General features: G+C 35.3%; 1 protein-coding gene across 2 annotated transcripts; it reads right to left on the bottom strand.

Annotated features, from left to right (window-relative positions):
* Positions 1-19,800: 19,800 nt before the first annotated feature.
* On the bottom strand, positions 19,801-53,766 carry LOC138696840 (uncharacterized). 2 transcript variants are annotated; one of them, XM_069822289.1, is made up of 2 exons: positions 53,643-53,758; positions 19,801-30,763 (listed from the first exon to the last, which is right to left on the bottom strand). In XM_069822289.1, exons 1-2 carry the CDS (start codon positions 53,645-53,647, stop codon positions 29,287-29,289), a joined length of 1,482 nt encoding a protein of 493 aa, XP_069678390.1. In that variant the 5' UTR covers positions 53,648-53,758; the 3' UTR covers positions 19,801-29,286. The 2 variants fall into 2 exon arrangements, 1 of the variants encoding a protein (XP_069678390.1); XR_011331475.1 differs by lacking the exon at positions 19,801-30,763 and adding an exon at positions 38,136-42,189 and having other exon boundaries at positions 53,643-53,766.
* Positions 53,767-72,089: the final 18,323 nt, after the last annotated feature.

The following is a 72,089-nucleotide window of genomic DNA, read 5'->3' as shown; positions in this document are numbered from 1 at the left end:
ATTTAACGATGTTAGGCACCAGAGTGGCTTAACATTTTGTGTCTAGCTAAGACTCGTAGATAAACGTTATTGAACATTAAAACTGATTCCTGTCAACATTGATAAATTTAAAGATTTCCACAGTGTTTTTAAAACTTCTATAAAGCAATGAAACTGTGATAACAGTGTTAAGAGCCCGTAGCGTCGTGGTCTAAGACATTCTACCTAGGACTCGTGTTACGGAATGCGCGCTGGTTCAAGTCCTCATGGGAGAAGAAATTTTTTCATTCAATTTCGGCCAGTGCATGGGACCGGTGTCCGCCAACATTGTGATGCACTTGGGGAGCTACGATAGATAGCGAAATCCGATTACGAAAGGCAACTGCAACGGCTGGTGAAATCATCGTGCTAACCACACGACACCTCCATTCTGGTTGGATGATCGTCCACCTCTGCTTCGATATGTAGACGTGAGGTCAGCAGCCTGCTGGTCGGTCTAGGCCTTTGAAAGAGCTGTACCACCACGGATTATTATTATTATTATTATTATTATTATTATTATTATTATTATTATTATTATTATTATTATTATGGAACCATTAAGTGGAAATGCTCAACAGTGACCTAATATGCCTTTAGATCTACTCTGTTTATCGATCATTGCTGTTTGTATTTAAGGAAAATACAACAAAATTAGAAAAAAGTAGTCTGAAATGTTATGCCACTAACTGTTAGTATATTCTTACGTACATATTATTAAGTTCATAACATGATGGAAATTTTAAGTTGTTTGATCATCATACTCTTTATTGGTAGAGTACAAGAAGAAGTAACGAAGCAACTAAAGAAGACAGGTGAGGAAGTTAAGGAACAAGTGGAGAAAATGGGCACAACTCTCGAAAAGGTCACAAAGGATCAAATAGAAAAAAATTAAGAAGAGCTCCTGATGTTACGAGTGCCGTTAAAATTGAACTATGACAATGATTAATATTGCTATTAAAGTGATAATGGTATTTGCAAAATTATATGTATATCTACTACCCGTACCAATTACAATATTGCACATAACAGCTGAGTGTACAAATAAATATTCATTTATTATTACATAGTTCATAGAGTAGTTTCTAAAAAATATTCTCAGGCTGAAGCGCACCCCGCAGTCAATGCCGACATGACAACGGCTAAACCAGCGCTGGGCATAAAGGGGAAGGGAAAAGGAAAGGAGATATCCTTGCCCATGTCCTTTCCACTTCATCGCTTTAGAAACGAACACATAGTAAAGCACTGTGCATCAGCGAGAGCCGAAAGCTATGATGCATGCCTTATACCAACCATCGGCAAATTTGTACTCATGATGACATCACTGGACGCAAGCCGCAATACATATGAGATAATATCAATCGAGGAGTATAGAGCACTCCGTTCAGATCTCAGTATCGGACTCTCAACATAAGCTTCTGACGTAGACTACACGTTAATGATTTATACATAGATGGACAAATTATATTTTATTTCACCTTAATTTTTATTGTACTGCAACAAGCTAGGAAAATACATCACATTTTGCCACTCTTAATACGACTCGAAAACTTTAGTCTGTTAGTCACGATCTTTGTGCAGATTTTACAAATTTTCATTCAGAAAACAATTGTTCGGAAACAATATACTGAAAAATTCTAAATTATGGTTTAGGGCCTACTTAACAACGCTCGCAACTGCAGAGATTATATCAATGTCGCCGGTGTGCCGGAATTTTGTCCCACAGGAGTTCTTTTAATGCCAGTAAATCTACTGATATGAACCTGTCGCATTTCCATCGACCTGGGTCGGATCGAACCCGCAACCTTGAGCACAGAAGGCCAACGCTATACCGACTACGCTACCGAGGCCGACTATAATATACTGAATGTAAAACCAAACAAGCTAAGTAAGGTAGCGGCAGGAGACCTAAGATAGGACTATAGATTTATTTTTCTATGGAGAATATTTGAAATAAATCTAAGCTAGTCTGATGTGTTATACAATGGCAACGTTTTATATGTCGTCACTTATTTCCAGCTCTCTTAACAACACGTTATTCCACTTAGTAAAACTTTTAAAAGCCACGTGTCCACACCTGTGGAGTAACGGTCAGCGCGTCTGGCTGCGAAACCAGGTGGCCCGGGTTCGAATCCCGGTCGGGACAAGTTACCTGGTTGAGGTTTTTTCCGGGGTTTTCCCTCAACCTAATACGAGCAAATGCTGGGTAACTTTAGGTGCTGGACTCCGGACTCATTTCACCGGCATTATCACCTTCATCTCATTCAGACGCTAAGTAACCTGAGATGTTGATACAGCGTCGTAAAATAACCCAATAAAATAAAATAAAAAAAAATTAAAAGCCACATTTCGAGTCCCCTCTGATACTACAGATAGACCTATAAGTTGCTTTATGTTCAGATTAATTTCTTTCTGATATATATATATATATATATATATATATATATATATATATATATTTCTTCACGCTTGGAATAACTCTTCTCCTGTTGTATTTCCTTCAAGTGCAATGACATCGAGCAAATATTCTTATATAGAGAGATCCTTCTTAACTCCGCGTCGACCTGGTTGGCAAGTTGGTATAGCGCTGGCCTTCTATGCCCAAGGTTGCGGGTTCGATGCCGGGCCAGGTCGATGGCATTTAAGTGTGCTTAAATGCGACAGGCTCATGTCAGTAGATTTACTGGCATGTAAAAGAACTCCTGCGGGACAAAATTCCGACACATCCGGCGACGCTGATATAACCTCTGCAGTTGCGAGCGTCGTTAAATAAAACATAACATTTCTTAACTCCGCGGGTGAATATTACCAATTCTACTGTATCAATATCTGTGTTTCCACCTGAAACGAGAGACTAGACCACAGTATGATGCATGTCTGATTTTACTTCTCGTTCAGCTAGTGCTCATTATCCCTTATCCTCCTTTGTGTTGTCTGTGTGAATAATTTCATACTGTTAAAAACATCAGATTATTAGGGACAAATAATGTTAGCAACTTTATTCCGACGTGTTTTAATGAACTCTCAATTATTATTCCATTATTCCATTATTTTTCGTTTCGATTTCCAAAGCAATAACATAACTTGCATGAAGTTCTCTTTCACTCATATCTTATTGCATCATATTTTAGCAACGGAACTATTATTTGAATTATTTTTTTTTATATTTTAATTGCTTCGGCTCTTCGAGCCCTACGAAAAGAAAATTATTTTTATCTTTATTTTCTACTGTATACATTTCCCTTTACAATACATTAGATATATTCACGCGTACCTATGATTTCGTAATAATAATTATGACGTGTCGTAATGCTGCTCGATGATTGATTTACAAGTGCCTATTAGAATTTTAGAACACAAAAGGCGTATACATTGTCACCACATGCACAACAAATACTGTTCCTCCAATTCTTCTTAAACACACATTTCCGAACAGACGTAACTTTTTGTAAAGAAACAATCTAAATCCAAGCAAGTATTATCGACGCTGCCTCATAGTTAACATGTCGGCATCATACAATAACGTGCGGTGTGCTTTTAAAACATAATTTTGCCGACCGATTGTTGCTCTGTAGGTTTCACTCTAAGAGTCACGTTGTCACGTCTACTTCCTCGATAAGAATAAGCACTAGTTTATTATATTGTTAAATGGCTATTATTATTATTATTATTATTATTATTATTATTATTTCATATGCGAGTACGTTGACGTTCTTAACTCTTAATAATAACTCTTTAATAATAATGTTTAATCACATACCTTAATGTTCGTCCTCAGCACAAAACATTGCAACCTCGGTTTTAGTCCACGTGGATTAGACAAGTAGGTGTCATTTAATAATGGAAGCAGCTTATTGGCTGCAATATTGAAATTGAGGCGAGTGATTGGAGCGGCGACACAAGAAATTGAAAACAATAATACGATTAAATTTCAAAGACCTGCCGAATATTACGCACGAGGCCGCTCAAAGACCTGCCGAATGTTAACCATGAGAGCGGGGCGATAATAACCCGCCACCAATAGATTCTTGTGTACTGAAGTTGTAGGGAGTTGGATGGAAGGGAGGGGATGAAGCAAAGTCAGCTTACTGCGCAGCCCCTACGACGTCATTATTGCTAGTGATCACGATTACATTTTTGCTGATATAACCCGTCACTCAGCAATGCTTGCCTTCAGGTCTACTCGTATCGGTCCGATACATAACTGTCTCTGCCGAGGAATTGGAAATGGGGAGTTAAGGGACAGTCTGCAGTACATCGATTTAGGTATTAGCTCCCAGGCCTGGACTAAACTGTCCCTGTCACATTTTATCTCTTAATGTGACTGTTTTTTTCTTCATTTTTTAGAGGTTACTTCTTTATAATTCTCTACAACGTCTTATGCCGGGTGCGACAAGGGAATGTAACAGTTTTCAGAACGCAGCTGTGTTTAGAGTTTTTATGTGGGAAAGGAAGCATTGTTGTATCTGACGATATCCGATTACTTCTTGTGGGAATATTTGAGAAATAAAGTGTATCGTAATGCTTATAGGTCACACACCATCATGGAGTTGAATGAAAACTAAACCAATGAAATTAGAGCAATTGAACCACTTTATTGTGGAGATTTATGCAAAGTAGGTTACAAGAATGTGTTTTGTATTGGAGGTTGTTAACAGTTGACAATATCCGCAATGTTTCGGACCCATTTGTATAAGGCTTGAACCGTAGGTTTACTACAAATAAATAATAGAGCATAACTTAAAACAATCTCCCTTTTTTTCTCTCATACAGAAACCCATGCATACAACAATAAAACTACGTAACAGCGCTAACAAAAACTTTTTAATATAAAGTTTACCTTTCTGAAGATATCATAATTATGAAATGCAAACTCGAATTATTTTATTTAATCTCGCCTTTAGGTTTACACATAATACCGGGATCATTTTTCTTTTTTCTGCATTGTTGTGCATTATGTTTTCCATATTTCTCCAAGTGGTGGCCTGAAAACCTGCAGACATGTACAGGGTGTTGCAAAAGAAACATTACAGTGCTTCCATTCCTCAAATGAGGTATAGAAATTCTTATACATTCAGAAATTTAAAAGAAATATTATGGTCCAGACACATGATCTGAAGACATTAATTAATCAATTTAAGAACAGAAACTTGATCATAAATAAAAGCAAAAAAGATCTCTTCAATTCAATATTTTCTAACATTAGTAGAAAAAAATTCAGACAAGTTTTGGGGGGCAGTACCCCCGATGCCCCCCCCCCATAACTCCGCCTATGCCATGTGGTGAGTTGACATTAATTCGTATTCTTTATTTGCATAATCATTTGTTCATTAGTAATTTTGTATTTTTTCAGCAAATAAACTGTCTGGTATTCCTTATAATGCATATAGGGTATGTATTTCACAAGACGGGAAATTATATGAAGGTCTAATTTTCATTATCCATCACCTAGTCAGTTTTTTTTGTAACTTCCTACACTCAAAAATTTCCGCTACTAATTCAGCTTTTGCTGAATTATGTGACGTGTGTGCCGATAAAATATTTCATCGATCTGCGCTAGACCGCTCTCATCGTGAACGAATCAGGGTTCGAAATGGAGGTTTCCACGAACCAGAACGCTTTGTTATTTTCATGGATACGGTGAAGCTGATGACGAAAGTGATGGAATTAATGAGCAGTGAGATGACGCCGAGTATTACTATGCTAAACAAAAAAATAAACATACAGAATGAATCAAAAAGTTGTGTCCAAACTTACCGAGCATATAGAGTTGTCCATATATACAGTATACGGCAGCGTTCACAGCACAGTTTAAAGCTCCCAGCGTAATTGAACAACTGTCATTTATTTATAATGTTAATGTTATGTTTTATTTAACGACGCTCGCAACTGCAGAGGTTATATCAGCGTCGCCGGATGTGCCGGAATTTTGTCCCGCAGGAGTTCTTTTACATGCCAGTAAATCTACTGACATGAGCCTGTCGCATTTAAGCATACTTAAATGCCATCGACCTGGCCCGGGATCGAACCCGCAACCTTGGGCATAGAAGGCCAGCGCTATACCAACTCGCCAACCAGGTCGACCATTTATTTATATATCTCAGTGTAAAATACAAGAGAAAGCAATGCCATTTGCCTATCAATGTTTGAAGATAATCCCTGACAAACTATTGTCACGGCACACCACATTCTTCCAAGCGACGTTGGAAGATGTCCATTACTTTCTTCGTATATTATATCGCCAGGGATAGTGTTGACTGCAGCTCTGTTACGGTTCTTAAATTCCAAGATAGTCATAGGACGTATCTGGAAGACTTCTTGCTTGAAGCACCCGCAATCCCCATAAGAAGAAGTCGGCAAATGTCAGATCCGGGGACCGGGACGGACAAGGGATATCATATCGAGAAATAACTTTCTGTGAAAAGGTCTTTCACATCATTCTTTCACTCCGTCCTCGTTTATGATTGCAGGCAGATGCAGTGTTTCTAACGGCACTAACACATCTTGCAATTCTGCGGGAATCCGGCACTCTTCCATGACGACCTAAGTTATAGTGTCGTTTGAATATACCGTACACTGTGTAGAAAATTAAGACTAGTTCTTGAAATAAGCCTCTACTGTGAAAGCAAGTTGTTCTGCAGTCCACACTTCCATGTCGAACAAAATGGCAGCTCATTGACAAACGAACGTTATCGTCGTCTGATGTGCATTTTTGCATTACGTCACAGTACGACGCGAGTAAAAACATGCTATGAATGCTGTCGCACCTTGTGCAACATTCATCGAATAGGTACCCATGATCTGGTGAGTAATCCTGAGTCAGTAAAAGGCTATGAATATTAGGAAGTGCATGATGGACACCATACCAATGAAGTAATATTACTGTATTGAACACAGTAGACATACAGATTACACATCAACGTAATAATGTTGAACATTACACGGGTCTATCGGCGTCTCACGAACGAGGCTCTTGATATGGCACCAAAAGTCGTAGTTCAGAGGCGTCAAATCAGGGGAGCGGGCTGGCCATGCAACCGGACCTCGTCTTCCGATCCAACGCCCGGGCCAGTGGTCAGGATACTGTCCTGTGGTCGACTTTCATTACGCGTTACAGACCTGCATGTGTCATTAACGGTAGAACTCACTGTTTGTGCACAGATTGCGGTTAGATACTAACTTGGAGTGCGTCGCTAGTTCCATTGCACTGTTGACCATCCAACTCATGTTAGACGCCAAGCTCTACTGATAACCTATAACTAGCTAAAATCTATTTCAGTATTTCTGCGACATTTAAATGTAACTACTTGAGAGTGTCCTGCTGGATCTGTTACGCCTATGGGGGTCGTGAATGATGGGGCGCCACTAAATTTTATTAGAGTGGCCGAGCCTAACTGGATGAGCGATTCAAGCACAAGTTATATAGGCCGTGCAGGATCTACTCTCTGGCCTGCACGCTCTCCGGATTTCAATCTAGTGGAATATTACCTATTGTCTGTGGGGACAGCTCAAGACCATCTTTACACAACATCTGTTATGGACATTGCAATACTTTGCCAGCGTGTGGAACAAGGTTGCCTGCAGATGTAAGCCTAATGAGTGCCAGGGGTGTTTGAACATGTCACACAAAATGATACGGTGTTAGTCGGCGTTCATTCAGGTGCAAGTTGGACATTTTGAGCGCTTCTTGTAGAGTGATATCACTGTTGGAACACAGGTAGAACTGCAGCTACACGAACAGAGTTGTACCATGTAGGGGTGGCGTTTTTATTTATTTATTTATTTAATCTGACTGCATTAAGGCCATAAGGCCTTCTCTTCCATCCTATCAGATTGCTATCGTCAAGCGCGAGATTTGTTGCTGTGCACGGGTATCGTAGTGTTGGTGATGCAACCATACATTCTATACAGTTTTCCTAACAAATCCTGGAATAAAAGTATTTTCTAAGTTACTTACCAGTTTATTAAAAGAGGGTGCTCACACCGGCCGTCTTCGTTGTCTACACAATTTTGACAACTACCCATCACTCGCTGCAGTTCTCGTTAGGAAATGGTGGCAATCTCTTTATGGATATCAAGTTTCAATTCTTCCGTGGTATGTAGGTTTATCTTGTGTACAACATGTTTTAATTTACCCAGAAAAAAGTCGCTGGGATTAAGACGGGGGATCGAGGGGGCCAGATTCCTACTAATGAATTCTGTCCCGGTTGAACACTTAATTTGTCATGAAACAATGGTCTATGAATTGTAGCAAAAGTCCGTTGAAAAAGTCAAAATCACATGGCATAGGCGGAGTTATGGGGGAGGGCATGGGGGGTACTGCCCCCCCAAAACTTGTCTGAATTTTTTTTCTACTAATGTTAGAAAATATTGAATTGAAGAGATCTTTTTTGCTTTTATTTATGATCAAGTTTCTGTTCTTAAATTGATTAATTAATGTCTTCAGATCATGTGTCTGGACCATAATATTTCTTTTAAATTTCTGAATGTATAAGAATTTCTATACCTCATTTGAGGAATAGAAGCATTGTAATGTTTCTTTTGCAACAGCCTGTACATGTCTGCAGGTTTTCAGGCCACAACTTGGAGAAATATGAAAAACATAATGCACAACAATGCAGAAAAAAGAAAAGTGATCTCGGTATTATGTGTAAACTTAAAGACGAGATTAAATAAAATAATTCGAGTTTGCATTTCATAATTATGGTATCTTCAGAAAGGTAAACTTTATATTAAAAAGTTTTTGTTAGCGCTGTTACGTAGTTTTATTGTTGTATGCATGGGTTTCTGTATGAGAGAAAAAAAGGGAGATTGTTTTAAGTTATGCTCTATTATTTATTTGTAGTAAACCTACGGTTCAAGCCTTATACAAATGGGTCCGAAACATTGCGGATGTTGATGTAACACTGTAAGAAACATGCCCTCGAAAATACCTTTATTAAATAATCATATTCCGATATACTGTACCACGGTCAAGCTATAACGGGGGGGAAGGAGGTAAATGATGTCCCCCATAACCTCGTTATATGGGGATTCTATGGTTTTGCTTTGCCCCCCCCCCCACCCCAAGGAAATGGTTCTCTCTCCGCCTATTGCCACATGGCCTTGACTGCTTGTCGGTTGACTAAAACGGGGTGGCAAAATCGTATTCATTGATTCAAGTACTGTTGTACGATCTGGAACTTTTACACCCTGAAATCTTTTCTTTAAATCGAATTTGAACTTAACTGTATTAAGGCAAATGAATCACAAATAAGTACACATCGTTCAGTAGAAAATATAATATCCTCAGCCATAATACACTTTGTGATTACATACGATGTGCGTTTGAAAATTTTGTGACCTGACACATAGATGGCATTGAAAGTGTATCAACAATGTCACCATTATTAGCGGTCATTTTACATTAGTTCAAGCACGAACAATCATAATTATCTGTTGACTACATTTTGTGTAGTGTAATTTTGAAGTTGGTCCGCCGAACAGATTCGCAGAAATGGAAAATATTGAGCTTCGTGTTATCATTAAATATTTCGTAAAGAAAGGAGTGAGTCCAACAGAAATTAAAACAGATGATATGGATGCTACACTGGGCGAATCCGCTCCAGGGTTTTCGACTGTGATAAAATGAGCGGCACTATTTAAATATGGTCCAGAGAATGTGAAAGACGATCCCCGTAGTGGACGTCCAGTAACAAGTGAGTAAATCGTAGAAAAAGTTCACCATATGGTGTTGATGACCATTGACTGAAATGCAGGAAATTAGCAAAGTTATGCGTATCTCAACTGAACGGATGCACCACAACTTAGTCAATGTCTTGGACATGTTCTAGGTCTCCTCAAGTGAGTTCCGCGTTTGTTAACACCGGAAGAAAAGCACGTCCGATGTCAAATTTCGAGGGATTATCTGGCTAGATTCGGGAAAAATACGCCAGATTTTTTTTAGGTGGTTTGTGACCACTGATGAAACTGGATCTATTACTACGTACCAGAGACAAAACAACAGTCTAAACAATGGAAGCACAGTGATTCTCCGCATCCAAAGAAAGCAAAAGCTGTTCAGTCGACTGAGAAAGTGATGACGTCCGTATTCTGTGATTCTAAGGAGATAATCATGATTAACTATCTAGCAAAGGGGAGAGCAATAACCGGAGAATATTATTCAAATCTCCTGCAGCAACTGAAAAGGAAAATTCGCGAGAAGTGGCCGCGTATGACAAAAAAAAAAGTTTTGCTTCGTCACGACAGTGCGCCTGCTCATACTTCTGCAATCGCGGTTGCTGAACTACACAAACTACGGTTCGAATTGTTGCCGCACTCCCTACTCACCAGATCTCGCACTCTCAGGCTTCTTTCTTTTCTCGAAGTTCAAAACTCACATGACTGGGAGGAAATTTTCGTCAAATGAAGAGGTTATGGCAGCAGCAGAAGGATTTTTTTTACATACGTCGAGGAATCTGTGTACAATGAATGAGAGAGTATAGCAGCATTGCATCACTGGTGGACCAAGTGTGTGAAACTCGGGGAGGAATTATGTTGAGAAATAAATATTGTAACATAAATCATAGTTGTATTTCTGTCAGGCTATGAACTTTTCAAACAACTCTCGTATAATTTGCAATTTTATCTCCCTAGTCAAATGAGTTTCAACACATTTAAACAGGTTATTCTACAAAATAATATTGAAGCACGCCATCCTATGATTTACTAGAGATGACACTAATCAACAAATTTGGAGTGAATCATGTAATGCAAATTGAATATGGTATGTTAACCGACATGAACATACCGGGCTCCATTTAACCAAGGGACTAAATGCGCAAGTTAAATAATATGTTTCTATATCCAATTAACATAACTTGATGTTCTCCATCATGTGTTGTTTTAAGACGGCATTTTGGAAACCACCTGTATATACAGGGTGAACCATACTTCGCGCATATGCAAGCCACTACGCAATTTACTATTGCAAACCATGTCCAAATTATTCTTTTCGAAAATTGCGCCCGGGCCCTAATTTCCGAGGAAAATTGAGTTCAAATTATACAATCTGGCAATGCTGGATAAACGGTAGCATGGGAATAGAATGGGTCCAACCGTTGCTTACGAGTAAGCAATGGGTCCATCATTAGTAGACCACGTAAGTCGTTGCTTTCATAGCTTCGTGGTAACTCGAACGTCTTCATATCGAAGTATGACCCGCCATCTATCCGCTTATTTTTTTCTGTATGAAGTTGTTTTTAATATTAACATTTTACTGTTTTTGAAACATTTATTTCGAAATGAATTACAGTACACAGATTTTCATTAACTCATTTATTGATGTAGCTTTCCATTATGCATTTTTAAATGATAGGTTGTTTCTATATTATACACAATACATTTTTACACTTATTGTACCGTATTTCATTTATTTACAATCTGTGCTCAAAAGCATTACCCTCCATACAATGACAAAAGTGTGCGCGCCTAATAATGTCTTGCTGTACGTTATGCAACATATCCCTGTTGACAGTCGTTACAGTTGCATGAAGCCGTGCAACAAGATCCATCGGGCTCTGAAGGGGTTTATTATTTAAATTAAGTTCATAAAAAACAACTTGTTAGCGGACTCGAACCACTGAACCTCATATTGCAGTTCTACACTCCTTCACTTTATCCCTAGACTATCAGAAAACGTAACTAACTCGGGTAAGTAATAATGGGTTGAATTTACATTCATGCTGTCGTTTATCCAGTGTTGCCAGATTGTGTAATTTGAAGTCAGTTTTTCTCAGAAATTGGGGCTCGAGCACAATTTTCGGAAATAACAATTTGGACATAGTTTGCAAAGGTAAATTGCGTGGTGACTTCGATATGTGCGAACTATGGTTCATTCTGTATACACGCATTTCGGCAGAATGGGAAGTCAAAATATTTGTGTAAAGTAATGAAACAACTTCAACAGTTTTACAAAATTAGTAAATAAAAGCAAATTTTTATTTGATATGAAATTAGTAACTTACAAATTCAGTACAAATATATAACGTGTATTTATTTTTTGCAAAATGTTAGGCTTTAGCCTATTCACAACCCTGTGTATGGGTTCATCAGTCTTTCTCAGTTCACAGACTAAAATTAAACAGTAGTACCCTATACAAATTTGTATGCATCTTTTAAAAAGTACCTAATTTTATACACACAATGAGACAAATATTTTCTAACTTAATATGTTGCTTAAAAGCTGTTTTGAAAGCTCTGAAGTGTAAATACAAAAAGTATTAAAACACTTGATACATACTGTATATAACGACTTGCACATATTTACGAGCTTAATTTTACAAAGAAATTACGAAATAAAAATTATAACTATATTCATTGTTTTGTATGTTTAGGCTAATGAACAGAACTATGATTTATATGCAATTGCGGCCACCAAAACAACTCAGGCGATTGGCGCCTTTGCCTACTCGTCCGGAGGATTTTTCTCAAAGTTACCCATAAAACTGATTCCTAAAGCGCGGTTCACACTTCAAGTATATATGCTAATTTTTATACACACGCAAAGTAATTGACAGTTCTGAGAAACAACGCCTTACTTTTCCACTAAAATAAAGTGATTTCCATACTGGCCAAGAATTCTACTCTTTAAGTTATGTATTTCGTTTTGCAATAATTGAGTGTTACGTTCAAAGTTCCTTAGTTGAAAGTTTCGAAATGACATTTCAAAAATAAATATAACACGCAGAATAATTTGTATTATTTAAAACAAATTATTGCTACTGTGCCCTTGAAAATGGATAAATAAAATATTCAAATAACATAATTTAATAATGGTGAACTGTAAAGAATTATTTTACAAGCTAATCATTCTTTTAACGCAACTTTATTCATTATTCCGTTTTATTGTATATATTAAAAAAAATACAGCATATTATACTTTATATAATAAATATGTATGTACATTCACTATATGTGTATGTATATGTATCTCCGGTATATTTTTTATTGCATATAAATTCTAGCTCTGCTTAAGAATACTGAATTTTACTAGAATACTCTGCAACTCAGCCATGTGTAACTTGTCACTTCTAAGCCAAGGAGTTCGTATTTATGCGAAAACGCATTCAAAGATGACCATTAAAACTACTAACTTGTAATTTTATGTTACAGTTATCTATCTCTGAGAAATCATGATGAAGAATACCGTTACGCAAACACACTTCCAAAAAATGTTAACACAGATCAAGAGAATATAAATTGTTCTTAGCAAACATTATCACATATGCGAGACTTCATGTGTCCTATTCTTTCCTGAGGTATTTTGTACTTATTTTGTTTCCTGAATAATCAACCACTGTAACGTCTGCATGGTTTTTAAAAAAGTTCGCCTGTAGTATTCTTTCATTGAGTAACTGCATGTACAAATACTCCAGATTCCTGTGGTTTTCTCGGTGCAGTGCATTTATTAACGAAGAGTCGCTACCTCCAGCTACTATATATAATGTCTTTAAATTCACAAATCGTGATGATATGTACTCTGTGACTGTAGGATCTTTCAAACCAAGACGAAGACACGTAACAGAAGGAAATTCAGGTAAAGGACATGCTGTGTCGTATGGTGGTAGGCCTACATTCAGACCTCGAAGTAAGTTTGAGGAGAACACTGAACAAAAGGAAAATAGATGAAAACATTTTAATGAACTGCAGTGTTTAGCAATGAAAGCCAAGTCTGTTAGGAACATCTCTACTAGTTCTAGGCTCTCTAACTAGTTTCCAATATCTTCAAGCATTTTTCCTATTAGAAGAAAACTGGAGTACTTCACACTAAGGTTCTTTAAATTCTTTAAGCATTTCAGGGGTTCTATATCACATCTTAAACTACGTAATGAAAGGGAAATTAGATTTTGGAAATTGTACGTTATGATGTATATGTGATAAAGTGTAGGAGAACGACATCCAAAACTCTTCAATTTCTCTGAACGAATCACTTTCTTTTCGCCATCTGAAACTTCTTTCTGAGAAAGTCCTAATAATAAATCTGTAATACCTCTTCCAAATATACGAGCACAATCGATATTCAGATGTTACAAGTGATTAAATCTCAATATATATTCAATGGATTTATCAGTAATAAGTTCAGAACAACTTACATCAAGAGTCTTTAATCTGGGACATATATCAGACAGAATTTCTACTTCAGAATTATGACATTTATGAAAGGAAAACTCCTGCAAGTTTCCGGAGAAATCCTGTGGCGTGAGAAGTCTGAGACAAGACAATGCTCCTAACCTCAGTACTTTCAGGCATTTCAGTTTGGGTAATAGGATGTGGACCAAGTTTGACTCGTAAACTCTGTAACAATCATCAATAGTTGGATGCATCAAGTTCTCCGCACACATAAATTCAGTAACAGGATTTGGCAAAACAGCACTTAGCAAATCTGACAATACTTTCTTATGTCGTACATTGTCAGTATTTAGATATAACAAATAATCACGGTTAACTTGATCCATGTACGTAAATATCCTCATCGTTACTTCATTAGCAAGATGAGTTGGTACCAGTCTTCTGACCATTCCATGAATCTGTTCACAAGCTTGCTTCAAATAGTACAGCCTTAAATCTTCAATTTCTTTGTCACATGCACAATTAACTAAACACATCAGAAGCTCTGATACATGTCGTCCAAATCTATTTAAAGCAAGGCTCCTAAGTTGCTCAGGAAAAACTACGAACTCCATTCTGTGGTTATATGGAAAGGGAAAAATTGATTAGATGCTGTTGCTTCTTGAGGTGCAAAAATGTAGTTGTCGGAAAAAAATTTCAACACTTGTTTCTTTGAGCATTTGGTAATACTTCTGACGGCTGGTTTAGGACATCTGCTCTGATTCTGAAAAGAAAGACAATAATATAACGTTTTCTACCCATGAAGCACTTTGTATCTTGATTTTTTGTGTATATTAATTTTATAATATGTAAATTAATTAACAGGCTTATATGGCTCTAATATCAATACCCCTCAAGTAATTCGACCAGTAATGTTTTCAGACTGCTTTTTTCGGGAGACAGAGATGAATGCAGTGGTCAATGTCCCAGAACATTTTTACTTTCTCATTATTCGAAATGAGTCGCCTAGAATCAAACAGTACTTTCTCCAAATTATGAAATGTAGGATTAAGATATGTTTCAGTACAGAATTTTAAAAGAATGTGATAAACTAATCGTTTGTATTCAAACTGGAATTCATCTGTCTTAACTTTAGTAATAAAATCACCGTATGGAGGCTAACTGCACCAGTTTTTCGTCTTTTCTGACAAATCAGATTTTTTGATAAAGTGCAGTTTGATTCTAGGCAACTCAAGTATAGAGATAAAAAAAACTGTGTTGCTGCAAAAGTTGATTCCGGGTTTTCCACTAAAATAAAAGCTTCCGGCATCTCAAATAACGAGAAAATCGCTTTCAGCATCCCATCTCTCAGTGTATAGCAATTATGTACGGATTTTAATATTCAGTATATGCAAGTCAATTCAAGAGAGAATCCTGAACATGAAACATTTTTATGCAAAAATATGAGTCTTCGTTGGAAATTAAGAGGGCAATAACTCAAATAGTCTAAAAATTTCACATTTAATATTGTACTTCATATATGGGAAGAATCTTAAGTCTAATAGTGAAATACCGTAGTTACTAAACAACGATGTATGCAATGGAGAGGGAAAGGAACTGGCCACCTTGTCTCCTGGCTTAGTTGCCTCTTTAGTGATGCCTTGTTGATGTCACTTATGAGATTCGAACCTGTCTTCGGATAGTTGACTAAACAAGAAAATGAGAAGAAGTGATGTAGTCAGTATATCACCAAAATTTCTGTGTCAAAGAAATAATTAATCATTATTTCAATAATTATATTCCCAGCCTTAAAATGTTTAAATGTAAAATTTGAGGCTTAAATTTAGCTATTAGAATTGCTTTGCAAAGTTAGTCAGTCACGGAAATAGAGCAAGAATCATAACTTAAGTTTCTTCTAAACATAATTTCAATTAAAAATGTTAGTGAAAATAAATATTGTTGCGAACTTACATAAAATAAAAATTCAAGCGGGAATGCTGAACGTGAAACGTTTTTACGCAAAAATATATCGGTCTTTGTTGAACGGCACTGACTATATAAAAGACCCGATACCGGTATTCAATTTGATAGGCTGAGTGAACCTCGAGCCCATTTTGAAAGTTTTGCTAACGATAAAAATCCCGTCATAAGCCCAGGATCTTCTGTAGACAGTTCTACCAACTGAGCTATCAGGCAGCCTGGTGGTGGTGGTGGTGAATTGTTATGTCACTTCTGTAAGTCAAACTTACTTCTGAAATGCTTTATAAACTTATTAATCGTATAAGAGAAGCAGTCAGTTATTAGGAAATGGTCGTAATGTAATGTATCTTAAATTTTTTCTTTTAAAATGGCGATTTAATGAACTGTAATGAAAAATTAATATGTACCGTACTCATTTTGTTTAATGCGAAACAAAATAATTTTAATAACGAAACATTATGAAAGCTACAAAGCAGAAGTATTTGCTATTTAAATTATTCTTCAGAACTAAAATGAAATTCAATTAAGTACGTAGTTACCTGATATTTTACTAATAATGAACAGTAAATGAAGTACGTTCGTTATTCTGCGTTGGTTGTAATACCACAGTACCTCGTGGCTAACGACAGTACCTCTTGTGACACAATAATGAACAATAGAACCAATCATCAGCGCATTGTGATTTTCTCTCAGTGCCACCACCATAATTTTCTTTAAGGGTTCACAAATCAAAGTCACGTAGTGACAAATCAGAGCTGTAAGTTGTATGGCCTTTTCTTCATATGGCCATACACACATTCTGAACACTTCTCCTTTGGACGGATTTGGAATAACAGTTGCATGTTAACAGGTGTCTGACATTTACACATTTCCTGCGTACAGTAACAAACTGCTCACAATTGCTCTATGCAAGGCAACTATCATACCACTTACCAGAGTAATGCATGGTAGCCCACAGCTCAGCACTGCCAGTCTGCATGCGTCAGCAACCCAGCCCACCCAAGACCAACACTGCTTGATGTGGCTGCTTTCTAGTCCATTGCACTGGGCTTCGAAGCCCACCATACTATTCAGTACTACACTGACACCACAAGATGGTTGCATTCTACTGCTTTTCTGCTTGTGCGCATTGGTTGTGCTTTCGCTTAGTATGCGGCATGAGCATACAGTTCCCACATACTGGACGACACACAAAATTAAATTTTTTCCACTGCTGTTAAACACAGGTTTTGCCTAGAGAGACTGTATTTTAGAATGTGTGCTTCCAAGACCGGTGTTTGTGATTAAGGTTTTCAGGGCTGAGATGCCATGGTCTACAATTTTACCAGTCTACCAGTAGACCACGACATATCAGCCTGGAAAATATTCATCACAGTGATGCACAATTATTTCGACTCATCTTTTAAAACAGAAATGAAAAACTAAAACAAAAACATTTGAAACAGTAGCTGATCATTGATCTAACCGCACACACAAGCACAAGCCCACACAAACTCAATTAATAAGTAAGTGATAGAAGAGAAGACTTGGGTTTGATGCCTTGATACCAATCACCGCACAAAACTGCTACACAAGCAGCCTGGCCCAACCAGTGTGGTGACTTCATGATCTTGTTCCATGCGAGACTGTGAAGCAGCCCATGGGCTGGGCCGTTGTGCAGGTTTCTGCCACTTACCAAGTGGTCCTATTTCAAGGACAGCAGACTACTTGAGGGTGGGAAAGGAGTTTAATTTTATCATGCTCTGTAATAATATAAACTCCATCTGGTGTTCGGTCCCTTGCAGAGTACACATTCTGGGGAGACAAAGAGTTTGAAGGTTTAAAAACACTGAATTGTCCACCACTGTGAAGTAACAGCCTGCCTGACCGTAAAACAAGCGGGCCTGGGTTCAAATTCTCGTTGGGACAAGTTACCTGATTGAGGTTTTTACCGGGATTTTCTCTCAATCCATTCAGAGCAAATGTGGGTAACTTTCGGTGTTGGAGCCTGGTCTCATTTCACTGGCATTATCAACTTCATCTGACTCAGACGCTAGATAACCATAGTAATTGATAAAGATCGTAAAATAACAAATTAAAAAAACACTGGATTCTGTTAAAAAGTTTTAACCTACATATTCTACGTTGCCTTGCATGTATACCTCTCGCTGCAGATGTCATAAGATATGAACCTCTTCAGAAGGTAGTTCAGAATTTCTTTCAGTTTATTCTAGTATCATCAATCAGGAAGTCCCTTGGGCTAGTTCTTGAGGTTGCGTTTAAGGGTTCTCTTAGTTCACATAGCTTAACTTACAAAAAGGTTCGAATTGACTGTCAGCGAAAATTTATAACGTATAAGTGAATCATCATGTGATTCATTTAGATCTGGCAGAATGTTAACTTTTTCTTGTATAATATTTAAATCAGTGATATTTTCGTTCCATTTACATAAACATCAAGTATTATTTTGTTTTTAGTTGTTTTCGTTTCTTGTACAAATATTTATTGCTAAAAGAAATTGCACTTTTGTTCTTAATTTTGTCTACTGCTAATGCTATGAGGGAGTTTAAGTGCCTTCCCTAATAAATGACTTACTACAGAATGGTAGTGAAAATCTAAGGTTAGGAATTGGAAACTGACACGAACAGGATTGTTGAAGGAAGTTTATACAGATTTCATGCACACAAATGAAATGGATTTGTTGTGACTGTCTGGTGAGATCAAAATTTCAATCCAATGTGTTTCAATTGTATTAAATAAACCTCTTTAATATAGAGTTCAATATTCATTTTATTAAACACAAGCTCAGATATTACAGAAGGAATCCAAATGCTTTTACATTATAACATGAAAGTAGAAATTCGAGGACTTAAAGTCAAAGAATGCTTAACTAAAAAATCGAATTTTTTAGTTAAAGGTTGTAAAATAACACAAAAATGGTCCTCACATACTTACTGCCAAGACGTCATGTTTCTCTTTAACGATTATAAAGATATATTGTTAAAGAACTCCACCTAGACATAGTTATTCGACACTATGTGTAATCAATTATTAACATTTATAAACATTAAATAGAGATAACGTTCTTTGATATTTTCTTTAATCTTTTCGAAGTTAGGCAACAGTGTGGCCTTTTTTGCTTCTATCAGTTATTGTTACCATGTTTTCATTATTTTTACATGGTTCATTGAAGAACTGTTATTCTTAATTAAGATTTTGACATTCCAACAGCTTAAACATGTGCAATTATAATAGCAGAGTAAGATTAATAGCTGACTTAGCTCTAGAAAAAGAAAGATGATTCTGGTTTCCCAAAATACAGTTGATACTTCATTCAATATCGAAAGTAGGCCATGTCCTTCATTGGATTCTGGGTCTCTGAGAGTCTTACAAGAATGTGAAGAGGAAATATTTGCAATGCAACCCAGTATTTCAGTAGTAAGTAGGCTCTAATAAAAAATCTTATATAGGTCTATGATATTATTAGTACAATGGCCATATTATGAGTGTGATGTTGTCTGGGCAAAAGAAAGCTTGCTGTTGCTGTTGAAAATAGAGATATATACAAAAAGCAAGTGTTTGTTGAGCTACTTGTATTTGAAAACATCTATTGGTTATTATTAAAGTAAATAATTTGTGAGTTACATAAATTTAATATGCATAACGCAATTTCTTCTTTGAATCAATATTAATTGGACTTGTTTTATTTCAAATATGGTTGACAAATGATCAACAGCACTTGTGCAAGTGCAAGAGTACAAGAACCTGTACGATCTAAGATAGTGGTATTCAATCATTTTTGCTAGCATACCTCCAAAGTACAATTTTTGTCTTCGAACCCCCAAACTGCATTGCAATTATATATGAAAAAAAAAAAAAAGATTATGATTAATGTTGTATATGAAAGCAATAATAATAGTAATGAATTATGTAAAATGTTACTGAAGCAAGGAAAAATAGTTGATATTGTAAAAGAAAATATGTAAATTGTAATAATTATCGACAAGTATAACAAAATATCTCACAATTTTTACATACCTAGTCAGTGGGATGCATACCCCATGAGACAACCCTGCATACACCTAGGGGTATGCATATCATTGATTGATTACCACTGACCTAGGAGATAATGATTATCATAAAATTTCTTTCTGTCTCTTAAGAGGTTTGGAAAAAGGATGATGTTTACCGAAAAAACCTCTTTTGGTGTTGATCTCATGAACTCTCATTCTAACCTCTCACGTTTTCTCTTCCTCCTCCATCTGGGCCCATAGGGTTAACAGAAACATTTCATCCTGAGACACACTAGACATGTTGCACTTATTACATTAGAACTGAGACTGATTTTGGGGGGGGGGGGAGGCATGTCATTCGAAGCTGTGCCTTGTTCATGCCTCTAGTGGGCATTCAGCTTTAAGTGTCAACATGACAGTAGGATCTATATTAATGATTTTATGCTGTCAATTATGGCTTAAAATGAAGAAATAATTTGTTTCTTCATTATTTATAATTCAATGCTAATTATTCTTTTTGTAATGACCTGTTTTGACCATGTATGGAATTACTGATTGCATGATATAAAAAGAAAGATGAAGTTTAATACACTTAATTTTGTTTTTATATGATGCTAACTACGAATGTAGGAGTTACACTTAGTGCCAAAGGATGTTAAGACTCTAAAGTTTATAAATAACGCCTTCAGTAAAGTTGTAAGTGAATATTTTTTAAGCCAACATTTCTAATCAATTATTTGCAAAAATAAATCAATAATAATAAAATAAACACTGATGTCTACCTTTTTCCTATCTCCTGTAAAGTTACAATTTTGGAGATAGCATTGTCTGTCTTTAAGCCCTCAAATTATTCTCTGATACGAGTGTGTTATGAAAGGTTTTGCCTCCTAATTTTTTATTTGAAAATGGCTAGTTATTTGAGTAAAACAAAAAGTGATAACTTCCTACAACTTTATTGTTCATATCTATATAATTATTTCTATGCATAGTCACCCTGGCGATCAACACATCTCTCCCAATAGAAGATCATTTTCTTGATACTGTGACTGTAGAATATTTCACTTTGACAACAGAATCACAGCCTCACTTGTGTCTGCACTGCATCGTCAGAATTAAGAGAGGTTCTTTCAGGTGTTCTTTAAGTTTTGGGCACAGATGAAAATCTGATGGCTCCAGATCGGGACTGTATGGAGGATGATAAAAGACAGTGAAACCAAGTCACATTGTGCACAAAGTTTTCGGAATCTCAGTTCTGTGATTATTGCCTGTACATGCTCCGTCCTTTGCCACATAAGTAGAGAGTGATACCAGGTACAGCACAAACAGATCAACGTAGCACAGTACCAATGTCTATACATTCATCTCCATAAACAGACTTCATTCTCCTGATGAATGTAAATTGGAGCCACATTTTCTGCCATCATAAACTTTATCACAACACACTCCTTCAGACGCACCAACATAGTGCTGTTACATGCCGTCATGTTTCAGACTATAATTCAGAGCTTCTAGCAGCAGAGGTACGAAACTGAAGCAGGAAAGTTAACTGAGTAGAATGTATGACAGCTAGTACTCCTAAATTTGTTAACAATAACACAAAAAATTAGAAGGCATTACTTTTCAATACACCCTCATATAAGCAGAACATTGAGCTTTCACAGTATGCACCTATGAACTTTATAACAGAGATAATATAAGAAAATATAAGGATGTACAGTCAACTCTGGATATAGTGAACTCTGTTATAGTGAACATTCGGCTATAGTGAATCTAAATCTTGGTCCCGACCCACATACATTAAAAAGTACATTAATTTTTTCATTTATAGTGAACCCTCACTTTGGTTATAGTGAACCTTAAAAATTGAAGTTACAAAAGTTGTATCCTGACAAATTCTTATTTCAATTCAGACCTTCTTGTATAAAATTGAAAGAATGTGTTCAGAACAACATTCTAAGTTTCTTACTCTTTTAGTCAAAGGACAAAGGTAGGATTAGTGATTCCTAGACAATGAGTTGTACTGTAAATCCAGGCAAAGTGTGACGACCTTGCCTTACTCCATCATTGAAGAGTTGCCATTCCGTTCTCAAGCACACTACTCTATTGTTATTTCTAATCCTGCACTGTCAAAGGGTTGCCTTTTGTTCTCAGAAACATTTCCATTACGACGGATAGCATCGAAACAACGGAAAATGAAATTGTCTTTTTTTATTAAAATGGGACAGATATTATGTTCAGAGCATAAATGAAGGCAAGATTCCGATGACATTCAAACTCCATCAGCATCCTCTCAGTTTCTATTAAGTGACTCAGGAAATTTCAAGGCTGAGTACGCAGTCACACCATAACAGTGTTGTCTCAGCACTCTGTTTCTAATGTTCGAACACTGAATGTACTGTATAAACATGTCAAAGCGCAAAGTGTTTTCTTTGGAAGATAAGGCGGATATTATAAGTGACAATGAACGTGTTCTTTCGCAACCGGATGTGGGTCGACGGCACAGTTTAAGTAAATCAACTGTGAGTAACAGTATACAGTGTAATCCATTCCACAAAAATGAAATATTTTAATTATGTATAGTATTTCATTTTCTTGTTCACAATACATTTCATTCATTCCTGTCATTTAAGGTTAGGGGAGAGACACTTCGGATTTAGTGAACGAAATATGCAAGTCCGCAAATGGTCACTATATCCAGAGTTGACTGTATAATCGAAAACTATCTGCTGCAGTGACAGTTGTTAGTAACTTCAGCATTTGTGAACTGAAAATTCTCAAACACCCAGGATTATGTCGTGTCCATAATGTGACGTAAAAACTGAATTGGAAAAACAATCCTTCAAGATTTAGGCTACTGAGATGTAGTAGTACTGGATGTGAATGACAAGTAAAGAATAGGACTTTGAACACTGCAAGTATGTTGCTTTCTTTCAGTACAAAAAAAAATGTTACAGTTTAACAATCCGTTAGAACTATTTTAATATATGATTTAAGGAAAAGAGAGTTTTATCAATCTCCGTTAAAATTAACACACTGTTACATTTCTTGATAATAAGTAAACATTCCTTTTTTGTATTGTTAAAGGTTCAACAATTCATTAAATATTTAAGGTGCTGGCAAGATAATATTTTTTTGAAGTACAATATTGCTGTATCACCATTCAAGCATTTCTGATATACAACTGAATACAGGGTTTATATAGGCAAATGTGATACTCCAGTACATTGGCCTTAACTTTAAATCGGCTACTGCTTCTCTTTCAAACTTCAATAGAGCACTCAGCAGATTATCAGTTTCAAACAGTACCCAATACACAAGAAAACGCATAGTGAAGTGGAATTTTACAGCTGGAGTAATGTGTTGTATATACCTAAACACCAGCTACCAAAAAAAAAAAAAAAAAAAAAAAATCCATAAAGAAATTGCATGTCTGCATATTTGTTATGTGGATACAAAAATGGCATTGAGTTATTGCACATTCTTCCCAATACTTTCCATATATTACATTTATCACAGACCTCCTCGTGAAATTTATTTTAGAATTCTATTCAATAACACTTTCACTGTGAACATTCTTTTATCGTCTTCATCATTATCTTGTCTCGTCAGATCATCTGAAATGGTCTCTCCCACATCCGTACGCACACACATACTGTACATGCATATGCTCCGTGTGTGTATGTGCGTACGTGTGTGTGCGCACGTGCTCACCCACACGTGTTTATATGTGTATGTGATATACATATTTATAATATTTGAGTACGGTAATTATTTTACATTGATGTACAGTAAATATACAGTACTATGAAATGAAGTAACTTATGACTCATGGCTTTTGAACAGCATCAGCACCATAGGTTGAAAATGTATTTGACAGAGTTGTCAATGTGACTTTGTGTTTTGATTTTATTGCTCAAGAATCAAGTACACTTTTGGGATGAGCAGATTATTGGCAGCACGTCTAACCAGCTATTAAAACATCTGAAATTAAAAGTTCCCTCTAAGAAGTTTAGGGGAGCTAGGAGAGGGTTAATACACTGGGAGATTATAGTGAGAGGATTGATACAGTATGTTTTGTATACACTCTTTAGTAAATATTACCGGTATCTCAGTAGCTTATATTATATTCTCTTAGGTTTGCTGCCATAATTTTAGAAACAGCGGTAATTTGTTTTGCAATAGTGAAAGTAAGCATATTTAATCTATTTATTTTAATTTGTAAAATAATAAATAAATATACAGATTGGTGTTATGTGAATATACCACTAAGCAATGTGATTATTTTGGGTTAGAATTTAATCAAATTGTATACGATCATTGTGTATGAAAGGAAAGTCTGATGCACCAAATTTAGGGAATGTTGATATATGTATTAAGTCTCCCCGACTATAGCTTAAAATACATACATACTTATGGCTTTTAAGGAACCGAGAGGTTCATTGCCGCCCTCACATAAGCCCGCCATTAGTCCCTATCCTGAGCAAGATTAATCCAGTCTCTACCATCCTAACCCACTTCCCTCAAATCCATTCTAATGTTATCCTCCCATCTACGTCTCGGCCTCCCCAAAGGTTTTTTTCCATCTGGTCTCCCAACTAACACTCACTCATACATGCTACATATCCTGCCCATCTTAAATGTCTGAATTTAATGTTCCTAATTATGTCAGGTGAAGAATACAATGCGTGCAGTTCTGTGTTGTTTAACTTTCTCCATTCTCCTGTAACTTCATCCATCTTAGCCCCAGATATTTTCCTAAGATCCATATTCTCAAACACCTTTAACCTCTATTCCTCTCTCAAAGTGAGAGTTCAAGTTTCACAACCATACAGAACAACCGTTAATATAACTGTTTAATAAATTCTAACTTTTAGCTTTCTTGATAGCAGACTGGATGACAAAAGCTTCTCAACTGAATAATAGCAGGCATTTTCCACATTTATTCTGCATTTAATTTTCTCCCAAGTATCATTTATATTTGTTACTGTTGCTCCAAGATATTTGAATTTTTCCACCTATTCAAAGGATAAATTTCCAGTTTTTATATTTCCATTTCGTACAATATTCTGGTCATGAGTCATAATCATATACTTTGTCTTTTCGGGATTTACTTCCAAACTTAACTCTTTACTTGCTTCAAGTAAAATTTCTGTGTTTTCCCTAATCGTTTGTGGATTTTCTCCTAACATATTCACGTCATCCGCATAGACAAGCAGCTGATGCAACCTGTTCAATTTCAAACCCTCTCTGTTATCCTGGACTTGCCTAATGGCATTTCTAGAGCAAAGTTAAAAAGTAAAAGTTATAGTGCATCTCTTGCTTTAGCCCGCAGTGAATTGAGAAAGCATCAGATGGAAACTGACCTATACGGACTCTACTGTACATTTCACTGAGACACATTTCAATTAATCGAACTAGTTTCTTTGGAATACCAAATTCAATAAGAATATCATATAAAAGTTCTCTCTTAACCGAGTCATATGCCTTTTTGAAATCTATGAATGACTGATGTACTGTATCCTTATACTCCCAGTTTTTCCTCCAATATCTGTCGAATACAAAAAATCTTATCAGTAGTAGCCATGGTGATAGGGACTCAGAATACATGGATAGGTTAAAATATAAGAAATTAAAACTCGCATTATAATGATATTGTAATTTACATGGTTTGATTTTAAAGAATGCCACTGTTTTGTAAAAACAAACGAGATGCCGAACAAAGAAAATGTCAACCACATAAATGGAGACTGTAGATAATGTAGTGTGGTGCGGGATGGACACTATCTTTAAAATCTGCTACAAAATTTGACATTGATAAAATGATTTCGAGGCTAACACCAAAGTTATAAGATGAGACCAAGTCTAAAACATTTCAACCAGGATATGTTAGCCAGGTATTTAACAATACTTTCAATATATTTGAAAAAAGGCAACAAAACTCCATTAAGGCTTAGGAACTGTTGGTTGCCATTGAATTGCATTTGAGTTTTCCAAAGCAAGAGACAAAAAAGTATCCAGCTTCTTGGGACATTAATTTTATTGCAGGATAACTGGTTTCGCAGTTTCATGTACCAGAACTTAAGACTTAATGATTTGGCTCCCAGAAGCAACTAGTATTACCCGTTCATCTGCTTTTAATGCTACTGTTGGAGTTTTATTAAAATCAAGATCGAGATAGGTATAGGCTCTGAAAACATTTGGAATATAGATGAAAAAGGCATGGCTATCATCCTAGATCATATACACCCAGATAGGTCGGCCTTATAGGCTTTGAGGTTAACAACTTTTGTCAGGTTTACTATGCTGCCATCTAGTTGTTACATAAGGAGTCACGTCATAATTCCCATTTGAATTGCATTAGCAATTGTACTGCAATCTTGTGTTCGTTTACAGCAGATGGGTGGCGATCCTGGCAGTTGTTCTCTTCAAAGTGCTGCCGATTTTAACATAGCGATGACTTGTCTGTTACATACATGATCTAGGCTATCGTCCATAAGCCTAGCAAGGTGATAAACAGGTTGGTCAAGCAACTTCACAAGAAAGGAGCACTTTGCAAAAGTTAACACAGTAAAGATATCATAAAGTATTCAGTGATTACACCGGTATGTGTTAAGAGTGTATCAAACAATGAATAAGGAGCACTTCAGTGACTATGTAATACCATTAATGCAATGGGGAATAAAATTCCACCATTTATCGTGTTTCTAAGTGTCAATTTGAAGGATTACATGATCAAAGGTGCACCAGGAATAGTTCCTGTACAACATACAAAACATAGTGGTTGGATGAATGCAGCTTTTTTTTTTTTGCATCATTTTATGAAATATGTTATGTACTCAAAGGAAACTGAAACATTATTAATGTTCACCGCTGTGGAGTAACGGTTAGCATGCCTGACCATGAAAGAAGCGGATCTGAGTTAAAATTCTGTTTGGGACAAGTTACCTGGTTGAGACTTTCTAGGGTTTTCCCTCAGCCCATTAAGAGCAAATGCTGGGTATATTTCAGCGCTGGAGCCTGGACTCATTTCACTGGCATTATCACCTTCATCTCACTCGGATGCTAGATAACCACAGCAGTTGATAAAGAGTAATTTCCGAGGATATCACCCGACACACAATTCCAAGAGAAATAAAGAGAAGAGGAGAGCATTCCACGAACAGGCCAAGAAGAAAGAACACGGCCAGAAGGTATTGGCAGGTGCTACATGTGTGGTAGAACAAGAAACAAGACCACAAGGCAATCTTGTTCCCACTGCTTGAAGAGAATTTGTCCTCATTCAGATGTAATTTGTTTGAACTGTGTAGAAGAAATGCATCGTCCTACTCAGATTAATTGAATCAGATGTAGATTAGACTATCATATGTGTGAAGTCTGAACTGCAAAAATAAAAATGAAAATGCATCAATATCCTTCTTACAACACACAAAAACATCTGTAAAATATTATAAGTGAAGTGAGAATGATTGTTATATCCCTGATTTTTTTCATTGCTACACCCCTGAGTGAGGTATTTAGTTATAAGCCCAAGCGGGAATCGAACCCGCGCCCGAGCGCAACTCTGGATTGGCAGGCAAGCACCTCAGCCGGTGGCTAGTTTTCAAAGAGGATAGAAAAGAAAATATTAGGGATTCTACCTCATGTTACAGAAATTATGCTGGAAACATAAACAACGTTCTTCCCACCACCTTAGGCGACCTATCTTCAATTGCCAATAATTTACAGTGCTGTCAACTCGAGCCTCTGAGGATGGTGTCAAGTAACACCGAAACAGCTGTAAGCCACACATGCTTACATAATTAACACGTGTAAGATCGCCATTTAATCAATTATTTATAATCAAATGTTAAAAGTAGTGTACGAAAGATTCAACATGGATTAAATAAATGGGTTCTTGCTAGAAATACAAGAAAAGGACATTGGATCATACTCACAAGATCCGTGTCATTTCTCTATTGAGGATGAAGACCACGAAGATCCTGAAGATTACAGGAAAGGGGGTTATCACCCTATTGAAATTGGAGACGTGTTCGAAAGCAGATAACTTACCATGTTACTAAAAATTAGGTTGGGGCTACTTTTCCACAGTGTGGTTATGTTGAGATTGTGTAGACAAACAGTTTGTTGCTTTGAAAGTAGTGAAAAGCAGACATGATTTTAGTGAAATCGCAAGAGACGAAATAGAAATTCTGGAATTGTGATATAAATGACATAAATAGAATGAAAATTATAGCTACATGCAAATAGACGCAGAATATACCACTAGATTGCATTTAAACCATGAGTCCAGAAATACTGACATCAGTACATAACACTGTACAAAACTTCGTGCTTTATCTTCTATTTCTATGAAAGTAAGTTATAGGTCATTTATTATCTCGTGAAACCAAATGCAAGCATACACCGTACATATAGTAAGAACCTTATGTTTGGGTAAGAGAGCTCGCTAGCTAGAAGTGCAGCGAATGAGGAACCTTCTCAGTACATAAACTTTCTTTTTCCCATGATGTGCAGGTAGGTTTCAAGAGTTAATGAATGTTCTATACCAATATTAAAAAATTATATATTAGAAGATTACTACATGTCTTCATATATCCAACATTTTACCATTTAAATATTCTTATGGGTATAAAGAATCTGAAAATACGATAAATCACTAGATTAGTGCCAATTTTCCCTTCCACCACAACCTAAATTTTCTTAGAACGGACACTTATGGATAACTTTACGCGAAAATACGTGTTAAGGCATTTACAAATTGCAGTAAAAACGGAATTTATATCCAAAAGGAAAAAATTTAAATCATCAGATTTCGTTTTTTATGTCTGCATACATTTACTTCTAGCACATGTAAAACTAGAGTTTTCCCACACATCATCAGTCACCAACTAGTCATCAATAGGAATTTCTTTCAGAATACAAGAATATAAATGAAATTCAACAGTATTACTGTATAATATATTTATAAATATTTTAATATTGATAATATTTTAGTAGACCTACTATGTATTGCTTAAATATGTTGAATGACATACAAATTTTTATTCTTAAATCTTATTTATTATTTTTTTTTGAAGTAATAGACAACTTCCAAATTTTACACAAAAATAACTTAGTATTTTTTATTGCCAACAGAACTGATCCATTTTCAAAACTTGGTGACTCTAAATAACTCTGGTTGTGCCAATGTAGTGTTGTACATAATTATCTATCTTGTTCTGAAAATTTCTCCACAGTCAAATAATAATGAACAGTTTCCAAATTTGACATGAAAATGGCGCTCTTTATTATCTATGGAATCAAATTTAGTGATGATAGCATGGTGTTCAAAAAACTGTGTTACAAGAACACTAAAACCATATCTACAAACGAACATTTCCAAGTGTGCTAGCAAATTACGTTGAACTATTTTGTTGAACATTGACTCACCTCCAAAATTAGGTATGTATAATCGTTTAAGATTAACAAACTGGGATACAACATACTCAGCTAAAGTATAATCACTCACTTCAAGTACAAGGCACTGAATTGAATGAAATTCAAGAAGAGGAAACCTTTCAGAGTACTCTGATAAACTGAGTCCACTTGGGAAACCAAAATCTGCTGAATTGAGAATGAAATACAGGTGGAGGCACTGTAAGGACGGACAGTTCTCGTTTATGAATGTCAAATCTGTGCCATGAACATACGTAAGTGATAGCTGAGAGAGCTGGCTACCTATTTTCTGAAGCAAGTCTTTTACAAGACTAAATGGAAGATTATTAAGTCCTAGATTTGTTAAATGTTTCAACTCTGTGAGTGGAGATAGATTAACAGATGTAATCTCAAAAAATGAAAGTGATGTTAGATTAGGAAAATGCTCTGCAAGTAATCTCAATTGAGTTGATGTGATGTGTGTACAGCAGAAACCTGTCAGTAAATCTGAGGATTTTGTACAACAGTCCTCATGGACAAAAACTTCAGTCTCAGCCAGTACTCCCAGTATTCTTGTTAAACCTTGTTCAGAAATGCTTGTATATGCTACATCCAATTCTCTTAACTGTTGAAACTTTAATATAGAATCAATGCTTGTGTCAGTGACAAGAAAAGAGTTTCTTATATCGAGAACCTTCAATTCTTTACATGATGACAGACACTTCAAAACTCTGTCATTACAAGAACAAATGGCAAATTCTTCAAGATTCTCTGGAACATGAAATCCAAACCAATCATTTTCAGAAAGCAGATCTTCAAGTCTGATTATTCTTAAATGTTTCAATTTGTGTAAATCTGTAAGGCCTATTGCAGGGAACCAATCACAATACAGTTCATCATGTATAGTGAAATGATCTTTATCCTTATCTTTTCCAAATTTTGTAACTGAAGGATGTAAAATTGCATTTATTAAAAAATGAACCACATTGTCTAACCAGTCTATGTAAGCTGTCCAACGCAGTTTTTTGTAAGTTTTGTCTAGATGGTTCAACAATCTCGCTGTAACCTCGTTGGCAAGACAGGAAGGCACCGTGGTACTGATCAAGTCTTCAAGATGTTTACAAGTCTGTTCAAGATTATGTTGGTCTATTTCTTGTATCTCCGTACTTTCTGGAAATGTTGCAAGTTGCACAAAAAGATCTGACACATATCTTCCGAACTCTTCAACAGCAAGGTTACTAAGGCGATCAGGGCATTCAAAAAGTGTGATACTGAAAAATAAAGTAAAAATTATTCTAATATCCAATTATTTATAATACTAAACATGACATAACACACAAAAATATTTCGGTTTAATATTGCTACTAATATAATGCTATTATTTGCTTGATGTACTGCAGCCACAAGGGACTTAAGCCGAGAATGCCACCCATGCAAGCACAGCTGTTAAGTGCATGTTTAACCTTCAAGAGGCGAGCTACCACTACAGTGTTATTTCTAGTATTATGGTCACGACGTGATATAATACGTTATAAATTGTACATTATATATAAAATACACTGATATTCTTTAATTTTATATAACATTGATGACATTGCACTTCATTAAAATAATTTAAAAACATTTTTTGTTATTTTTTTCTTTCTTAAAAAAAGGAGCAAAATCATTTCAACTGTAGTCAACTGAAACACCATCAGCTTCCATGCATACCATTACACCGATTGTTTTACATGGGCCCTCCCCATCCTTTACCACAGGCTTAATTGACTGCAGTGACCGAAATACAAACCTGCAATCTTACAGTGTATTTCGAATCTCACCAGACCAGTGGACATCGATAACGTCATGCTGCAGCAAAATAGGAACAAAACTGCTGGAAGATTCAATGGCCATCATGGAGGCTGTACAAGTTGTTGTATGTGCTCTGTTAGCAAGATTTTTGCGAAATTTCCATACTGTCATCTCGTTCAAAGAAAAGAGAGCATAAACAATTGCTTCCACCAGTAGTAATAACTGGTCCATTGACATGTTCGTTCATAAGCATTAACATATTTTTTTACGTTGTGCTCATTACAAACAATACAGCAGAACACACTGCCATGACACAACCAATGCATGATGTCATTCGTCTGGTACTTCCTGCCCTATACAAGAATCAATCAGATTCACAGAGTTAGTGTGCACTCAATGTTGGTTGCTTGACGTTGTCAGCCCACTATGAGGTCTGTGGATATAGAGGGAAAAGTTGGATCGGTGTCGGGTAGAGTTCCTGGGTAGCTCAGTTGGTAGAGCATTGGTACGTTTAACCAAAGGTCCCAGGTTCGATACCCGGCCCCGGAACAATTTTTCCCTCAAAATTATTCAGATTCACTGATGGTGGCTGGCTGATGGATACTATCACCACCTCTGCAAGCTGATGGAATTGGTGCGACAGTGGTGGAGCATCATTGACATCATCATTGAAATTTGGAACACCATGATGGCATCAGATTGGTCAGTGCTGAGGTTCGGAATATGCTCTTAGGCACGATATGCTGACAGGACATATCTTGTGCGCCTTAAACCGCTCGGCTAACGAACCCAACACGAATTTACCCGATTATGCAGGTATACGAACTAAGAGTTAAAAATTTGATTGCAATTGTGGTATAAGTCTTCTGGCTTTTAAAGGTTAATATTTGGTTGTGATTCATAACCTGTCTGGAGAGGTCACTAAACTGCGCTTTCATTAAGTAGGGCTATATGATACAGTAAAACAGTCCGGCTAATTTGATACAGACTTTTAAAATGTATCAAAGGCTCTGTATGAAAACATTTAAAACTGCGATTATGGAAATACAGTCGTAGAAAAAAGTTTTGTCGCACAGATACTTTGTAAGTTCCAGAAAGGAGGCAGTGTGCATGATCAGACATACAACGAAACAAAACTAACTTTATTACCTCAGCTAGTCCTTCTCTTGTGAACCAGATTGCTCGTCCTCTCATCATGTGCACTGCCTTCTTTCTGGGACTTATCTGTGCGACAATTTTTTTCTAAGACTGTACATTTTATACTCTTTAAGGAGCCATACTGAACAAAAATTTTAAAAAATCTTTGAGCCTCATAAATGTATTAAAAGAAAAAATAGTTTTGTTGTTTGAAAAAAAAAATAATGTGATATTTGCTTACTTTTGTTATTGCATTTGAATGCATGAAGATAGAATAATTTTTTTATTTCCCTTTTATGCAGAATAGTGCCAGCTTCATTTTTTTCTAATAAACACTGTGAATGAGAAGGGCTATTATGATAATTATGAAAGAAATTGACCAAGTTGATTAATTTTCTAACTTAAAGTAATTTATTACCTCTTGAGAGGTATTTCATAATAATTTCTAAGCTCTTGTAGGATGCTTGAATTGACATGTTGGAACCTATAATACAGTATAAGTTAAAGAAATTACACATGTAGTGTTATTTTTTCTTATTTACTTGCCAATTTTAGCTTGACAGTCATTCTTTTTACTGCTAAATTTAACACAACTTTTGAAAATGCATTCATCATCATTTAAAATGTATTTTAATTTATTTTAGCAATATAAACTGCATCATAATTTTCTCAATCTATTTCCTTATACACAAAAAGTGTATTTGGACATAAGCAATTTTCTAGCATTGGCAGTAATGTGTTAAAGTTTCAGTAAATTGTATAAATTTTAATGGGAAAAAGAGGTCATTACAAAAGTTGTTAAATCTTAGTCAATTTTAATGTGATTTCAACCAAACTTTTACAGGTGATACATTAAGCATCTGTATCACAATAGTCTTGCTTCATTATTCTATATAATATGGCAGATTTATAGCACTGTATTGGAAATCCCTGTATCACAATAGCCCATACAGAAGGCTATTATAGGTATTCTACAAGCAAAACTCAGCTCAGACTCCTCGCGGCACACATGCTATACCCCTCTTACTCTCCTGCAGTAGGCGTGAGAGCATGCTGGGAATGGGAGCATATGTCATCTGCGCGAGACAGTCATGCCCGCTGGTTTCTGCGCACTGAGTTTTCCTTGTTGGATGCCTATAGGATACACTTTTTTAATTTTATCCATTACCGGTAATTTAAGTAAAAATCCTTCATATATGTCTAAAGAAGAGCATGACTTATTTTTTTCAAATTTGTGTATGTTTTGACAGAAGAATTACAGCAAAGTATTGCATTTTTTTTTTAATAATAGCTCTATTTGACCCTATGTGTTTTTGTACTGTGTATTGGCAGGTCACTGCACAGTATTACATGTGTTATTTTGTTAAAGCGATGGATCGGTGAAAATAGTGGGGGGGGGGGGAAATTAAAAAAAAAAAATGAAAATTTCGTTGACTGTTTCAAAAACAACTTAATGATTCACCTTTCATAATATGCAGTTTCTTCACCCCTATGTTACTTAAATCCCAACATATGAAGCTGGACAGTTTTAAGGTGAATACATATTGTGATGTGGATGTTTTTATTTATTGGTTATTTTCTCAACTTCCTGAATTTCGGCACATTTTAGACTTCAAAATACTCTAGTGAATAAACTTTTTCGATTGGCCTGAAAATTTGCACAAAAGCTCATAAATATGTTACAAATAAACTGACACATCCATTTTATTGCATTAATTAAAATATTGGGACAATCAATTGTTGAAGTAGTAATGGTTTTAAAAAAAAACTGAAAATTAGACTAGGAAGTAAATATTTTTCTTCTCTCAAAAACTTGTTTCTAAATGCAAAAACCATAAGTCAGTTTCCTAATTCATGTAATAGGAACAGAGAAAAACTTTTTAAAGGTAAAATAATTTGAACTATAAAAATTACAGCCTACGTTCCTCTCTCAAAGTGAGAGTCCAAGTTTCACAACCATACAGAACAACCGGTAATATAACTGTTTTATAAATTCTAACTTCCAGATTTTTTGACAACAGACTAGATGACAAAAGCTTCTCAACCGAATAATAACACGGATTTTCCATATTTATTCTGCGTTTAATTTCCTTCCGAATGTCATTTATATTTGTTACTGTTGCTCCAAGATATTTGAATTTTTCCACCCCTTCGAAAGCTAAATCTTCAATTTTTATGTTTCCATTTCGTACAATACTCTGTCTATGAGACATAATCATATACTTTGTTTTTTTCGGGATTTGCTTCCAAACCTATCGCTTTAATTGCTTCAAGTAAAATTTCTGTGTTTTCGCTAATGTTTTGTGGATTTTCTCCTAACATATTCACGTCATCTGCATAGACAAGAAGCTGATGTAACCCGTTCAATTCCAAACCCTGCCTGTTATCCTGAACATTCCTAATGGCATATTCTAGAGCAAAGTTAAAAAGTAGAGGTAACAGTGCATCTCCTTGCTTTAGTCCACAGTGAATTGGAAAAGCATTAAATAGAAATTGGCCTATACGGACTTTGCTGTAAGTTTCACTGAGATACATTTTAATTAATTGAACTAGTTTCTTGGGAATATCAAATTCAATAAGATTATTATATAAAGCTTCTCTCTTAACTGAATCATATGCCTTTTTGAAATCTATGAATAACTGATGTACTCTACTCTTATACTCCCATTTTTTCTCCAATATCTGTCGAATACAAAAAATCTGACCAATAGTCGATCTATTATGCCTAAAACCGCACTGATGATCCCAATAATTTCATCTAATCTTCTCAAAAGAATATTGGACAAAATTTTGTATGATGTCAACAAAGGTGATATTTCTCGAAAGTTACCACAATCAGTGTTGTCCCCCTTCTTAAAAATAGATACAATTATGAACTCCTTCCATTGTTCTGGTACAATTTCTTTTTCTCAAATAGCAAGTACAAGTTTATAAATTTCGCTAGAAAATGCGCTTCCACCCTCTTGTATTAATTCTGCTGGAATTTGATTGATACCTGGAGACTTGTACTTTTTCAGATTTCCTATCGCAATTTCGACTTCCGAAAGTGTGGGTTCGGGTATAAATGACTCTCAGCAGTTATCAATAATTAATGCTGTTAGTAAAAAGACTGCTGAAGACAGTAAGTCCACCCCCCCCCCCCATATCTAGAAATTAAGTTACAAGGTTCTCTTGATTCTTCCTACAATACAAGAATGATAATGAAGAAATGATAGCAGAGAAAACTGGACACCTGAGTAATTGACTTCAGCCCTAACACACACAATATCTCTGTTAATTCTTGTATACCATATATGAATTCTATAAAATTTGGAGGGTGGGGGAACTTGTTCAAAATATTTATTTTCTGAGCCAAAACTACTCCATTCTCACTGCATGAACTTTGTTGACTGTATTCTATGCCAAAAACCTCGCTGACCTCTTCATAAGAAGACACTCCACTGATTTTTACAACAATTTTGGCATTGTTCAGCAGGATTTGAATCCAGATATCTGATATGAAAGTAGACTCTTGTCACAAAAAATAATAATGTGCTTCAGAATTCCCTTAAGTTTATTTTTTCAGTAAATATAAAGGTTAATTTTGTCTCATGTTGTACCTTTTATTAAGAATGTAATCACAAGTTAATTTCATATTGTGTCGGTTTCATTCTATTACAAGGTCAGTTATAATTCGAATGTTCCGCAGCAAAAAGCACAGGGATTATATTGAAGGATGAGTAGGAGGACTATACCTTATGTCGATGTAGATTTTGTTACTCTGACAATGAAAAACTGGAGAAGGGAAAACGATTATGGATAAAATATTCAAATCTAAATACGTATTTTTTTAAGTTCAAGGGGGGTTAAACCTGGTAACTCACCCTTGTGTACGGTCCTGGGTTGAATCGATATGATGACACCATGCAATGAATCATGCGCTTGAAGAAGTGATCTTAATGGGCTTCAACAATCATTCCAAGATAAGGAGGTTACACCATAAGCCTAAGGCTGCGGTGCTTGCCTGCAGCCCCTTCTTTGAAGGGGGAAGAAGAGCTCCTTAATAGAGGATAAATATTATGTCACCCACCTTTGTATCACAGTTCAGAAGTTGTTGTGTCATATATTTTCAGCAAGTAAAATAACCATGTTCCTGATAGCTTCATTTCTTGCTCACCTTAAATTTTGGTACCTAATAAACTATCAGTTGAAAGTTTTGTGAAATAAAAAAGTTTCCACTTTTTTTCAATTGATCTGGTGCTTATGTACAATATCATACGTGTGTAGTGTTTAGCTTATGTTTTGTTAGTAGGTATGTTGTGGGACAAAGTCTTCAGTCCACTGTAACATTATTCATAACACATAATTTTATTCTGCACAATTTTACTACTTTCTCACTAGCTTTATAATTACTCAGTAAATACTAAACACTTTCTAGTCATTTAGATGTTTTCTTTGTCTGCTAGGAACAGACTCTTGCGTACATGTTCAAGATAATTTCCACCACAAGAATTGAGACGTACTTGTACCCTGGTTTATTTTAATTTAGCCCTTTGTCTATGAAAGGCTGAAGGCTCTTATACGAATTCTACTTTGCTCCTATCGCCACCATTTCACTTCCTTGTTTGTATCACTCCTGTTAACTGTAGATGAAAATGTTTTAGATATCAATTTGTAGTTAATTCTTCGACTTTGGGTTCTTGCTATAAAACTATGTCATGTGAATTAATCAATAATTACATTTTTATAATGCCATGTGATGTTCAGAGGAAAATTACATTTTCTGTACGTCATTGTGTCTATTAATAGTCCTAAACAGAAGAAAATAATTCTTCTTTAAGAATTGGAAGTAGTTTCATCAAAGTTCTGAATTTTGATTATAATTTTAAAATATACATATCATGCTGTTTTTTAAACAATAGAATTATAAGTGCAAGACTATTTAAGACGTGTTAGGTCCAGCCAAAATATCATCCTATATAGAATCACCACTGAGAACTGGCTAATTATTTCTAGGTTTTCTGCAGTAAATTCAATCTCAAAACCTTCTAGACATTAGGATGTACTACCACCGATTATCTGAAACAAAAAATAATGCATAAAGTATTATAACCTAATTTGAAGATAGGTTAGCAGGAAAACCCGAGGATAATAAATAATATGTGTGGTATAGGCTGGAAAAATCAAATCAAAGAAGACTTTCTGTTTCAAAAACACAACATTTTATTGTTGAATGAACTTCTAAGGCACTATTACCCATTTAATACAAAAGTGATGTCCTATTTTTATACAGAGTGGAAGTGAAATAACCCTGCATATTGAAAGGGGCAGTAGAGTACATTTAAAGGAATAGAAAACCTAGGCCTATATTAAGTTTTGTAATTAAATGCATGGTTAATTAGAAAAGCAGTCTGGCAACACCGCTGCTAATACAGTAATCTTTCTTCTAATAATAAAGATGTAAGAGGTCAACAAACTCAGGTCAGCCACCGGCGTAGGTCAGTCGGCTAAGACACTTGCCTGCCGACCCGGAGTTGTGTTGGGTGCGGGTTCAATTCCCACTTGGGCTGATTACCTGGTTGGGATTTTTCCGAGGTTTTCCCCAACCATAAGGCAAATGTCAGGTAATCTATGGCGAATCCTCAGCCTCATCTCGCCAAATATTATCTCACTATCACCAATCTCATCAACGCTAAATAACCTCGTAGTTGATACAGCGTTGTTAAATAACCAAGTAAAAAAAAAACTCGGGTCTGTCTCTGTACGTGAGCCTCCCTCTCTCACTACGATGTTCCAATCTGTTCACAACGTTCAATGGCTTGAAATTAGTGGTTTTTGAATTGAATTTACATGAAAACAGTCCACACTACTGAAATATGCCAGAGGGATAAATGATTCTTTATTAGATTTTCTATCGATGTGGACAAAAGTCACTATCCTACTTGCAATAGTTACCGAATAGGAGGATGTTAAACATTTGGGGAGGGGGGGAATTCTGCAAAAATTATGAACTTTCCACCAATGTGGTATTGCACTTTTCTGTTACATACAACATGAGCTATTCACTCTGAAAATCTGCAGGATTATTTCACTTCCACCCTGTTTATGCATACCTACATATGGTATTAGAATAAAGTTAACAGTTAATGGAATGAGTACAATATAATTTCATACGCTAATCTATTTATACATGATATTCTCTGGTATTCTTAACCTTGTTAGTAAAGTGATACCATAAATCTGGTGATAATTTGTGATCATAAGATGTTAACATTACTGATTTATAGAATCTCTAAATTTCTTATATTGGCATACCGGTATTACACTAATATCCTTATAATTAAATGTTGGGTATAAAAGTAAGAAAATATTAATTATAAAAGTATACATAAATTGGAAACAGTTAATATCTTTATATACAGTATACGTCATATGAAGGGTCCAGGGGAAAAAACCAGGTAAGTCACTTTTTCCACGAAACCTGTTTTCTTCGCTGATACAGTTGACTTACCTACTTCTTTTCCTGTATGCCAAAAATTTGAAGGCAAATAAACCCATGACTAATCTGTTTCTTTTCCTGTTTCACACCTCTAAACGATAGTCCTTTCCATGGAGAATCTAATGGCACCTCAAACTCCATCTCGACAAAAAAGTGGTTTTTTCCCCTGGACCCTTCATATGGGTTAATAGATTTTCACCCTCAGAAACTAACTGGTGATGAAGCACATACAAATGTGTTCCATTTATTAATATTTATGTAAAAAAAATAAAAGTTTTATATACTGGTAATACTGTTTTATATATCACGCACACAGATAGTCTGATGGTAGGCCTACTTTGTGCATGTTCATAACTTAAGCAAGATTTAATTAAACTCACTGGATTACAGAATTTGCCTTTCAAAAATCATTCTCTTTTTCATAAAAATGTAGAGATGTCTTCATTGCTTTGACACAGAGCACTTATTTTATGAATAATGCTAATACTTCGTGACATCCAAGAAATCAAAGACCTTCATAAAATTGTACATAATGTCATTAATACTCTGGTATTTGGCATATACAATATTGTGATGTGTATACATAATATATGTTAACTATTTATCAGTATTGTTAGTACACATTATAAGTGATTGTCATAAAATAAAAATATAATACTAATCTTTAATATAAAAATGTCTTAGGTGGATCTAATAATGTAGGGATTATGATTGTTCCTCTCCAGCGTTTGACAATAAAATACTGCACAGTTCAATTTTAAGAGGTTAATGCTCTAACATAAATACAGTTAGAAATTTCACATTTTTGGAGAGAATATTTTTGTATGTTCTTTAATGGACTTAAAATTCTCAGTTTTTGCTTGATATATTTATAAGACGTAATTTATTATTTAAAATACTGTCTTGAGGTCATTCCACCCAGTCATTGAGGAAGAAATAAATTCGAAGTGTTAACCTGTTTCTAGAGCATGTGCACATTGTCAAATTTCATGTTATTTACTTGTCAGTCTTTTTACATAATTAAATTATCGTCAGTCATTTGAAAGATAAGAAAATTTTTCCCAAAGAAAACTGTGACATGTGAAGATTATCATGTTTGCAAAAAAAAACTATTAACAATGTGGTACCATCAAATGGGGTGAATAAGGACGAATTTTTACTACTTTTTATATGTTCGTGACAAAGAATAAGTATAACAATAAGACTGTTACTGGTATGTTTTTATTCATAACAAGTGAACAATTGAACACATTTATTATTATATTTACTGACACAAAGAAATAAAAAATAGTAAAAATTAGTCCCTACTCAGCCCGTTATACAGTATTAAATAAAATACAGTTCTAAGCTGAAAAGTGGCAAGTTTTTATTTTTATGTAGTTAAGATAAAATATCTAGAATTATGCCTTAGACTTTAGCAATAACAAGTGCAAATGCAATTTCTTGTTACATCAATTAAAACAATAGTAAGCTATATTATTAATTTAATACGTAACAAACTATGTTAACAATAGTCTACAAACAAGTCTTTTGTTTCATGCTTACTGCAAAAGAGAGATGTAGGCAAAGTATAAGAATTACGGTATAGAAGTGTCCAATCTGCAGTCAAATTAAAACTCTGTGTACAGTTGTAAATTAGGAGAGCACAGTCAAAGAAAAGTAATGATAAATACTTGCAGTTCTGCCCTCACACACACATTAAAGTTTATTACGTTTTTTTAACTAGCTTAAGAGGCTGCAGATCATAAGATTATGTACAAAATAGCTTAACAGTGTCACTTATACCCATGAAACGTTTGAAGTTATTCAAATATGCCACTAACAAATGAAGCACACACATTAGAAATAACTGAATTTGAATATATTTCTTCTTCATTCAGGATACACTTTCTGATTTTCACACCTTCGTAGTTATATCTAATTGTTTGGACTACTATATAATGTTCGAAAAATTGTACCAAAATATCCTTTTTCATACCTACTTGTTGGAAAATACATTCTTTCAAGCATTTTAGTTTCGTGCATTGAAGAAGATTTTTGAACAAACCCAAAGGAAATATGTCACTTAAAACAATATACAACTTTTCCAGATTGACACATTGAAAAAGAAAACTAACAAGAGCAGACATAGGGAAGTGAACAGAAAGGTGAAGACAACGAACAGATGAACATTCTGGGATATATTCCATTGCTATTAGTAAGTCATGGTCGTGTTCTTCCTTTGGTTTTATATAAAGACAAGTCACAGAAGGACAATATCTAACAATACAGCTTAAGTCAATGTATCTAATACCTTCAAGTGAAAGGCTGAGCAGTTGTTTCCCAATTACTTGAAGAAGCCTCAGCACCTGGTCAAAGTCACCATACTTGAGTGTTAGGTTTGATAAATATTCAAGACTCTGGAGATTTATCACATTGCAAGCTGTGATAACTGTTATTGATAGAGAAGTGAGATTTTTGAATGTGTTCACAATTAACTTCAAGTCTGTGTCTGAGGGATTAAAACATGAAAATCTTTTCATAAGCAGAGGAGGACAAGTAGAATCACCTGAATTTGCTAACAGTTCTGCATATTCCGTCAGTATTTTTCTTTGCCCTCTTCTTGTTATTGATATCTCGTCTATTATTAATTCTTCTAAATATTTGAAACTGATAATGGAGTCAACAATTGCACTTGTTAAATGACTGGACTTGCTAATATTAAGTTTCTTCAAATTTGTGCAATATTCTGAAATGACTTTCAAGTCTTGATCACAACAACCATGAAAAGTTATGTCTTCCAAGTTCTCTGAGACAAAGGCAGGACGTAGAAGTTTGTCATGAACACCTTTAATTTGCAATCTCAACTGTTTCAAATTATTAATTTTTGGCAATACTCTAAAAATTAAATTAGGGTTAATGGTTTTAAAATAATCAATTTGAGTTATATGTTTGCTTTCCCCAAGGCAATCAAGGCTTGTAACTGATGGATGTATAACGGCATGCACCACTTCTGGTATAATGGTATTCAAGTGTTTCAGAGAGCAAGTCTTCTGCATTTGATTGTATGCATAGTCCAAACTTTTCAGTATCTTCACTGTTATTTCACTTGCAAGAGCAGGTGGTATCTCATGCCTAACCAATTCAGCCAATTGTTTACATGTTTGCTGGATGTGTTTTTTCTTCAGATGGTTTTTCAATGGGCACAGAGAAAATGACACTAGTGAAATAAAGAAATCTGATACGTATTTCTCAAATGCTTTCACTGCTAAGTCAGCAAGCCTGTCAGGATAAGATAATGGCTTCAGCAAACTGGAACAAAAAGAGATGACTGCATAGATTATGGTATATTATAATTATTACGGTACTGAAAAAATAAAAATAAAGATACTTTAGCTTTTAAAAGAACTCGCTACAACTATCTTCAGTGAAAGCCAAATTTTATTGTTAGGCCTACATGCTAATACTGTAAAAACTGCAAAATTAAGTTTTGTGATTGTAATTAAAATCTTCATGTGGATATGTTGAATTACATCAAGTTACAGATGAAGCATCTGAAAGAAAAGTTTAGCATACAGTTGCTGATTAAAAATTCAAATCCAATCTCTTCTGGATATGCTAACAGCTGTACTATAGTGAAGATATTTTCTTGCTGTTCCACAGCTGATATTTCATCACATGACCAGATGATCGAGCTACACTCCTTACAATGCTGGTGAGAAAAGTGCAGTTATTATGATGGTGAACTCTGACAGCTTATCTGAAGTATTATGCTGTCTATCATTCATGACGACAATCTGATTCAGAATTCTTTTGTGCATACAGATCACGTGATCTCAAAAGTTGTTCCAGTTTAATCCATTTGTTCTAAGTGCAAAAAACGAAGAATATGATTATGTCTCGTGACCAGAATATTGTACAAAATGGAAATATAAAAATTGGAAATTTATTTTTTGAAGGGGTGGAAAAATTCAAACACCTTGGAGCAACAGTAACAAATATAAATGACACTTGAGAGGAAATTAAACACAGAATAAATATGGCAAATGCCTGTTATTATTCGGTTGAGAAGCTTTTATCATCCAGTCTGCTCTCGAAAAAGCTGAAAGTTAGAATTTATAAAACAGTTATACCACCGGTTGTTCTGTATTGTTGTGAAACTTGTACTCTCACTTTGAGACAGGAGCAGAGGTTAAGGATATTCGAGAGTAAGACGCTCAGGAAATTATTTGGGGCTATATGGGATGAAGTTACAGGAGAATGGAGAAAGTTACACATAATTAGGAACATTAAATCCAGATGTTTGAGTTGGGCAGGGCATGTAGCACATATGGGTGAATCTAGAAATGCACATAGTGTTAGTTGGAACACCTGAAGGGAAAAGACCTTTGACCGAAGCATAGATGGGAGAGTAATATTAAAATAGATTTGAGGGGGGTGAGATATGATAGTAGGGACTGGATTAATCTTGCTCAGGATAGGAACCGATGGTGGGCTTATGTGAGGGCGGCAATGAACTTCCGGGTTTCTTAAAAGCCATTTGTAAGTAGTTGCAAAAAATTAAAGCCGTGTTTTCTTTTAATGATTTTTCGTTATGGTTAGAAATATGAACACATTTAATGTTAAATATAGTTTATCTATGGCAATATTTTTCACGCGAATTTTATGTCTTGTGAAAGTCTTAGGAGAAGTTGGTGTAGAGATGAGTGGGGTTACCTGGTCGAAACCTGGGTACACATCAAATTTTAGTGTGTAGTCAGCCAGTGTGGGTTAGGGAATGCCATGCAATTGGGGGTGACTGCAATAGATCCTTGAAAGGTTGCATTGCTGGGTCGTAACTTAGTGCCCCCTCCCGAAATTCCATTCCACTCCAAATCATTCTACTTAATTACATCAGCCTGTAACATACTTAAGTTAATGTAAACTCTTTTTTTTTTTGTTTAATTATGTGTAGGTACACATTATTGTGGTCAATAAAGTTCATTTCGTGCTACAACACATTAATTAAAATATATAGAGAGAATATACATATATATTCATATATGAGGTCTCGCCGTACTCATTGAATACGTTGACTACAAGTAGCCATACTATTAAATTGAGAATTCATAAACTGTTGTCAAAAATGGCCAGAAAGTCATTTAAATATGCGCTCCTGCATACATGACTTGTATGTCTTAAAAATGCATAGTAGGCTATTGATGATATGCATGAGAAGAGTTCGGCCGTGGATCGTGTACCGGCATAACTCATTTGGAAAGAGCATCGCACGCAGAGCTGAGAGGTGCCGAGTTCGATTCCCTGTGCCAGAACGAATTTTTCTCAATTTAATAGATATATAGGGAGAAGTTTAAATATTTCTATAGAACAACAACTTAGTAAACTCCGTTGAACTGCACATGTGTCAATCTTAAAAAGTGACACAATATAATCTTCACTTCCTCCTTCCTAATTGTCAGCCAATGACAAAAGAAGGCGTAACTTACATAAACTTTGAATGAAGCAGAATATTTTCATATTTTATATAGCCTACTTAATAATAACTCAAAGTAATAGTCGGATTCTAATAAGGAAAAAAGCATGTTGACGAGTATTGTTTGCAGATTTTTAAGATGTTTGAGGCACCGCAATATAACAAATGTAACACTTCTTAGTTAAAATTTGTTTTATACTATTGTAGTGTGGGAAAATATATTTCTGAAGTAGAAAATCAATCAACAATAACTTTTCTTTCTTGAAAAAATAAATGGGTAGTTGCAGTGTACGAAATCGTTTAAATACATTATACTTTATGTTGAAAAATCCCCATGTTGATAGAATGAGTCTACAAGATATTATTACTTGTTAAAGGTTTATGTCTGACTGCTCGTGGTCCGTCACATAGCACGCACATACATAAACATTATTTATCTTCAAAACCCAACAGTGCTTTAAAAATAAGCATTTATTGTTTTGGTTGGTTTCATTTACTTAAGGGCTAGACTAAAATGTTTAGTCAGTTGTCTACAATCTTTTCAATTATCTCACTTAACATAAAGGAATGATTCTGTTGCTGCCTTTTCGCAGAATATGGAAAAGTCAAGTAGAAGAAATGTGTTGATCACGATAAAAATAACAAAGAACAATATTTTTGTAGTGCTAATGTATTAGACTGTGAAACTGGTGGAATAATTTCGTTGTAAGTTTAAGTGACAGCAGTGATGCATCAGAAGACTTGTCAATCAGTGCAACAATGGTTCAGATTAATGGAGGAAGACTCCACCTCCAGCGCAGTAGTGAGGTAGTAACCTCCTTCAGCAGAGTTATGCCAGTTGTTAACCTATAGGTGATGAGTTTATCATTCTATGAAGGTGTAGGCATACATTTTCACTACAAGTAGTATTGAAAAAGGAGGAGGATGCTACTGAGATCCATTTAATATCAATATTTATGTTTGAGTGCAGAAATTATTTTGTTTTAGTGCCATAAAGAGTCACATGTGATAAGCTTGATCTGAAAAAGATGATAGAAATGTTTTTAGGTTCCATGGATTTATGAAGACTTTTAGTGAATTCCTTGCTTTAAATGTTTTTTTTTTTATTTCTTTCTTTTGGGAGTTGTTAGGAGTGTAACAACTTCATGCCACCGACGTGGCTCAGTCGGTTAAGGCGCTTGTCTGCCGGTCTGCAGTTGTGCTCGGGCGCGGGTTCGATTCCCGCTTGGGTTTTTTCCGAGGTTTTCCCCAACCGTAAGGTGAATGCCAGGTAATCTATGGCGAATCCTCGGCCTCATCTCGCTATCACCAATCTCATCGATGCTAAATAACCTAGTAGTTGATACAGCGTCGTTAAATAACCAACTTAAAAAAAAACTTCATAATAGAAAATGATGCAAATGCAGAAGACAGGAAATATTTTGACCAAATTTACAATGAAAAAAATTCCAGCAACCAAAACTTCTCCAGCAGTTCAATATTACCTTGAAAGAAGAATATCGAGCTCATTTTATCCAGGCTCACTTTGTGATACCATGACCACAGGCACACACCACTCACGTGCCAACACTATAGTGCCGCACTGTCAGCGGACACACACACATTCTTATGCATCAAGATAGATCAGATGAATGGACAAGGCTCACTTAGTACCATTATTTTGCAAATTAAAGTTGTGAAGGTGCTGGGCATTGCTTACCTTTTCAAAGAAGGAACTGTTGAAATTGTTCTCTTTGTGCTTTGAGACAGATGTTGGAGCTTTGTAACAAATTTTCATTCACCCGTTGCAACTCTGCTTGCAAAATGTTGGCTATTTCTTCTCGTAAGTTACTTTGTCGTTTTGTATGGACGAAATTTCAGTAATTTTGTCACTTTATGTACCGACCCTTAGCTTACTTTTGTTTGCTGGTCTAATTTAGAGATTTTTGTGGCGAACATTTTAATTAAGCACAAATATCAACTTTTATGTTAAAATGTGTCGTCTTCAACTTTTTTTTATCCAATACCATTCCTTTAGTTTTGAATTTGTTGACTATTTTATTAACAGTATGTCTATTAGACAGATCTACCTCTCAGAAAAGCATTTACAAAATGTTCTGCGACACTCAGCAGGTGATTGCTATTTTTTTATAAAGTTGCAACAAAGGAAAATCCTTTGTTCTTTACTAAATTCATACACCATGATTCATGACCATGCATACCGAGAGCTTATCACTACCCATTCCTCGATGGCCACCCTATGCTTGGCCATGGAACTGAAAGCAAGCCTGGTTAAAATGACGATTTTTTACATCAATTTATGCAAGTAAATAACTGTTCTCTCAATTTGTAAAACTTATTCGGTTTGTTTAAGTTTTCATTTTTGCAAGTACTATTTAAGGAAAGAAACCTGTCAAAGTATAAAATCTTTATAAAAACGCATATCCAAAAGTGATTGTTGGAAAATCAGTCTCGATTTTAAGATACAATCTAGTCTACAATCATGGTCTAGTGGTCAGAGCTTCTGGCTATAGTTCATGAGGTCCTGGGTTCGATTCCCGGTTAGAGCACAGGCATTTTTCCTTAAAGGGGATTATTCCTGTGTTCGTCCATGGTCTGGAATTTAGGTTAAGTTTAGATTTAAGACCTCTCCTGGCACCACATTATCATAATCATCCTATCACATCATCGGGGTAATGTAACTCCGCCTTCCAGGCGCCCCAACCTCAGAAGTGGGTTACAACTAAGCCACGGCCAGGAGAGAAGACCAGAAATGTCGAAAGACAACCTGGTGGCACTGGATAATAAAAAAAAAAATTGATATTAAGACTGGCGGCACCCTTGGTGCTATTTGACAGGAGTAGGCTATGTGCAGGCACCGGGTTTCCCCTTCTCCCTTCCTCACCTTTATCATCATCCTCACTCATTTCCTACACTACACTTCCATGAACACTTAATATACACCGCCCTAGTACACGACACAACTCTTCACAGATACACATACAATGTGGCCCGTCGAAGTGATGTGCAATTTGAAAATGGGTCACAGTTCTGCCATCTATCCGCAGTATGCAGAACCCGAATCATGTAAAGTGAAGTGGGTAGGCATTAGACACACACATATTCTTTAGAGTAGTTCTGAAATACCGGTATTGCAGAGAAAATTATTCTGATCTTCAGAACACGAAATGTTATTTGATCTGTAAATTGACAATTTGCTTTTATATACTATGTCAACATGCTTTTTGGAATGTGCAACAGCTCAGTTACATTACTACAGGCATTCTGAAGGTATTCTGTATTTAATGTAAATTCTGTCCTGATATTGAAGTACCGGTACTACCATTTCGTTGAAGCCAAACATGAATATTCTAAATGCCTATGTTTTATTTTATTACAAAATAGATTTATTTCATGTTACAAATTTTTCATAATGCATCTTTGTCACCAATTTCTACTACTTGATGTTAAAGCAAATGTGCGATTTTCAGAGAGCAGTTTAGTCAGTTTGAATGAGAGATGGGTATGAATGGTTGACATTATAATCTGTGTAGCATCTGGTAGAACAACCCACTGTCTGTGGCAGCTTCTGATTGGGAAAGATGCAGCTATGGGGAGCATCTTTTTTTTTTTAATTAATTTAAAACTCTTCGTTTGTTTTCGTCTACCAGACGAATATTATTCAATTTCTTGAATTCTAATATAGGTACATACAAAGGGAATGGGACTAAATAGGGTTCTTTTGAGAGATGAATCAGGGCAGTAAGTTAAACAAAGAAGTATAATATCATTGTAGCCTTTATGAACGGGTTTTGAGAAAAGCAGCATTTTTAGTTAAATTTTGAAATATATATTCCTGGAAAATGGGAGACATTGAAGTAATGATGTGGGGACAATTTCTAGAGTAAGTACCAACAAATTTATCCTTACTGATTAAAGTGAAAAGGAGGAAATGCACAGCCACCAATGTCTCTCTGTGACACAATATTGTCATCTATTCGTTTTTATTTGTACCAGTATCTAGAAAACAGTTAATACTCTGTGACACGATGTTGCCATGTATTCATTTTTATTTGTATTGTATCTCAAAAACAGTTAAATGACCACAATGATACTAGACTTCTGTGTTAATTTCCCTCCCTGATTGAGCTCCCAAAAGGACCCTGTTTAGTCCCCTTCCACCAAGTGTGTGTGTATGTGTGTGTGTGTTCAAAAATTTAAAATTAGTAGGGGTGTAATTTTTTGGTATTAACGATCTAGGCTACACGAAATATGTTAAAAACTTAATTTTATGCATGGAAAATGCAAATCCCTTAATGAAAGTCCAAAGTTAAGTGAAATTTAGTATATCCGCGAATTTTCGCGAAATTGAAAGAAATCCACGAAATTACTTCATAATCACCATATCAACAAAAACAAGTTTCATTGAGAATTCGCAGGAAGAATGACTTTCTTCCAAATAAAATTTAAAAATATTCTTCGTTATAAAATACACATCAACATTTCTATTTATCTGATCGTTCAGCATTATAAGCATGTGGCATTGGGTCAAAAATGTATGCATAGTTTCAGCAACCATTTCCAGGGAGCAGCGCAAGCAGACAACGATCATTTCTCTTTCTTATAACAACTGCTTCTGTGTGATCAAGAAGGCAGTGCTGTTACCCCCTCACAGTCGAATGGAATTTAGTTTCGAAGGAATTGTTTCAATAATAATTAAAAAAAAAAAATTTTTTTTTTCAGTTTCTTTAGGGTGCAAAATATGCACCAAATTGCTTGTTTTTATTTTACGAAATATTCACCGAAATCAAGCCATTTTAATCACCGAAATCAGGGTAGAATAATCACCATAAAATCATATCTCTACGAATTAGGTACCAGTAAAATATTGTATTTTTTGAGTCTAATCTTATTTTACATGCAAAAGCTAGAAAAATTCTGACCTCCTCCACTGGGAAATCCACTTTCACTAAATAGAACTTGCCGGCAAATAATGAGACAACACGCCACTGCACTGCTTAGTTCACCTTCATTCTTTTTCATTATTGTACCTATTTTAGAATAAACTTACAGTTATGAGGCTTTGGTATAACGGACAATGCGTAAGACCTCAAACAGAAAGGTAGTATGTTTGAGTCTGATCATGATAGTTCTTTTTAGTCAAAATACCTCTTATTTTATTAATGAAATAAATATCTTAATTCTTTCCTTTATGGGCCACCGAAATACTTATTGTACTTAGTATTTATTTATTTATTTATTTATTATGCTTTCGTCAAGGGTATACCGTATAGTACTAGCCATTGGTTCATTGCAGTTCACTTGAGATCAAGTCAGTCGTATTGGACTCCTAAGGAACTCAGTTAGGTATTTGTTAGAAATGCATTGCTGTTTGGTTGCAAATGTGACGAGTGCATGACATTTTTGTGTTGCGAATTATTATTTTCATGTATTTATGTCCCATTTTAATATTTAAGTTGTATGAAATTCGTTGTACGAGTTTCTAATGGTTAAGTTAGAATAATTTTATTAAGGCTAAGGATTGGTGAAAATAACGGGGAAAAAAAAAAAAAAATTAAAAAGTTGAAATTTTGTTTTTAACTCTAAAAGGTAAAATAATGTTTCAGTTGTTTTGGCCCTATGACAATTTAAAGCCCCTCAGGACGAATTTAAACGGCCAACCAGTATGTGCGTGGAGCTGATGATTCAAAGACATTCATAAATCTTCAACAAAAAAGTATGGTGATGATGTTGATATCAAGAAAGATGAGTGTCTCAATCATGTTGCCAAGAGATTAGGCACTGGTTTGAGAAACAACATAAAGAAATGGAAAGTGAAAGGTGTGACAATAAGGGGGGGGGGGGGGAAACATTGGAAACTTGATAGATGAAACAGTAACAAAACTAATTCCTATAGAAGTGCTATAAAGAAAAATGTTCCAAATGTTGAACACTAGGGCATTGCAAAAAATTTTTTTCTTAAATTTCCTAAGTGCACCCAGGCCATGTTATTACAATTATTGAAACATACTTGTGTACAAATTTTCAGGTGTTTAGGTCATATTTTGACCCCCGCCCACCTCAATAATAACTTTTGCTATAAGGTAAAAACTGATTTCCTTTTTCCTTTACAAGTTGTAAGTAACAATGAGTGAAGATATGGAAAAGCAGTCACCTGAAGGAATGATTTGTCCCCTTTTGTCCACATCAAACCGCCTAGTACTTAGAAAAGATGATGGAGAAGGTTCAAAAGTGTGACTCATAGGGAATTTACTACAGGATTTGACACCGAAGGAAGGATCTCACCTGCCTTTCAATGTGGATGTGCTTTGTTTTTCTTAATCGTGGACCAATGTCGAAAGATAAGAGAGATGATGTTATTAAATATGTTATTTTGAAGATAGAAGAATTTTTTAAACTGCCTAGTATTCCTACGAAGCCTATGACAGCTGGACATTCCAAACAAAAACTCAGTAAAATAGAAAATATAGAAAGACTAGCGGTACTAATATATGGCCAGACTTTGACGAAGGTAAACTTCTTGGTATTCCGGTAATTACAAACACAACAGGTACAGAACAAACAAGAGATACTTTTAGTCTTGTAAATGAATGGGAGCTCTCTGATAACGTGAGATCCCTCGTTTTTGACACTACAGCCTCAAACTTGGAATGGAAAATAGGAGCAAGTGTACAGCTCAAAAAGTTACTGGACAAAAAATTGTTTGTTTGCTTGTCGGCATCACGTTTTTGAGAGAATCTTGTCCTCGGTTCATAGGACATTGTTTAGTGAAACATCAGGTCCTGAAAATGACAATTTCATTCAATTCAGGGACTCTATTTGCAAAACTATCAATACAGAACAAAATTTTAAGACCAAACAAATCTAGGACAGGTCACAAACTCATAATGGAAAATACAATACAATTCAATCACTGAAGAGAATACTTTCCACACCAAATAGAAAATAACACTACCTCGTGCTGATTATCGGGAGTGTGCTGAGCTGATGTTAATTCTGGGAAAAAACAACTGAACGAGGAATACACTGACTAAAACCTGGAGCAGCTCACAATGCTCGATGGATGCCGTCCATTTTGTATCCAGTAAAGATGTTTGCTTTCAGTGCTTAAGCAGGATATGACAAGATTATAATCGATAAATTAGAAGCATTATGCAAATTCAATGCACTATTCTATGTTGATAAATGGCTCTCTTCATCCAATGGTTCCGATGCAGTCTACAATGATCTGAAGCTGTGGCATGACTTGATCAAATACCACAAGTATGATCCTCAAGTTGCTAATGCAGTCATACAAGCCATGGAAAGACACTTGTGATATTTAACCAAAGAGTGTGCCGTGTTCTCCCTACTAATTTGGAACGACACAAAATTGCTCGAACATTTTAATTTCTGAGACGAAAAGAATTTGAGAGGGGCATTCTAACATTTCCAATCCTGCACCACAGTACGAAACTCTCATCTCTTATTGGCTCTAAATCGTGGTTCTTGTTTCACAGCATTGGTTGTTAGCCAATGGCATCTTGATCCCAATTATCAAGAAGCTGAGGCATACGTACGGCATGTCAAAGTGATGGATGAACTGAACGGGCCGTGAAGATGTCAAGACTTCTCAACCACTGCTAGCAATGACGAAACTAAACAAACAGTACTTATTACAAGTGGTTGAATATCATCGCAAACAAATTCCCAACTATAAAAAAAAAAGAGACATTAAAGATGTTACCTGCAGCCTCTAACAAATCTTAAATTCAGTAAATATACTGATTTGATGTGGATATTATATAGCTGAGGGCAAGATTTAATTACAGTACTTGTTAATTACTATATATGTGGATTTACAGTATTGTATAATGAACTGCATTAAAAGAGAAACACTTAAAATTACACTTTCTCATTATTTTATTATAAGAAAAGAATGTCTTGTTAGTCAGTCATGTTGGGCGGGGGTCAAGACATGACCAAATTACCTAAAACTTGGTATACACTCATATTTTATCAAGTGAAATAACATAGAAGGGGTGCATCTCGGAAATTTAAAAAAATAATTTTCTCCATATCCTCATGCAATGGCCTATTGAACACGAAGACTGCAGTGTATGCCACGTATATAATATGTCAAGGAATTAATATATTTGTCCTACATCAATAGAAAAAATATAAAACATATGGAGTTAAACATTTTGAAAGAAATTAAAAAAATAATAATAATTTAATGATGCTGTTCGCGATGTTGCCACAACCTTCTGGAATTGGCAGGACAAAACACATTTACAATATTTTTAAAATTATGGGAGCTAGCAGGGAAACGGTTATTAGTTGTAAAAAAAAAGTCCAAATTTCGAAAATTTAAAACAATTTTTTTAAATCCAAGTAGGCCTAGTGGCTTCTGTAAATGAATGTGTGAATAATAACCTAGCAAACTTTAAATTAATTCGTTAAGGGAGATTTGAGAAAACGAAAAAATTAATTTACATAGTTTTTAATCTCAAACCAATTTGACTTGGGAAAACTGGAACATTCAAGTGTCCTGGCCGAAACAAAGGGACATGATTCTGAAAACCTGAACTGTTCCTGCCAAATCGGGACGTCTGGTCACCTTACTTTAGTAACAAAGTAGGCCTAATCCCAATATCGGTGACAAGATTAAGTAGAGTTTGATGAGCAGATAGATTAGTGACAAACAGCTGTACTCTCAGTGACAAGGTAGTTAGGGTATTTATAAGGAGAAGATTAATTAGTAACGAGTAGTTCCTGGGGTTTGATGAGATAGATCAGTGATAATGAAAAGGTTAGGTGGGATTTTATTAGCTAGATTAGTGAGATAAACTTCACCAAAGCGGTAAATTATTTACATCTAAATAATTATGGCCGTTGCGAATATTTTTCGTAAAAGAAGAGTTAATGTCTCTGAATCAATAATGCAACACTAAAGCGCTTTGGCGAAGATTGCCATTAGTGACAATTACCTTCCGATCAGTGATAAGGTTAGGTTAGATTGGATTTGTTGAGATAAAGATTAGTGACGTGCTTCCGCAGAAACGACAAAGTGAATAAATAAATCATACCTCTCTTTGGTAACGCAATTGTAAATTAAAATACCAAATCTTTTGCGCAAATTCTGAACATTTAGATATACAGTACCTACAACGTATGTACAAAAATGTCATAAAATTGGGTTAGTTTGCTCTCGAAGCATTGTATTAATCGTGTACTAATAAGCTTACGACATGCATTACACACTGAAAACAGTTTTCAAAAAGGATAGAAAAGACAATATTAGGGATTCTACCTCATGTTGCAAAAATTATGCTGGAAACATAAACATCATTCTTCCTACCATCTCACGCAACATATTATCTTCAATCAGCCGAGAAGAAAACAATGCCGTAAGTGCCTCAGAATGTATGAGAAATTCAGCATACAGCGCCAAGAAAAAAGAATTACAGCGCTAAAATCAAATACAGCAAAATTAACTCAACATTTTCAGTGAGATGTTTGGTGGGTGTGGCAAGTCAGAATTTAAAGGGACATCAACATACATTTATGGGCATATCTCTGAATATATTGCAGATATCTAACCCCCATAAAGGTGTATCTACTCCGTTGCTTACGAGATTATACAAGCTGGCGCATAGAGCTTGAAAAACGAGTCTGAAGTGGTTCCCTCGTAATGCCAATTCCGCCGCTCGGAGCGCTGTTCTGCCCTATATATTCATAGCAGAACACTTAAAAGACATTGGCATTTGGGACATTTAAAGGACTCATCATTGCTTATTAAATGCTTCGTACAATATTTTATGGACAATAGACGTAATTTCCAAACTTCTACTCCTCAATTATATTACAATAAAAGGCTGTCATTCTTGATATTAAAACATATTACATATAAACTGAGGGACTGTCTGCTCTGTACTTCAGTTCATACACCAAACATTTCCGGAAATAAATTAACTTGACATCTTACATATACGCACTATAGCCTACCCTTTTCACCTAATATTATTAATATTGTTATTAAATAAGATATTGCAACTAATTAAGGTACTGCATTATCTTTAATTTCCTTGAATTCATAATTACGCATTTGCAAGAAGGCCTAACTTTTCCCTCTCTTTTAAAAAAAAAAATACGGACGTCACAATAACTGAGAAGTATAATTATTGCGCGATTTTTTCTTGCAGTGGTGAAAACATTTCTATAGGCCTACTGATTAATCTATTGAGCATAGTAATAGTAAACGCTGTAGTATTTTAGTGCGTGTACGCGTACTTAGCTCTTGTAAAACGAAATTTTCACTTTCACTTTCAACGGAACACTCACTTATATTCAGTTCTTGTATCTTGCAGTAAATTATCCATTTGTGATCATCAGGGAACGGATTTATATGGACTAAAAATATATGAAATATGTAAATATATATGTAGTTATTTTTACCAAAATATGGAATTAAATATGGATTTTTACCAAAATATGGAATTAAATATGGACTTAAAATTATAAAAAAATGACTATGTACGTTAAATATTGGTACATTTTAATCAAACTAAACAAAAAATATAATGGACGTACCTTATCTTCCAATGTAGTTTCAACAAAACACAATTTTTATTGTCTGTTACCATAACAATAGGTTACAAACATTTCTTTCAAGTGCTGAAAAGTGAATCTTCTTCTATTGTCTCTGAGGATAGATTTATACTGACTAAAAGAGCGTTCGACGTCACAAGAAGTAACTGGTACATAATTCAATTTCACAATGTCTGCTGGGGATAAGTCCAAGTTAATCTTCACTGTTGATTCACCACTCATCACAGCAACAACCTTTTGTAGTTCTTCATATCCAGGGTTTTTTGAAAGTACAGTGTCCACCTTAGCTCTTACTGCATCTGCAACTTTACCTCTACCACGATTCAGTTGTTCCACAGTACTATTTATAATTTCAAAACTTTCAGATAGTGAAAGGTGCCTATTTTGGAGACTTTTGAGCGTTTTTATGATGCATGAAAATGTATGCTGAATGTGAGCTAAGTCATTCTTCACACTTATGTCACAGGTAACTGTTTTCGCAGTATCAATTGAGACTGCATCTTCAGAGTCCAATGCAAGGAGAACATTGTTAATAGAGTCTATATGTTCGGCATAATATTCAACTGCTTCTAGCCATGTACCCCATCTAGTTAAAATTGGCTTTGGTGGCAATGGAATTTCAGGGTACATTTCTTTCAACACGTTAACTCTACTGGGAGCTTTGAGAAATACTTTTTTCACTGATGAAATCAACAAATCTACTTTAGGGAAATTGTCTCTGACCACTTCTGCCACACGATGAAATGCATGCGCCACACAAGTAAAATGAGTCAATTTAGGATATACAACAGATAATGCTTGTCCAGCTTTGACCATATAAGGGGCAGCATCGCTAATAAAGAATAACACATTATCGTACATAATACCCTTTGGCCACAGGATACCCATAGCTTCGTTGAACAGTTTAACTATAGTTTTGTTATTGCACTTTTCTAGAACATCACAATGTAAAAGAATTCGTTCAGAATATTGTTCACTTAACAAACCGATAACTACATTACCAACAAGTCTACCTTCTTTGTCGGGAGTCTCATCAATGGAAACCCAAATTGAACTATCTTTAATTTCATCTCTTATCTTCTGTATTGTCTCATCGTAGATGGATGGAGCATACGTCTTCCTAAGTGTTGACTCATCCGGGATTGTATGTTGAGTATATTTTTCAAGGAATTCCCTGAAGACCTTATTCTTTAGTTTGTAGAGAGGAATATCAGCAGAGATGAGAGAACGGCACAGGTCGATGTTAAACTCAGATCTTACATTCGATGTTGTTGGTTGTGTTAAAAACAATTGTCTCTGCTTGGAATTTAGTTGTTTGTTGGCCTGATGTTTACTAGTTGTAATGTGTTGTTGCACCAGGAACTTTTGTGTAGATGATACTGCACACTGACACAAATTACAAAATAATATTTTATTGTCAGTTGATAAACCATCTTCTTTAAATTCTGAAATGTAACTTGTTAGTTTTGATTTTAAATTGACTGAATGACGTACTTTTGGCATATTTACCGTCTTTATAGTATGATTTACAAAACTGAACCTATGTGTACTCTGACTGGCATTTAACTGTTGAGCTGCACAACTGAAGTCTGTTAAAAATTTTAAATTAAATTAATACAGTTTTGTAACTTACTTTCCCATTGTTGATAGGACTGCTAATTTTCAAATAACTCTGATGTTAAAGGGATTACTGAACATGTGTTTAAATCTCTATTGTTGAAATGTATTTTTAAAAGTTAATGGAATTTTGTTTTGTTTTATTGTTAAACCTAATATAATATGGACTGTTTTATATGAAATATGGAAAATATATGGAAATTAACGAAAATATGTACTAAACTCTAAAATATGGAAAATAAAAGTAGGATTTTTCAACCCTACACATTGTGAAACATAAAGATAATGCAAAATATAAATTATATTAGCTTTATAAGTAAATATGTATTTACATATAAATCCTTTCCCTGGTGATCATCTTTCCAATATAACCTCCCATTGAAACGACCACTTAAAATCATGAGCTAGAATTTATTATTTTAAAAACATTTCCACGTACATACTGTTATAATTGTTATGAACCACAATACAAAAGACAACACTGTGAAATTGGATTAATTTACCAAGATCAACATCAATACCGGTAGTATAAAAGCACATATAGGCCTAGGCTATATTATTTCATTACTTTATGGTATTAATTAGAAGAATTAATTTTGAAGAATTTACAAATATGCTGAAATAATTTATGACACCTCTTATAGAAATGTAAAAATATGTATGTACATTTTGAAACAATGGGTATAGCACCACTTGAAAATGTTGAGAATTTTAACAGTAACTTGTAAATTGTTCCATCACGTTGTCTATAGTGTTCATTTATTGTAGCACTTTTAGAACGAACGTGGTTCACATACATAAGAAGAAATGACGATGGAATGAGTCTAACACATACAGTTTTCTTTAATTTTTAGCAAATGATGAAGTTGAATATATACTGTTACTTCATATCCTAACATAGGCCTAAGTAGAGTTGCCATCATAGATGTAACACCTGAAATGAATATTATAAAATAAATTAATGTATTGGTAATGATACAAGAATAAAAAGAAATTAGGCTAGACATAACCTCACAAAATTACAAACACATGCTAAAACAAAAAAAAAAAAAACTTTACGTATCCGTATGTAATAAAACTAGATATTCCAGATATAATTTGTTTCACACGATAACCACCTCAGCTTATTTCGGCAGCAGCCATTATTAGTTACAGTTTGAGGTGCATACCTAATCTCATACTAACCTTGTTAAGTTCTCTAACCTAATTCACTGATAATTACGTAACAATACACAGGTCTAAAATACACACAAATACACATTAATTACCTAATAAGTACAGCATGAAGATAATTCATTACTTTTGTCGGTATTTTCTAAAGAGAAAGGGAAAACAGTAACAACATTATCTTCAATGTTTACATCACGTCGTTCACATTTTCATTAGGCCTATATCAGTAATGCTTGGTAAGTGAAACAATGCATGAAATTATTTTACATTTCGGGTCACATCATTCGAGAGTCGGAAAATGCAATTCGCCACTTTTAACATAGCATTGCTTGTTATATGAGAGAACTTTGACATTTACCTTAACCTATAAAGATACGACCTGTTGGTACCGAGTTCTTCACATAGCAAAACACAGACAATTTTCGAATATAACTTAGCTGAACAAACTTCAAATAACACTGTAATATGCTTGGCATATTTATAATATTCGTACTCAATCAGTAATGCACAATTAATCGAAATATTTTCACGATGCACAATGCTTTGTAATGGTACTATTCATCATTTCATAGGGCAGAGAGGCGAACCTAGCGGCAGAAATTGTCATGACTCACAGAGACCTACTCTCGATCGTGCTATGCGCCAGCTTGTGTAATCCCGTAAGCAACGATCTACTCCCTTAACTTTTTGTTCCGGTTTGTGGTACATAACACACAAGATCTTTATATTTAATTCACGAGGTAGATACCGTACTGCTTTATTGTGCTTTTAGCTAGATTGTAATGAGACTCTACTGGTTTTGCAGCCTGACTTAGCAATGGGTATAGACTAACATAAGGACTTGTCCCATTCTGTAACCTGTATGTAATCTGTAGTGCTTGTTCCTTTCCTTTCTGCATCCTAATGTACATAGGACTAGTCCCGTTTTGCAAAAGTATGGTCAATTGAAACATCTTTTTAGCAGTGGATCTGATACCTTCTGCAACTTTACATATACTATCTATGAAATAAACAAGATAGCATAAAAACCTAAAAATATTTTTTTCGTGGACTTGTCCCCTTTTGCAAATCGAAGACAGATAAACTAGACTGTGTCGCATCTATAATCTGAAATTACAATGTCTTTGAAACCAAAGCCGTAAGATACAATCCAGCAAGCATTGTCTGAAACGCGTAAATTTGCTAAGCAACAATATGGAGGAAAGACTGCCTCCGTGGTCTGTTGGTCAGCATGCTGGCTTCCAGATCAGGAGGTCCAGGGCTCGGCGCTCGGTGAATTTTTATTGAAGAACAAAAATTACCTGGGTGTCTAGAGTCTGGAAATTTGTATGAATGTGAGTTTGCCACGTTAATATTAATTAGCCAATCATGAAAAATATAAAATACATCAGGACTGTTGCTGGGCAGTAACCTGAACACACGTTTCAGCGACACATTATTGACAAGTAATGCCATCTGTCAGCACAACCATAAAGCATTAATAGATGCTGTTATTTGTCTATGGTCTATGGTTAACAACGAGACGCTAGGTGAAGGTGTCCAGACGGCGGTGCTACAGAGTTCACAACGAAAAAACAAATGAAGGGAAGCTCTTTGTTGAATAAATGTAGAGCACAACACCAAAAATGGAGGTGATTAAGTTAAACAACAAATCTCGGAGGCAAGTCGAAAAAGAATTGAATGACAGAGGATTTATTTTAGAAAATGTTATAGGCGAAGGAAGTTTTTCCACTGTGAGAATGGCCTATTACAAGAAAAAAAAAGTGCAGTTCCTTGACAACGAGTGATAAACAAAAATGGAGGTGATTAAGTTAAACAACAAATCTCGGAGGCAAGTCCAAAAAGAATTGAATGACAGCAGTGGCGTATACTGGTTTAAGGGTCTGGGCTACCACTGACCCTATTATTACGCAAAATATATTTTAAAATCCCCATAATAAAATTCCTTACCTATTTATATGTGAATTTTCAACACAAACCTATCCAGAAACTTGCCCTGCCATATTTTCCACAATATCACTTAATTGGGAAATAAAAAACTTAATAATTCACAATTAATATAACTCTTAGACATTCGAACAAATCACAAATTTAAAATACTGCACTGCAAGAACACAATCACATTCATGAGCAAGCGTACTAAGCGTATTGTTGCTTCACGCCTCCGAAGAAATCGATCACGAGAGCGGCAACTCACCCGGCCTACACTGCACAATGGAAACAAGGTAGCAGGGGACGGGCAGTTGTGTGACAGGACAGCGTGCGCGAAACGGTCTCAGGCTACTCTTCGTAGCAGCAGTTCCTCCAGCGATGCCGCCTTGACAACTTGTTTCTTTTCGAGAGCAGAGGGCGCATAAAAATCTAACATTACTTGAATTTTAATTATTGTGGTAAAACTAATAATACAAAATTATTACATAATGTTATATTATAAACTTTTTCTTTTGTAATTTCCTTGGGCTACCGCTGGTAGTCCGCAAAATACGCCCCTGAATGACAGAGGATTTATTTTAGAAAATGTTACAGGCGAAGGAAGTTTTTCCACTGTGAGAATGGCCTATTACAAGAAAAAAATTGTGCAGTTCCTTGACGAGTGATAAACAAAAATGGAGGTGATTAAGTTAAACCACAAATCTCGGAGGCAAGTCCAAAAAGAATTGATTGACAGAGGATTTATTTTAGAAAATGTTATAGGCGAAGGAAGTTTTTCCACTGTGAGAATGGCCTATTACAAGAAAAAAAAAATGTGCAGTTCCTTGACAACGAGTGATAAACAAAAATGGAGGTGATTAAGTTAAATCACAAATCTCGGAGGCAAGTCGAAAAAGAATTGAATGACAGAGGATTTATTTTAGAAAATGTTATAGGCGAAGGAAGTTTTTCCACTGTGAGAATGGCCTATTACAAGAAAAAAAATGTGCAGTTCCTTGACAACTAGTGATAAACAAAAATGGAGGTGATTAAGTTAAACAACAAATCTCGGAGGCAAGTCCAAAAAGAATTGAATGACAGAGGATTTATTTTAGAAAATGTTATAGGCGAAGGAAGTTTTTCCACTGTGAGAATGGCCTATTACAAGAAAAAAAAAATGTGCAGTTCCTTGACAACGAGTGATAAACAAAAATGGAGGTGATTAAGTTAAACAACAAATCTCAGAGGCAAGTCCAAAAGAATTGATTGACAGAGGATTTATTTTAGAAAATGTTATAGGCGAAGGAAGTTTTTCCACTGTGAGAATGGCCTATTACAAGAAAAAAAAATGTGCAGTTCCTTGACAACGAGTGATAAACAAAGTGTGGAAATTGCTTTCAATTAGAGAAAATTTAATAATTAATAATATAAAGTGTTTTGCATTTGAGTTTTATGTGTTGAAAACGTTAAATAATAACTGCTTATTTAATTGAGTGTTTTATTTTTGTGTTATTTCGCTTTATTTGTTCATAAACTACGTAAATATGAATGATAGTGGGGCGTGCAATACCCCATCAGACTCTGTGTTACAATCAGAGAAAATAAATATTAGACAATATCAAAGTGCCAGAGGACGCGTGAAGGAAATGAATGAAGTATCTCAAATAATTACTGATGTGAATAATGAGGCAACTTCCGTGGAGTTTGTAGACGATTTTTCTCATGAAGACAACATGTCTTTTGAACGACCAATACATGAATCCCTTAGTCAACGCAGGAAAAGACAGGAAGAGGAATTTCAGAAAGCAAATAAGAAACAGACAGCAAAAATTTCTCGAGCATCCTTTCCTCAGACATCACTAATAAGCATTACAAACAGATTTAAACCATTCACATAAACTGAAACAATGAGTGTACAACATAGTACAACCACAATAGCAGACAATCAGGGTTCTACAACCACGTTGCAAGTTGCACCTTCAGCTCCTATTATGACACCTGGCACTGTCCCAAGTAAGCAGAAGAAACCCAAACCCATCATTCTGATTACAAAAATCCAATATTTTCGATTACGTGAAGTATTTAAGCAATTAGTGTCAGAAATGCCTGTGTGTCAGTACTGTCCTAAAGGACTCAAAATTCAAGCACAGAAAATAATGTGTTACTTAAAAGATCAGCACATGGAGTTTTACACCTTTGTATCAGGACAACAAAAAACTATTAAGGTGGTAATGAGGGGTCTGCCAGTAGATACACCTACAGAGCATATTGAGAGACAACTGCTAGAAATGAAGTACCCTATTGAAAGTGTCCGACAATTAAGAAGAAAAGTGGAAAATGATGACACTGGTGCAAAGGAATGGAAGATGATACCGCTTTGGGTGATAACAGTGTATGATATTCATAATGCACCTGAAATAAGAAAACTCACAGGTTTGTACAATCTAAAAGTTTCTTTCTCAGGATATGTAAGTCAGGGAGGACCTCAGCAGTGTTACCATTGTCAGGGCTTTGGCCATAAAGCAGCAGGCTGCTTTGTCTCAGCAAAATGTGTCAGTGTGGGCAAAATCACAGTTCTAAGGAATGTCAAAAGAAACCCACTGAACCACCAACTTGCGCTAATTGTAAACAGTCTCATCCAGCCAATTATAGAAAATGTGAAAAATTTCTGGCTTATGCTAACGGCAGAAACAGATATTCTCATACTGAGAGCCGACAATATAGTGCAAATGTCAATGACAGAGATTTTCCCCCCTTGCCTAAAAGCACTTATTCAAATCAAGTTAGACAACCTTGGCATCCCAGTTCTCAAACAAATGATGAATCCTGTTCAATATTTAGTGAACTGAAGGAAATGATACAATTTATTAAACATATGTTTCTTAATTTAAGAACTATTTTCAATGATATCAAGAAAGAGGCAGATCCAATTACTAGACTACTTATGTTAGGAGATGGCCTATGTAATGCTTTCCAATATGACTGTTTCCAACATATTAATCACATTCACAGAAATTTCCACGTTGCATTTTGGAATGCAAATAGAATTCGATATGATAAGTATTTGGTTGGACATTTTTTAGAAGAAAATGATATAGATACGGTATTTTACTTGTTAATGAAACTCACCTTAATCCACAGTGCAAATTAACTCTTCGTGGGTATGAAGTTAATAGAAGCGATAAAGGATCTTACGGAGGAACTGCTGTAATTATTAAATCTGGTATTTATCACAGGCTTATTGATTCACCATTATATCACTATATTGAAGGGATTTTTGTTGAAGTTTCTTTTCCGACAGAATCCATAGTGTTTGGCGCAGTCTACTGCTCACCCAGTAAACCATTAATGAAGGAGGACCTTGATTTACTGTCAACTGTTGGCGAACATTTTCTTCTAGGAGGAGATTATAACGCGAAAAATATTGCTTGGAATTCCAGAGTAAGAACACTACGTGGAAGAAGACTAGAACTACATTCCCAGGAAAATAATTACCATATTTTAGCTTCTTCAACACCTACCTATTTTTCGTACAACCCACTAGTCCAACCGGATATTCTAGATATAGCATTGTATAAGGGGAATGCTCTACCAGCACAAATAATAACAACAGACGATTTTTCTTCTGATCACAAATCTGTCATCATCACACTGTGTACCAATGCCAATGCAAGACCTGAAATAGTAAGTTCACACTATATAACGAACTGGGCACTTTTCAGAGAATACATTAACGAATCCTTACCAGGTAACTTTACAGTATCATCTACTGAAGAGTTAGATACTGAAACTGAAATTTTTATGAACACACTTACTACAGCCATGAAACTTTCGACAGCAAAAATTCCAGACACTAAGAAAGCTCTGCTTCCCTTTAATATCCGAGAAATGATCAAAGAAAAGAAGAGGGCTAGAAAAATGTGGCATTTAACAAGAAATAGGGACCATAAAAAAGAATACAACAGACTGAAAAATCAAGTGCATAAAGCTGTGTTCAATAAAATGCTGGATAAATTAGATAAGGACATTGAAGACCCCAACAGTTCCTCCAACATCTGGAAAATTACACGTAGACTTACAAAGCCACGCAAAAGTTGCAGAACACAGCCAGTCCATGGAATAAATGGTCCCGAATATACTGATAGTGGCAAAGCAAGAGTTCTAGCTGATGCTGTAGTCTCACCTCCATCCGGCAGAAGAAAACAATGATCTAAGCGAGCATTTCAATAGCATCTGTCAAGAAGTTGGGACGTTCTTCAAAACACCTACTAAAAATTCCATTCGATTTACCACACTATCTGAAGTTAAGAAAATAGTTAAAAAGCTATCTGGCCGCAGAGCACCTGGCAAGGATGGGATTACAAATACTGCAATAAGAAACATACCTAAAAGGGCAGTAACTTTCATGATAAAATTATTCAATACCAGTATGAAATTACAGGATTTTCCTGCACCATGGAAACTTGCAGTGATAGTGACAATACCCAAAGCAAACAAAAATCCCCAGTATCCTGAAAATAGGAGCCTATAAGTTTAATATCAACTATAGGCAAACTTTTGGAAAAAATTATCCTGAATAGGATTAAGGAGCTCAATTTAAAATGCATACCTGACCATCAAATGGCTTTCCAACCAGGATGTTCTACTACTCATCAGATTCTCCATCTCGTTGAATCGGCAACCAAGGGATACAACATGAAAGCTTATACACCTGCGATATTCCTTGATATTTCAAAAGCTTACGACACAGTGTGGCACACAGGTCTTATGTATAAATTAATGAAGAGTGACCTACCCGATGTCTTCGTTAAGTTCATTGCATCCTTTCTAAGCAGACGGAAGTTTCAAATAAAAGAAGGAGCAGCTTTATCTTCTGTCCATGAAGTAAAGGCTGGTCTCCCTCAAGGATCGGTCCTTGGGCCTACACTTTACAACATTTATACAGCTGATATTCCTACCCACCCAGAAACTAACATCGCGCAATTTTCCGATGATACTGCTGTCTTCCTAACTCATCAGAATCCCTTGTATGCAGCCAGAACCCTGCAAGTTCACATTTTTCTCTTGGAAAACTGGTTCCAAAATGGCGCCTGACCTTAAATGCTGATAAAACACAGGCTATCTGTTTCACGAAGTGCACGATGAAAAGAATCCCTAAACTTACCATATGCGATAAAGAGCTGGAGTATTAACCGACTGTCAAATATCTTGGCATAACTCTCGACCAGAGGTTGTCCTCGCATCAGCATCTCCATCTGCTTAAAGGAAAAGCCATTGGACGCATAGTGCACATATTTCCGCTATTAAAATCAGGTGCCATAAGCATTAAATGGAAATTGCATCTCTATAAGGCTTTGGTACTGCCAATTATAACATATGCTGCACCTTCCTGGGGCTATATGAACACCAGTGCTTATAAACCACTACAGGTTGCATAAAACAAGGCTCTTAGACTGATTCATGGGTCTGACTGGTTTACTAGAACATCTCAGATACATGAAGATCTCAATATGCCATATATACAGGAAGTTCTTGTCAAAATTATACGGAAGTTCTACAGTCGACTTCAAAGAAGCCCAAATTACTTCATTAAAAGAATTGGAGACTATAATGTAGACGACTTCAGACTGTATAGAACGTCGAAAATGGCTATTTTGGATATTGGGTAAAAATCTAACTGGTGGTATTGTGATACAGTGTAAGAAAGCACGAACAATGTCCAAACTTTTTCAAGGACATCAACGGCTTCGAATTTGTTCGAAGAAGAGATTCTAAAGTAATAACACAAGGAATAAGAACATAATAGTGCAGTCAGGGACCCAAGAAGTCCGATACTGCATCAAAATCAAAGAAGAATTAAAAAAAAAAAAAAAGTTAACAACGAAAAAACAAATGCAGGGAAGGTCTTTGTTAAATAAACGTAGAGCACTCACAAAAATGGAGGTGATTAATTTGCATAATAAAACTCGAAGGCAAGTTGCCAAAGAATTAAGCGAAAGAGATTTCATTTTACAAGATGTGATTGGTGAAGGCAGTTTTTCTACTGTAAGAATAGGTTATTACAGGAACAAGAAATGTGCTGTGAAAATTATAGACAAAGAAAGGACTGAAAGAGAATTAGTCGAAAAATTTTTTCCAAGAGAGAAGGCAATTTTAGGACTAATCAACCATCCTCATACAATAAAAACTTTTGCCTTCATAGATAGCGATAAGGAAAACTTCGTTTTCATGGAACTAATGGAAGAAGGAAGTTTACAAAAATTGGTAACACAATCTGGTGCCTGGCCAGAAGAATATTTAAGTAAGTAGTATTGACTGTTTTTAGCAGTTTTAATTCAAGTTTCAACATAGCGTAAGGTGCTCATGTAGAATGATAATGCAGGTGCGTGTGATGTTTATTGAAAAAAGTCAGTTAGTAGGTCTACCTCCCATGAATGGAAAAGAATGTTGTTGTTTCAATGTCTTGCATCTATCAATGAAGCCATTAGCATTCGTGCTCTCCAATACTTCTGGGATACAGTGTCTTCTGCAGATAGTGCATTGCAGGTCTTCAAGTGGCTCTCGTTCATCTCCTCTTGACTGTTGCACAGGGGACACAATGGTGAATTTAGAATTTGTACTTTATGTAAGTGGCTTGCCAAGCAATCGTGTCCTGTAAGCAGCCTGAAGGCTGCAACTGCAACTAGTTTTCCGTGGTGCTTGTGGGATTACTTCTGGATTCAAGATTAGGGTATTCCATTTTTTGTTTTCGGCATGTATTTTTGTTTCCTCAATATGAAAATGTGAGAATGTAAAATTGATCAGGCGTTTTACTGAAGTCATTGGCAGATTTGCTGTATTGTGTGCCTTTCTTGGCAAGTGTATCTGCCAGTTCATTGCCCTCAATCCCACAGTGTGTCAGGACCCACTGTATGTGAATTGTTTTGTTAAGATTTTGAAGTTGAACTAACATTTTGTAGCAATCCTTTATTTTCTCTGATTTTTTTGTGGTGTTTGAGCATATTGCTTGAATTGCAGCTTTGGAATTTGAGAGGATTACTGCTTTATTGTAGGCCTACTTGTTAAGTGGGAGATTCATTAATTGCTGTAGAGCTATGTGTATTGCCATTATTTCTCCGTCATAATTTGTGGTGTTAAGATCTGTTGCTTGATAAAACGAGAATAGTGAACATGAGACTACAGCTCCAGTTCAGTGGTCTTTAGAAGATCCTATAGCTGTTACGTTAAAACTATTAAAGCCTGGTGAAACTATTAGGTAATAATGAACTCAAAAAGGAAATTGGAATTTATATGCACTAAATTTCATTTTCTCTGGCACTGTCATACGTTAGGTCCACTTTCCCCATAGAAAACTATGAGTTCGACTTATCCCAATGTACTTTACATATGCTTGAAACCTTTCCAAACATCCCCATAACTCAAAAGAGTTATTTAGCCTGTCACATTCCACATAATTCTGTATAGAACCTTCCAAATAACATTGCTATACACCAACGCCCAGCATTTGATATATCAAACATAGAATAAAAGGGCCTAAATAACACTATTTCGAATTCTTTTATATTTTATATTCTTATTTGGCATATGATGATAATCTCTGAGAGTTTTCACAAAAAAAAAAAATCGAAAAAAATATTTCTGGGATATAATGGGTTAATGCAGGATGTGACATCGTGATGTTTATTGAACGAAGTCCATTCGTAGGCCTATCTCCCATGAATGGAAAAGAATGATGTTCAGCGGCATTCGTGCGAGTCCCGGGAACATTACTAGGAATGACTTCAGAATATCGTATAAGTATGCTACATTTAGGCCTATGTCCTCCTTGCATTATTGAATATTTTTATTTTTGGTGCAAGGGAAATCTCCTTTTTATGTATCTATTTATTTACACTGTTTTTAATTATTTTTAATTGGCACAGTCATTATATATACATAAATACTTGCGCGCTATTTTGAAGTATAGCGCATTACTATAGCACGCAACTCATCATCATCATCATCATCATCATCATCGCTACCAATACCGTCATTAACATCGTATCAAAGAATCATTGAATAGGCCTGTAAGCCAGATCTGATAACAAACAGTCTGTGTTCATTGGATTTCATATTAAAGCCATCTACTTATCTAACCTTTGGAGAAAAATTTGCAATTTTTATCCAGTTTTCAAAAACTCTTTTCTCTGATTACTTGACACTTATATTCACATAAAATAAATCCCTCAAATATTTTGGGGATGAAGGAGGGGGGGGGGCAGTTTTTTTTAAGGGAAAATTGAAATTCGTTTTAATCCTTGGCCCACAGATTTAATGTTAGAACACAATTTCTTTCACTGTCTTACTCCTAAAAGAACACAGAATAAGCTGTGGATGTTATTATTTCCATTTTATGAACATTTCAAATTTTGGGGTTCTAAACTAACTTTCTTAAGCAGTAGGACATTGTATTTTGGCACTTAGCTACATTAATCAGCTTCATTTTTTTTGTAAGAATGATTAAAATACCTCAATTCTAAGTGCACTTTGTGTTAACATTAGTGTTGTAAAATGCAGTAAAACTGAATATGGAAAAAAATCATCTATATCCTAAGAGTATGAAAAGTGAAAACCAAACACACAACAAATGTTTGGGTATTTTCTTGGATCTACGGAAAGCTTTTGACACTATCAATCATAATTTACTTTTGGACAAACTACATACCGGTACTATGAGTTAGAGGTATAGTTTTAAAATTATTCAAATCATATTTTAGTAACAGAAGGCAAATGACCAAAATTGAAGATCAATTTAGTGAATACAAATATATTGATATAGGTGTACCGCAAGGAACAATTTTGGGACCTATTTTATTTCTAATATATGTTAATGATCTGCTAAATATAAATTTAGAAAAATTTAATGGATCTATATATTCATATGCTGATGATACAGTAGTTATTTTCAGTGGTTTTTCTTGGCAAGAAGCATACAGAAATGCTAATATAGGTGCTAATATTGTTAAAAAATGGCTTAATTCCAACTTCCTTTCTTTAAATATATCTTAATCAACTTTACTTCCTTTTTCGTTAACAGCTGCCAGTGTTCAAAATTTAAAATTTAGCGATGAATATAGACTAATAATACACAGTGAAAATTGTTTAGATCCCAAAAGTTGTAAATGTCCACCATTGAAAGAAGCCACGTATGTGAAATATCTGGGTATCATTATTGATCAGAATTTAAAATGGCCTCATCACATTACTTATCTTTGTAAGAGGCTTTGTAAAATAATTTATAAATTCGTTAATCTTCGATGCTACTTACCCATTAGAGTTCTACGAAATGTTTATTTGGCCACTATTCAGTCTATCATTCAATTTGGTATAATTGTTTGGGGTGGAAGTACAAAAATTAATCTTAGTCCGTTAAATTTACTACAAAAACTAATAATTAAAATTTGTTTGAAGAAACATTTCGATTATCCAACTAAATTAATTTATTCTGAATTGAGGCGATTTCCGGAAGATGGGCCTATAGTCCTATAGGCCCTTTTTCGGGAAATTGTTTAAACGTAACCGCTATATTAGGTAGATTATTCCACCAAAATTTTATTTCATTATCTCAATGCTAGAGGTCGGGAGAGCATTTTCTTTGCGAGCGTAAAGTTGTTCAGATTCATTCCTAATACAGCAAGTGTATAGTAGGTTCGGGTGCGATTGTTAGTGTAATAGCTGTTCTATTCCTACCGTACTAATGGGCAAAAAAAGACTATCTTACGACAATTCTAATAACAAGAGAGAAAAAAAGAAGAGAAAACGGAAGATCGGTCAGACCTACATTTCAAGCAATGGAATTGACATAAACGAAAAAAACATTTTCAGCAGTATCATCGTGTTGTCAAGAACAGTGCTATCTCAAAGTGCCTATCAGTAAGCAAGAAGAGCTTTTTGGAACTTTCTATAGCCTGCAGAACTGTAGCTCTTGAGAGCGACTGCTTTCCTCCCCTCTTTTACCCCACCCACCTTTTCTACCTGTGCGGTCACGGCGTTCTAGTTACGCTCGGCTGCATCAACATTCATTCTCGGGGCGGAAGTCGATCATCCCCAATAGAAGTGGAGTGAGGCTGACGTCATAGTTCCCCTACTTTGCGAATTCTGCAGGCCTGTTCTATAGTGATCAAGGTAAGGAACACAGGATTCATTTTCAAGCCAATATATGTTGAAGTCAGATACACACATTGGGAAGGCAACATTAAATCCAAAGAAGCTCAGGGAAAATATTTGGGAATATTTTCTCCATACACATGGCACTAAATTGAAAGTTTGTCGTGGTTTGATATTAAAGCTATATCAGGTATCAGTTAAAAGACTCAGAGTTATTCAGGATAAAACACTAACCAATGATTCATTTGTGGAGGGAAGAGGCATACATTCACAAAATAGAGGCTAATATTTGGCAAATGTTAGAAGAACGCCGAAGCAGAATTCCCAGCCAAGAAAGCCATTACTGCTCACACAAATCTTCTTTGAGGTATTTCGAAGATCCGAATCTATGTCTCACATTTGCTCGTCTAAAGCATAGCATTAATTTTGGCCCTCGGTTATACAATGCTTTAGCTAAATTACACCCAGAACTTCTAACATGTAACCCACTAACATATAACAAGAAAATTAGAAACGTGTAAATATCTTCAATTTGATTAAATAAATTTATAGCCTATGTGTATGAATTAATCAACCTATATTATATTTGTATTCTATAATTTTGAAACATATATATATGTCTGCTGTCAAAAAATCTGAAAGTTAGAATTTATAAAACAGTTATATTACCGGTTGTTCTGTATGGTTGTGAAACATGGACTCTCACTTTGAGAGAGGAACAGAGATTAAGAGTGTTTGAGAATAAGGTTTTTAGGAAAATATTTGGGGCTAAGAGGGATGAAGTTACAGGAGAATGGAGAAAGTTACACAATGCAGAGCTGCACGCATTGTATACTTCACCTGACATAATTAGGAACATAAAATCCAGACGTTTGAGATGGGCAGGACATGTAGCACGTATGGGCGATTCCAGAAATGCATATAGAGTGTTAGTTGGGAGGCTGGAGGGAAAAAGACCTTTGGGGAGGCCGAGACGTAGGTGGGAAGATAATATTAAAATGGATTTGAGGGAGGTGGGATATGATGGTAGAGACTGGATTAATCTTGCTCAGGATAGAGACCAATGGCGGGCTTATGTGAGGGCGGCAATGAACCTCCGGGTTCCTTAAAAGCCAGTGAGTAAGTATATATATAAATTGTCCTACTTTTCACGTGCTATATTATTCTTCTCTAGTGTTAATATTATATTATATAATTCCATTGCTGCTGTAATTTAAATTTTAGTTCCTATTTTATTTTATTTATTTATTTTTATTTTCTATATTTCTCTTTTATTAATATTGTATTATATAATTTCTGTAACTGTAATTTTAATTTTATTTCCTATTTTATTTTATATTCTCTTATAGGCCTATTAATATTATATCTGAACTGCGACCGAACACGAGTGCTGCTTATTCGGTCTCAAATTTTGTTAATACTACTGTAGGGGAGAACGGGGAGACTTTGGACAATTTTATTATTTCAATTTTTTTTTTAAGTTATGTTGAACTTTACAAAGATGTTTGTTATGTCATAATAAAACTACATGTTCTTACTTTAATATATAGTGGAATCATGAAACTTGACATGTAATTACAAGTGATACATCCAAAAACTGATAAGAAGATTTGTGTCCAAAGTCTCCCTTGGTATGGGGTGACTTTGGACACACATTATTTAGTACAGAGATTTGTTATAAAATCATTTTATGTTGAAATTATTGAAGTCCACAGGAAATTTTATATATCTTTGCACTCTTTGGGTCCCACTGAGCTGAGAAGGACGTGGTAACTTGGCTGCTAGATCTTTTCGCTCGACAGTAGATACATCAAGAACATCTGGAAGATGAAATTTGTTGCCTTTACGCCTGTAGAAGGAGACTTCATACTCAAAGCAGTTGTGTACGTCTTCAATTCTACCAACATAGTAGATGATCTGAGTTTTTGTTGCAAATTTTACCAAAACAAAGTCACCAATAACAATTTCTTCATCTTCATTCAATTCACAGATTCCATTTTCTTCATCCGTATCACTGGACTCAACCCAGTCATCTGATTCTTCTACGTATGGCACATCCTCTTCATACTCACTTGACTCCATCATGATTTTCTTTCTTACACATGATTTCTTGCTTTCTGAGCCCCCACTTTGCTTACTAGGGTTTGTTCTCTTCCTCTATCTCTCTTCAATTTCCAACTTTTCGGGTGTGTCTGTGGCTATCATGCATTTTCCCCTTCGCCTGCTCCCACCATTTTTAGATTTTGATACAGCCTTAGGGAAAGGACGGATTTCTTCTGGGGTAGTGAATTGAATATTCAATTGT

The sequence above is a fragment of the Periplaneta americana genome, chromosome 1, assembly GCF_040183065.1.
Source record: "Periplaneta americana isolate PAMFEO1 chromosome 1, P.americana_PAMFEO1_priV1, whole genome shotgun sequence".
NCBI lineage: Eukaryota > Metazoa > Arthropoda > Insecta > Blattodea > Blattidae > Periplaneta > Periplaneta americana.
This window is presented reverse-complemented; position numbering and strand designations above follow the sequence as displayed.